At 36.7% G+C, this 72,089-nt stretch overlaps 2 protein-coding genes and 2 pseudogenes across 2 annotated transcripts in view; all 4 read left to right on the top strand.

Annotated features, from left to right (window-relative positions):
• The first annotated feature begins 2,621 nt into the window (after window positions 1-2,621).
• LOC147299603 (uncharacterized) lies at window positions 2,622-3,844 on the top strand (annotated as a pseudogene).
• A 29,163-nt stretch (window positions 3,845-33,007) lies between these two features.
• On the top strand, window positions 33,008-35,652 carry LOC147299602 (transcription factor MYB83-like). The gene is made up of 2 exons (XM_086231308.1): window positions 33,008-33,312; window positions 34,947-35,652. The coding sequence occupies exons 1-2, from the start codon at window positions 33,008-33,010 to the stop codon at window positions 35,650-35,652; spliced, it is 1,011 nt and encodes a 336-aa protein (XP_086087434.1).
• Window positions 35,653-51,145: 15,493 nt separating this feature from the next.
• LOC147299601 (uncharacterized) lies at window positions 51,146-54,175 on the top strand (annotated as a pseudogene).
• Window positions 54,176-70,993: 16,818 nt separating this feature from the next.
• Window positions 70,994-72,089, top strand: part of DIT1 (dicarboxylate transporter 1) — a 3,259-nt gene continuing 2,163 nt past the window's right edge. Inside the window, exon 1 of the mRNA XM_086229092.1 lies at window positions 70,994-72,089. This exon is cut by the window's right edge and continues 169 nt beyond it. Within this exon, the coding sequence (XP_086085218.1) occupies window positions 71,155-72,089 (935 nt within the window). The 5' untranslated portion in view covers window positions 70,994-71,154.

Here is a 72,089-nt window from a genome sequence, read left to right as displayed (position 1 = left end):
GGGTGCATTGAAAAAGACATTAGAAACTATGAAAGAGATTTGAGAGAAGAATTGAAAGGATATGATGCAGTAAAATTATATGAGTATTTCATGTATGAACAAGAAAAAAAATCCCTCTTTTTATTTTGTGTTTGATAGGGTTTTGGTTGCAATTTATTTTTTATCCTTAGAAAATATAGTTTTTATCAAGGTCTAATTACAAATAAATCAATAAAAAATTTTAAAATTACACATTAGTCAATTAACTATTTCAAAATACCATAATAGTAAACATTGGCCAAAATGAATTAAATAAAATTATAAACACTCCAAAACCGGAACTTAAAAATACCATAAATTACAACCACGGCCACCGGTTCATTGCTGATGTAAGTAAGATGTTTAAGTTGCCAAAAATTACAAAAAGGTCAAAATTGATCTTATACTACACCTGTCAACATGTTTAAGTTTCCAAAAATTACAAAAACCTCAAAACTGATCCCATAATGACACGTGTCCATAGTCAATGATGGGAGTCCTATTCCACCAGCCTCCTTGCTCGATCTTCCTCTGAATCCGAGAGGTCTATCATGCTAACCATTGTATCTATAGGTATCCTGCACTTACAAACTGTGTAGGGGTGAGCATCACCAAAACAGTTGATCCTTTGCTCAACTAGTCCAAAAGCATTGCATACATTTCAAAATAGTTTTCATACTAACTTAGGTTTTAAATTAAAACTATAAAACTTTGCCAAACTGGCTCAATATCACAAGCAAGAACATTCAGGGCAAGGCAATAACAACAAATAGGCATATGATATCCTACTAGTCTCCTAGACTTATTGATAATGTTAAATAAAGGTAAACAAGTTCCCAAGCTCATATGTTGTTTATAAACCTGTAAGCAACAGTCTCGGATTATATCATCACATCATTGTTTCACAATTATTCATAGATTAACTCATGAGATGCAAATGCATGTTAATTTAAAGGACAATGCAGTGCATACATTTCCTCCAAGTACAAAGCTCACCTGTCAAAGTTTATAAACAGTGGACTCATTCCTAATTTGTAATTTCATTACATCCTTATATCCTATTTACAGGTAGACCTTAGATAATGAGATGTCCTCTAATGGAAGCAAATAAGTCTATTTCTTTTTCTCTAGCATACTCTTAAACCACGTAACCTTCTAGGGTACCTTGTAAGCACACTTTTAGGGATTTGACCCAAGGATAAAGAAATATTTATCTCATCATCTCTAATTAGGAAGTCCAAACACTCAAAATATATTAGAGTTTACATTCTTTATTCAAATCACTTTGAATGTTGATGTATGCACAAACAGATCCCTTGGGAAGGAATCTTGTTTTTCAGTAAACCAGTGATGTATCATGCACATGAACTCATGAAATGACAGTTCCATATATGCATGCTCAAGTTCATTATACAAGTCATGTTTGCATTTATCAATTATGTTAATGGATTTAGTTAAGCATAGAATAACATTAACAACTGAGGGGCTTGCATTTTCTCTGATTTTTAATTTGAAACAATTAATTTTTCCTTATCAGTTTTATTTCTAGGCTTTTATTCAACTAGTATTTAACCCTAAAGGCATGCATTAATTCTTATACCAGAGCAGTAAAATCAAGTTCCAAGTTCATTTACACGTAATAGTTCCAATTATGTAGGGTGTAACCAACTTATTTCTAAGGTGATTGGTTCCTTACTAGTCTCGAATTCATGCAATGGGAAAGGATGCAGATTCTACATGATTGGTTTCAAGTGTACTCAAGTTTTATCTATGGCCAGTACATGCTTTGTTCCATTTCGAGGCAAGTTGAAGTCATCAACATGCCTTAACAAGTTTCTATAGTTAGTACACAAGCATATTACCCAGACTTGGTATTCATAAACCTTGCAAGCTGAAGTAACTTTAAGATATCTAGCAATTAAGTCTAAAATAGTTGGTCTAATGAATCAAGCATTTTAAGAATTTATTATCAATTGAATTCTTCTAGTGCCTAGCAAATATGTTTCTAACCAAATAAGATTATTGAACATCCATTCTAATGCATACCACACCAGAAAAATCAAACACAAGCACAAATTCATACATAGTTATAAATATATTAAGGTTTTAAAAAGCGCGCGTCAGGTGCGCCTCACACCTCGTGGTAGAGCATATGGTTTTTTCGACGAAGCGCAGTTTGCTTCGCTTTTTTCCCATTTAGCATATGCCTTGCGTCAAAGCTTATGCTTTTTCGCTGAGGCTTACGCTAAATTGGATATTCTACTTGGTTTTTTTTTATTTTAAGAAAAACACCCAAAACGACATAGTTTTCCTCCCCGACTTTTAAAAACCAGCAAAACTCTCTTTTCTCTCTCTGTTTTTCACGCATATCCCTGATTCACCCGATATCTCTATCTCCAAATATCCCTCTCTAAAAAATGTAAGAACCCTAAAGGCTATTAATCCAAAATTTTCCAAAATCTGCAAGAGCCCAACAATAAAATGTATAATCTTTCAAGTTTTGGCACCTCTACAAGAAGAATCTTCAACTTTCTGCATCAAAACAACTCAATTTTTAGAATTTTCGGACAGCCCAGGTACTTTTTTGTGTTGTATTTTTTGAAATGAGTAAGAAAGATTTTTCTTGGAAATGGGCCAAATCAGATGAGGGAGGAAGATATATGTTGTGTGGTTTTTGTGACAAAAAATGTATTGGAGGTATCTCTAGACTTAAAGAGCACCTAGCCCACACTTGCCATGACATGAAACCTTGTCCAAAAGTCCCACCAAATGTGAAGGCTGAGTGCATTGAAGCTTAGAAAAAGTTCAAAGAGACAAGAATGAAGCAAAATGAATTGGTGCGTAAAATTGAGAAAATTGTTGGAGGGGAAAGTAATAATATGGAAGTAGAATCTTCGTTGGATGATATATATGAAATAATTGGCAGTAAGAGTGGGAGTGGGAGTGCTCCAACTCCAAGTGGTGATGCTTATAGAGTTCCTCCTAAGCCCAGAAGACCCATTGATAAGTATATCACTTCCTAAGCTCGACAAGCCATATTAAACTCTGCATACAAGAAGGAAGAAAAAATTCAAGTGTGCCGAAAGGTTGGGCGTTGGTTCTTCACTAGTGCAATTTCGTTCAATGCCACTAGTAATCCTTATTATTTGAGTATGATGGAAGGAGTTTCTAATTTTGGTTCGGGATTCAAGCCGCCTACTGGTCATGAGTTGATGACTTGGATTCTTAAGAAGGAAGTTGAAGATGTCAAACGGCTTAGGGTAGAACATGAAAAGGCTTGACAAGAATATGGGTGCATTATTATGTTTGATGGTTGGTCGGATCAAAAAAATAGGGTTCTTATAAACTTTCTTGTGAATAGCCCTCATGGTACTTGGTTTTTAAGATCAGTTAATGCATCTGATACCATAAAAAATGGAGACTTGATGTTTAAGTACTTAATTAGATAGTGTTGTTTAAGAAGTTGGAGAGGAGAATGTGGTTCAAATAAATTACAGATAATGTCTCCAACTATAAGAATGCGGGAAAGAAGCTTATGGAGAAGAGGAACAAGTTGTGTTGGACTTCATATGCAGCCCATTGCATTGATATAATGCTAGAAGATATTAGCAAGATGAAAGTTTTTTATGATACTATTCAAAAAGCTAAGAGTGTAGCGAAGTACATCTACGGGCATGCATGAGTTCTTGCTTTGATGAGAAGCTTCACCAATAGTACGAAGATTATTCATCCAGCTGTAACACGCTTTGTCACTGTTTTTCTCACTCTTCAAAGCATGTACAAGCAAAGACAAACTCTTATTCAAATATTTTCCTCCAAAGAATAGTGTAAGAGTAAGTATTCCAAAACCAGTGAAGGTATTGTGGCTCGTAAGAATATACTATTTAATGCACACTTTTGGCCTCATATTGCCTTTTGCATCAAAAGTGTCATGTCACTAGTTTCTGTATTAAGAGAGGTTGATTAAGAAGAAAGACCAGCCATGGGGTATATTTATGAGCTTATGGATGTTGCAAAAAAGAAGATTGCATTCAATTGTAGCAAAGTGTAAAAAAAGTATAAACTAATTTGGAAGAGAATAGACAATAGATGGACTCCACAACTTCACCACCCTTTGCATGCAGTAGGTTATTATATGAATCCACAATTGCATTAAGAATAATCTTTCTCAAATGTTCAAGAAGTGACGAATGATTTATATGCTTGCATGGATATGATGTTAGATGATGGAGATGACCGTGTTAATGCTGATTGCCAGTTGGACATGTACGATCGTGCAGAAGGACAGTTTGAAAGTGATATGGCTTTAGATGTTGATGTCATAAGGAATGTGTCAATTTCAACATATGAAAGTGAACTACCAACTAGAGAGCCAATTCCTCTTGATCCTATGCCTAATGTGCCAATTCCACATGCTCCTATTCCTACTAGTAACATTAATCCCAGTGATCATAGTCCTCGACCTCGTGCTCCTATTACATACAAACGAAAAAGTGGTGAAAACTCAAAGTAAATATGAAATTTGGAGTGGGTATTTGGTTTTTCACCTTAACATCAAATGATCTTTTAACACAATATTTCATTCTTATGTCTAGGTAATGATAGAGGGAAAAGCAAGGCCCCAAGAATGGGGAGGCTTGTTGAAGAAGATGATTTGAATTTCATAGACATGCATTTGCATTATGAATCTCACTTTCATCCATTGAATGAAGAAGACAATAACAATGATAGTATTTAATCTACCGATGATAGTTTGGGTGGTGCTCTTCTTGATGATGAGGAGGAGTGGAATGAATTAATGAAGTGCATTTTCTTTTGTCTTTTTTGATTGTGAATTATCTTTATAAGATCATCTTTGAATTTCTTTAATTTTAGTTAAGTATTATTGTAATGACCCGACCCTAATTTCATGAGAAATTTTAATTTTTATTTGTAATGGCCATTTAGAGGCGTAGTGGGAAATTGAATTGTGAGACCCCGTATTTTTTTTTGGGGATTTATTCTAAATATTTTGAAAATTTATTTGAGAAATTATTTTAAAGATTTTGAGATTTGATTTGAGAACTAAAAAGGGTTTTGGTTTTTTTTTTGTTTAAAATTGGGCTTGACCCAAAGTTGACTTTTAAAATTAGTGGGCTTTCATCTTTGACTTTGGGCACATTGGATAGGTCTTGAGTCCACGAGTTCGTAGACACGAAACACACCTAAATCGGAGTTACGGTTTGTGAGATACGGGCATATGATGTAAAGGGCGATTTTGTAATTTTTGCACAAAGGGATTTTTAAATACCCAAAATCAGTTTTTGTTTTAAAAACTCTCTCTCTCTCTCTCTCTCTCTCTCTCTCTCTCTCTCTCTTTCTCTCTCTCTCTCTCCTTCCGCTTCTCCCCTGCGCGTAGATAGCTACCACTGCAACTCACGCCCCCGGCCACCTCCGGTCGACCCAAAGCCACCGGCGTGACCTCCTCTTGCCGGCCAACCTCTTCCCCGCCACTAGCAGCCGACCAGACACCCACACAGCAGAGATTTTTGCCTGAAACCACAACAGTGCTGTCGATTCTTTTTGTCGATTTCCGGCCACCTCCGACCTCCAATCCTTTTGATTTTTGGTGGGTTTCCTTCCTCTTCTTATGGGCTTTCTTTCTCATATGTTTTTGTTGATTTATTTTGAGAAATCTGAAACTTGAAAGTTTGATTTAGGACCCCATTTTGGGTCCCCTTGGATTTCGGGTTTGGGGGTGTTTCTTGATGTTTTGTTTGGACAATCTCACCCCTAGGAAACTTCAATGGTTGTTTAAAATTGGAAATTTTGAGTGGGTTTGAGAAAAGGGTATCATGGCTAAATTAATCTTGGAGCCGCCACTTTGGGCGGCACCTGTGATGATCTGGACCCCCATTGCCACTTTTTTTTTTTTTTTTTTTTTTTTATGTAAGATTATCTTAAGAGCCATTTTTAGGTTGGTCGTTGGTCTTGGTCAGGTTGGAAGAGTTTGGAGAAAAAAAAAAGTGATTCGAATTGTAATTAGAAACCTTGCCAATACCGAATTTACTCTCGGACGTTGCACTCGATCGAGGTAGACTATATGTAGATTTCCTTGAGGTTTATGACCGGTTTTGGAAGTGTGGGTGATGTTGGTTTGAGCCGGGAAGTTTCTGGGCGATTAAGAAAGCGCTTTATGGAATTAAGAAGAGTGAATTATTAACCGTTGGCATAAACAAAAGTATGGTGGGGCATTTGGGTTTCAAACACACACTTTAAACGTTGTGGTGTAGAGACTAATCTTATGTTATATTGTTTTATGTTTAGGCGACACAGCCGAGGCTCAAGATGATCCGGCGGAGGATCGAAACTAATTTTCTGAAATATTTTGTGTATTTTATGGTTTTAATTCCTTCTTGGTTTATTAAGTATAAATTAAGTTAAAAGATTTTGGATATAGTATTGTTTTGATTTAATTATGATTTTCAACATATACAGTGTCATCATGAGTTTTTATTAAAAGATGTTTATTCATTTGAAATGGATGCCTTGTCTTGGTTTTAAAAGTAGCGAGAGTTAAATGATTTCTATGCAAATTTTTATACAATTAATTATTGAGAGTAGATAGATTTCCAGTCTTGAGTTAACTTTGAATGATATTAAAGTAGCTGATAATTTTATGGCCGATTTCCCTTGACAAGAGGCATTATATATATATTTTTTGAAAAAGTGATAGTTGTGGGTTAGTCTTGAGAACGTGGTGTTAGAGCTTGTGCAAGGATACCTGTCTGCCCGTGCATCGATTCGCTCTGCACGAGAAGTGGCAAGCATTCCTGCCTGCCCGTGCATCGAGATCACTCTACACGGGAAGCGGCAACCTTATTTGCCTGCTCGTGCCTATTCTATGTGGCGAGCTTAATTACCTAAGTGTATGAATAGCAGCTTTCCCAGACACTAATATGACGTGATGTTTCATTTTATGGCTTAGAGATAAATAGTTTGCATGAATAATAATGGAGGATTTGAGTTAATTACATTATTGTTTATCTTGGCGTGATATCAGGTTTAGCCGTTTACCTTGTATGTTTTATGAAAGTTCCTTTCGGATCATTGTGTTTACTTGTATGATGAAAATGTTTAAGTGGACTAATGGTTGACTTTGTTTGAAAAGGAGTTTCGACAAGGTTTTAAAAACTGAGGAATTTTAAAGAGCGAAGTGAGGTCTTAGAATTATTTGATTTTAAGGCTTCTAAAAAGATTAAATGAATTTTATGTTTCGTTTTCATAACTTATCCACTCACTGAGATTTTTCTTTCACATCTTGTCTGTTTTATTTTAAATCTTCCCCCAGGTAGGAACGGTCGAGCCAAGAGAAACGTCGAGAAATATTGAAAAGTTTGAGGACCTCGTAGGCTAGAGTCCCCTTACATTTTTATTTGTATAAAATCTAGAATGGCTCTGATAACCTGTAAAAATTTGTCCTGTGTTATTTTACTTTATCTTTAGACGGGTTAGAGACCCTCATTTGCTTTGTGGTAGAGGTGGCTGAAAGGAATAGAAGTGTTTTTTCTGCAGGTCTCACTAGTATGGATTAGTCCAATTTCAAGGGAGGTGCTACCGAATTTTCGGTAGGATTTTCCTTGACTTGGATCCTATAGGATCACTCCAGGTTTTCAGGGTGGAAATCCAGGGGCGGTCCTGTCAATTATAGTTGAGTGACTTTTGTTATTATGTTTTGCTATATTATTATATTTATTTTTATTATAAATATTCGAGTCTTAAAAAGCTTACGCTTCAACGTTTCGAGGCTTATGCCTCATAAAGTTTAACCCAAAACGCGTTGCTCTATGCGTTAGCAATTTAAAACCTTGAAATATATGAAAAACATAGAGTTTAAGTGGATTAGCTCCCCTACCTCGAGTGTAGCCTTTGTCCTTGCTGCAGTCCAAACAACTTGATTTCCTATTTCAAAGTACAATGAAATCAAAATTTGCATTCAAAATCTCAAACTTAGGATTTTCTAGGGTTTAATGGCTTATTGGCTAAGTTAAGTTACGTTTGAGTCCTAAAATTCACAAACAACTATCATTTGACTTCACACAAGTTCTAAATCATATAATCAAACCTTTTTCAAAGTCAAAAGCCAAAAGGAAAGCTAAAAGAATCAACAAGGCATGCTACAAAACTTGTTTTTGGGGTTTTGATTCTAAAACAAGGGTTTTGACAAACCCAAAATTTGATTTATCCCTAGATGGACTCCTTCTTGTTTCTAGAACATCCTTAGGGATGATTTGTGACTTTCTCAACCCAAGAGTTTAGACCAAAAAGCTTTAAAATGAAAAAATGGAAGTTTTGCACCCCATAGGTTTCTTAAAATGGTCAAAAGAGTAGTGCTTGTTTTGTGAATTTTATAAAATCATAAAAAACTTATTTTAACAAAATTTTTCATAGGCAGTTAGAAGACATGCTAACACTCATGTATGAACATTTTTAAAGCATTTGGGGTTGTGTAAGTATGATTTTCGAAGAGCACAATTTCACACCAGAAAACTGAAAATTGCAAAACACTGTTCATATGGTCAAAAATGTTATTTTTGTGTATAGTCAACCAAATTGAGTGAAACCAATTGAAAAAGCTTTGAAATCATGTTTCTAAACTACTGTAACAATTTCAATCAAAATTTCAAGCATAGAGAAATTCGTGCTTGAAAACCTAATGATTTTTCAATGAAATCCTGTAGAATTTGGCAACATTTTGATGCATTTTTGTAAAATCCACCATAAATCCATAACAAGTTGTATTTTGGTGTTTGTTGATTCCAAAGACACATTAGGATGTCTAGTTTCACACCCCAAAACGATTTAACCAAATTCCTCCTAAATTAATGCAAACTTTAAAATCAAGGCAGTAAGGTCATGAGATAAAAAAATAGCCAAATAAGAGTTTACAACATAAAGACCTCTGGATTTCTCGGAGTGTACTTAACTCTAACCATACAACCATTACTCTAATCCTAGAAATTGGTATTTAAGAACTCAGAGGATTGATTTTGAGGTTTCTTACCAAATTCTCCTTTGGTGGCAGTGTAGGCTGCACCTTGTTCTTCTTCCTTTATTGAATTCTTGAACTCTTTCCAAACCTCCTTATTTCTCTCTCTCTCTCTCTCTCTCTCTCTCTCTCTCTCTCTCTCTCTCTCTCTTTCTCGTTGAAAGTCTGAATTAATGTGGGAGGGTCTTGTCTGAAAGGGGGTTTGATTCTTATACAGGGAGAATTATAGCTGGTTGAGGGAAAGTGAAGAGTCACCTTTTTCAGTTATCATGTTTTGGTGTAGGAAGGGGTTAATGAAGTGATTTGTGAGGCTTTGAGTTTCCCAAGAGGGCTTTGGTTGGCTGGCCAATCCCTTAGGGCCTATTTAGATGGATGATTAGTCTAATGGACTAGGCTTAACATCCCATTAACCAATCCAAGACTTTGCTTGTTTAATCTTTTCAATTGAAAGCTATCATTTTATTTTATCCTTTCTTCTAAATCCGAAACCATACTCCATCACAGCCTAAGTCATGATCATCATCACACCTCACCTAGTTCATCCTATATCCCTTTTCTCCAAATAATCTAAGGTTTTAGTCTTAGTCACTAAGACCGGTCATCTCTTCAAGGGTCAACCTTTTAGTCCCTTGGTATTTCTCTTATTAAATCTATCATTTTAATTTATTTGAAGTATAAATTAGGGGTGGGCACGAGATGAGATGGACCTCATGCCATCCCATCCTGGAGTTTTTGGTCGGGATCGGAATCGGGATGGGATGACCATTTTCAAAAATGGTCCCGTGTCATCCCATCCCATATTCATAATGGGATGGAACGAGATAGGTTCGGATTGTGCCAACCTTTTAAACATTTTTTTTTTGTCAAAATAACATATAAGCACTTGTTTTATTTATTTATTTATTTTTTCCAATCAAAACTCAAATTCAACAACCTAGAATTTCCAAAATATATACAGATCAAATGTAATTCAAAGTTCAAACCAAACAAATATAAATATAGAATGCCCAAATTCATAATTTATGCAAATATGCAATTCAACTATAAGTCTATAATGCCAACTGCCAAGAATTCATAATGCAAAGTCTAAAAAACAAAAAAAGAGATGTTAAGCCTTAATGCCTTTTGGCTGATTACAAACAGTCAAAAACAATACTATAAATAATCAATAATACTTTTAAATAATAGTAGGCTGCAGCAAAACACAATAGTAGAGATGTTAAGCTTTATAGCTTATTACACAATAGTAGGCTGCAGCAAAAAACAAATATAGTAGAGATGTTAAGTCTTATGGCTTATTACACAATAGTAGGTTGTAGCTAGGGGTGTATTTCGGACGGATCGGATCGGAAATAGGGTATTCCAATTCCAATCCAAAAAATTTCGAAATGAAATTTCTATTCCAAAAAATTGGGATTTCAACATCTCATTCTAATTCGGAATTTTCGAATTTTTTCGGAATATCACATTTTTCGGAACTTTCGGATAAAAATTTGAAATTTTCAAATAAAAAATTGGAATCTTTGCGTTACTTTTTGTTATTAGTAAAAAAAAACAAAAAAAATTAGTAGTTACACGTACAAAAAATGTGGGTGCTTTTGTTAGCATTTATGTTATTATGATACACATATATTTATAATATACATATGTTTATATTAATAGTATTAGTTTTTTTTTTTTAATATATATGTATGTGTATGTTTGAAACAAATAACAAATTAATGAAACATATAGTAAAAAACTAAATAAATGATATAATATTAATATAAATACGGAATAAATTGGCATAATTTCGAAAATATCGAATCAGAATGCCTTTGGCAAATTTTAGATCGGAATTTGGATTGGATCGGAATTTAAAGATACATTCCAATTCCAATCCAATTTTTTTCGGAATTTTCGGAATTCGGCATTTTCGGATTTCGAATTTGATTCAAACGTTCCAAAATTGAAAATTTTCGGATTGGAATCGGTCGGATTCGGATTTTCCAATCCAAATCACACCCCTACTTGCAACTTAACACAAAAACTACAACAACAACAAATTTTAAACACAAAAAATCAATTCAACAACAAAAACTGCAGCTTGATTACAGCCTTCCACCCTCCAACTTTACTTTCCTTTGCATTCGAAGTAGTGGCAATGAGAATACTTGCAAATCTACACAAATATGAAATGTCATCACATAAATCATTAAAATTAAAAGCAACAAAGCAAACAGCAAAGTACCAAAAAAATTCAAGTTACTTGAAACTTAATCAAACATTACCTGATTCAATACTATCATAAAATTCAAGTTCTGAAGTACAAATATCATCTTCCAAGGTGGAAATATCATCCCCCCTAACCAGCTTTGCATACATATCAAGGCTTCTACTGATTTAGGAGGCAATGAACTCCTAAATGCATTTATGACTCTACCACCAGTACTAAAACTACTCTCAGGTGCCACTGTTGATACTTGACTGACAAGTACATCTTTTGCAATGGCTGCCAACACAGGGTACTTGAGACCATTAAGCTTCCACCACAATAATATGTCAAACTTAGATGCATTATTGGCTGTCCATTCCAAAGGATCCATCAAATATTTATCCACTTCATGTGCCACCACTGCTTCATCACTCTATTCCACCACCTTTCTTCAATCATCCAAAATATCATCCCTCCTACTACCCCTACCACCATGTTCTACCATTGAATTTGCAGAACTATTTTGTGAATCATCATTCACATTGCTTCGCATATGTATGCCACCATCTACTTTTGGGCCATACTCTTCATAAAGGGCCATAATCAATCCTTTATACTCATTGGTTATCTGCTGCACATCTTCCTCACTAAACTTCTCCTTCCTAAAAAAATGAGTTACATGTCTTAACTTGAACCTTGGATCCAACACAAGTGCAATCACCACCAAATGGTTCAAATTGTGTGATCCGCAAAAAATACTTCTTGTATTTTTCTATCATGTTGGCTGCCATGTCAACCAATACTTTTTCAGTGTCTGAACCAGTGGTTATCTCAGGTGCCACAAACAACTTGTCAATCTCATGTTAATAGCAAGAACATCATGAAAAGTTATGTGGGCAGTGGGGTGCAAAGATGCACTAATCCTGAATGTCACATCATAAAATGCCCTAAAAAACAGTACAAACACCCTAGCATTTTCCCAATCAACCTCACTTAGTGGTCCAACCCTAAGCCTCTTAGTATCGCTCTGGACAACATTGCCCTCCTCATCATACTCTTCATTTGGTTCCTTAAAGTAAGCCAAAAAGGGGCTGTCCTCATCCTCCACCATTCTTTCAAAAGCCTTCTTAAATTTCAAGGCTGAATCCAACATTATAAATGTTGAATTCCACCTTATTGGGACATCCATGCATACAAGACCTTTGCTGGGTAGATTCACCTTCTCAACACAATATTTAAAATATTCCAATCTATGTGGAGATGACCTCACATACTTCACAGAATTCTTAATTGCTAAAATAGACCTATTAAGCTTTTTCAACCCATTTACTACTATTAAATTGGTTATGTGAGCAACACATCTCACATGCAGGTACTTCTCACCCAAAATACCTTGTGAATTCTCTCAAGTATTCATTTTAGACCTAACCCAATCTAAAGCAACTTTATTTGCATAAGCATTGTCAACAGTTATGGTCAATACCTTCTCTATCCCCCACTTTATCAAACAATCTCTCAATAATCTTCACTATGGTGGACCCTTGGTGATCAGGAATCACACAAAAATTTAAAACCCTTTTGTGCATATTCCAATCACTATCAATGAAATGGGCTGTTTGCACCATATAATTGCAGTTTTGGATACTTGTCCAAGTGTCAGTAGTGAGGTTGATCATATATGCACTCAAATCCTTCTTCATGTTCTCCTTATGGTTATCATACATATTCAGAAACTCCATAACTATAGTTCTCCTGCTAGGTATATCAAACATTGGGCAAACAACACTACAAAACGTCCTAAAACCCTTCTTCTCTACAACACTAAATGGAAACTCATCTATTACAATCATCTCAACACAAGCTTCAATGCAATCACTCTGCACAAACCCCCTAGAAATCATCTTGTTACCCTGACTCTTATCACCACAAATTATCCTTTAGGTTTTTTCTTGGTTTGGTGGGTAAAATTTGCAATACTTTCTAATGCGGTTAAGCATTCTTGATGTCCCATTTTTCCCACTATCAACAGCATAATCTCCTAAACTACCCTTAGGACAATGTATGCATTTAGCTCTTTTGATTATAACTTCTACATCTATCATCTTCCCTGATTGATCAAGTTTTTTGACCGTTTTCTTAATATCATACTCTTTAAAATGCTCCCAAACTGCACTACGTTTATTACCACTACCAGCTTTAGGTCTACTCTCAGTAGTGAGGCTTATCTCTTCCTCAGTTTGCATGGGTACATGCACTTCCATTGAGGTTGGAGGTTTAGGCACAGGCACGTACAGGCACTGAGATTGGGGTCCTTGGAGATATCAATGGTGAGGGTGAGGTGACTGTTGAAGAAGCAACCCCACTCTGCACCTGTGAAGACTGTGATCGAGAGATTCGAGACTGCATCAACAAATAACTATGATTAGAACCCATTCCAAATTTCCAATCACACTAATCAGTAAATCACACAACCAAAAACTTAGAAAATAATATGAACTACCATTTGAAACCCAGTAAATCACAGAAGTGACAGAAAGATCAGAGAACAAAGTTATAGTTCAAATCAATCCTAACAGGCAGCAACAGCCTTGAAATCCTAAATCAAAACTTTAAATCAAATCCCCAAATTGAAACCCTAAATCCCTAATTTTAGAGATAAGAGACAGAGGTGAGAGACAGAGATGAGAGACAGAGACGAGAGACGAGAGACAAAGAGACGAAAGATAAGAGTGAGAGTGAGAGAGATGATACCGTGAGAGACGTGAGGTGTAGCAACTCACCGCTGCCTGCGAGAGATGAGAGACATGAGGTGTAACACCCTGAAGTTTTGGTTTATGTTAATTTTGTTACTTAAGCTATTTAACCTTGTTATTAAGGTTTGTTTAAAGGAATTAAAGTTTTCCTTAACTTTGTTTTAACTAACTTAGACCTTTGGTTGTGGTTTTGGAGTTTAATTGCTCAATAGTAAATTTTGGAGAAAGGAAATTCAAGAGTTTGGTGATTATTTTATTTATTTTCAATTTTCACAATTAAATTATGAGATGAAGAATGTTCATAATTTTTCTGGAGGTTATTTAACTATTTTGAGGCTATAGGAAATTAGTACTCATCGTTACGAGTTTGTAGGATATTTTGGAAAATTATTTGGAGTCCTGAACTATTTTTGGTGAATTAACGAAATTTGGAGAATTAGAAAAAAGGGAATTAAAAAGAATTGAAGAAGACGCAAAAGTGGACACTTACTGGGACTGACGACGTCCACGTGACGCGCATGGACTGGCTGGAGCCACTGATGAGGCACACTATAGCGCTGACCTAGGCGAGCTCACAGGAGCTTGTTGAGGCGTGCCACACCTGATCTCTTCCCCTTGTTTTAATCTCCACCGTTGGAGATCATTAAAGACCCACGATCTGAGCCGTTCGTTCCTCATGGAATCGGTCACTGTAGCATCGAGTCAGTCTTGACCTGCGTGTCCTTCAATTGGACGACCTGGATCCGTTTTGTGAGACAAAACGGGTATTCCTGCCGGGTTATGCCGACCCATTTCGATTTTTAGTGTGTTTTTGACATTTTTGAGTATCATATCCCACATTGGAGAATTAGAGAAACTTTCCACCCCCTTGTGTATATAAATAGAGACCCTTGTACCTCATTTTCACTTGCATCACCAAGTGAAGTTTGAGATACTCACTCCTTGGTTCTTTGGGAGTCTCTTTAAGAAGAGATATACCAAAAGGGAAGAAAATTCTCATAGTTCAAAAGTTTTCTTCTAGAGAGCTTGCCAAGGAGGAGGAGCCCTTAGGAATGTAGTCTACTTTTGGAGGTGTACAACTATGTAAGTCTTTTATTTATTTTTCTTAGGCTTTAATATTAGGTTGTATGCTTAGATTAATTAAGTATGATTTATTTATTAATTAAGCATGTCTAGGTTTATTTTAGAGATTTATTTGCTTAATTTATTTGGTTAATTAAGTATGATTAGTTGTAACATTAATTTGGAGATTTAATTAAAGTTTATTAACTTGTAGAGATTAAATTAGATTTAAGCTATTATTCAAGTTTGATTAATTAGTGGAATATTTTTGGAGAAATACTAATTAATTAAATACTTAGATACTACTTAGATTTAATTTATTCTAACCTAAATTAATTTGAGGAATTGCTTTAGACTAAGACAATTAGTCAAGTGATTTGACTTTAAAATTAACTTGAAATTGAGAAACCCTAAAGAGTAGAGTTTAGTCCACTTAGGACTAGAGTTGTTAGGAACGTTTGACATAAAATAATGAGTCATAACAAGATTGTGCTAAATTTAACTTTTGACTAAGTTGTTGTATTGTCGGACACTAGGAACACCAGTTATCGAAGGATTTCTTTGTAACGTGACAAGAAGGCGTTGGATTCGAGACGGATGGGAATGCATAGGCTATGTAAGAGAATACGTGAAGAGCATTAGATTCCAGGTATGAGGATTTTTTCTACATTCCTGACTATGGACTTTGTGTGTGTTTGTGTTTTTAAATTGTTATAACATGCTATGATCTGTGAGTATGGGTAGCGTTGTTCACACATGACCCTGGGTGCAAGTCCCTAAACCTTCTAGAAGTAATCAGTCAAAGTTATGGGGTGTCTAGCCAAGCTAATACGTTTGACGTGTGCTTGTGCGAAGCTGTAACACCCCGATCCTAGGGCCCAAAAATACACTGAAACTTTGTCCTTTAAACCTCTTTTCAAAAAAAATGAGCCATGCACTTAATATAATAAATAAATACGTTAAATAAATCAGAGTGTGAGCCTAAAACATTTGTGTAAAATTCACTGTATAAAATCAGTTAAATCAAATTAAAATAAGTCCCACTGCCTCGTCTTCTCCTCACTGCCTCATCAGCCTGCTTAACCTGCAAAACACCAATAACCACACTGCACCATATCCATGGTACACCGGGTCATTCAAACAAATAACCCGATAAGCTCACTAGAGCTCGTATGAGTGAAATAACGAAATAATTAACCTCAATAATATCCTCAATTTCCATATATAATAATAATTCACAATAATATCCATAAATATTCAATCACACAATAATTTCATCACCAATCATCCAAGCATCAAAATAAATCATAAATTCCTCAAATTCACATCGTAATCCCACCAAAAATAATAATAATCATTCTGCCATTCAAATGCCTAAACGTCAACTATTAACCTCAATCTCGAATCGTTCACTTCCTAACTTATAACCTCAATGCATAATTCATTCATCAATGTCCATCCTCAAGATTCAAGCCTACACTTTACCAAGTCCTAGCCAAACCAAATCCTAACAAAACAAATGCACACAAGCACACAAAGCAACGAAATAGACTATCTAATTTCACTCACGTCGCTCTTTGAAATTCCCCTAATCTCACTCACGTCGCTCTTTGAAATCCCCATAATCTCACTCTTTGGAATCCCCCAGCTTAAAAACCTTTTCACAAATCCATTCCGAAAACCATCTCAAATGAACCTCGATATACTGAAAAAGTAATGAAACTTCCAAGCGGAGAAATAACCAATATGAACTGAAATTATCTTTATAACTGATATACCAAAACACTTGTACTTTAAACTCACACCATACTTGTACCCATACTTTAGACAATGTCCTGGCCACAATCCCACGCACGGGCAGGCTCAAATCCTGGCCACAATCTTGTACGGAGGGTTGCTCCGCCAAGCAGGCTCACATCATGGCCACAATCCCGTGCATTTAACACAGGCAGGCTCGACCGATCAGTACTCAAATTTCTAACTCACAACATTCCACCCACAATTTACTCCGTACTATGCCGAATCCTTCCGAAATTGATTCCCGCTCATAAACCATCACTTGTCTGTCACTTGAAACATACCAACACTTCCTCAATAATTAATTTGATCGTTCTGCATATGATAACTGCCTAATCATCAATCATTAACCTCGACAATAAACAATCCTTCTCTAATTCGATGACTCTCCTTAAAGCAACTCTATAATTCCCCAATTAATTCCTTAGCCTCAAATCCTCGTCAATTCATTCTCCTAATTCAAATCCTACACTTAGTCTTCTCTAACGTAAAATAGCAATTCCATAAAACAGACAATTAAACCACGGTACTCAACAATATAAACAGATAAGTTTCACTCACAGTTTGACCGCGTGAAAAGACCGAAGTGCCATTCACGGCGCCATTACTCGGATGTCAAATCCGGCAGCATAACGGCATTAGGGTTAAGATTTCCCGAGCCCGTGTACCTGTTAAGACCAGACAATCAATAATTTAATAACCAGCTATCACAACTGGGCCGTTCAACAGTCGAAATGGGTGGTAACCACCTCGCACGGTGGCTGCCCAGTCCCAAAATTCACAAAACTCACCCACGGGCTTCGGTTGACTGGCCAGAAGCCAAAAACTAACAATTCCAGCCATTGGCACGGCCAAACGCGGCGAGATCCGCGGTGGTCCGTGGTGGTCAACCTGCACAAATTTCAAAAAATTTTACGAAAACGAATTACACAAGCACGAAGGAGACGTTGAGAAGATCAACCTTTAAACCTGGGTCGACGGCCAATTCTCGCTAGAAAAGACGGCGGAAGCCAGCGGCTGACTTGGACTTCCCGAGCTCATTGCTCCGTCGTGGAGCATCATCGGAGCAGGAGGACACCACGGTTGAACTCGCCGTGGTGAGACGAACAAGACCCAGTGGGTCCGGTGTCCTGTCGTCGCCGGAAAAAAGAGATCGCCGGCGAGAGCCTCTCTCGGTCTTCGCGTCGATCCGTCGTGATGGTGGCTCAGGTAGGTGATCGGCGGCCAGGGGGAGGAAGAGGGAGGGACGGCGAGGCTGGTGGGCCGAAAACCTAGCCCATCCGCCGCCGGACGCGCCGCCACGGGCCGGTGGCAGATCGGCGCGGGGAGAGAGGAGAGAGAAATGAGGAGAGAGGAAATGTCTGACTTTTTGGGTTTTTAAAACCCACTTTCGTAAAAATTACAAGTTTGCCACTCACTTCACATGTCCGTATCTTTCAAACCGTAACTCCGTTTGACGCGTGCCGCGTGTCTACGAACTCGTGGACTCAAGACCTTTCCAACGTGCCCAAAGTCAACGACGAAAGTTCATTATTTTTAAAAGTCAACTTTTGGGTTAAGCCCAATTTAAAACAAAAATTAAAAATGAAACCAAAATCTTTTAAATTTCTAAATAAATTTCCAAAATCCTTAAAATAAATTCGCAAAATATTTAAAATAACTCCTTGAAAAATACGGGCGGGGTCTTACAGAAGCCAGGACTCATAACTGATCAATTGGTAGATGGTACAGTTCTCAAATTCCTACCTCTAGGCTTTTTGTATTCTCACTATGAATGATTATTGTGAATTTGCATATTTATAATCATAATTGTTATACAACCGAGTCATAAATGTTTTGAAAGGATTTCAAAGGAAATGCTTGAAGAACTTGTTTTGGATGATTTAAGGATTCGAAGGAATTGAAAAGGATTTTACTATGTTTTTCAATGGTAATGGTTTTATAGTTTTAAAACCTAGCAGGATCTCCTAAGGTAAGCTATGATTGTATGAGATACTTACTCCCTACATTATTTTTGTGTTTCTTGTTTATTGGATGTTTTTATAGATACGAGCATGGTAAAGAGACTAACTTGGACGAGGGTCGAGCAGAGCAGCAACTTGAGACTTGTCAACTTTCTGGATTCAATTGGTGATGTCATTTGATTGTTTTCTTGTATCGAGTATGTCTTGAATGATTTTACCTCCATTGTTTGGAGATGGTTTTTAGTTATTTAATTTGATTATATGTTTGCGTAGTTTTGAAACTTTTATTCTATGCTTACTATATATTTCGAATTTATTTAATTCTTCAAGGTTGCAATGAACTACCGTAACTTTGGGGGTTGGTTTTATAAAGAAGTTTTACTTTTACTTTTCATGCTTTTAGCTATTTATTATCTATGATCCAACCCGGTCCATTTAATTCAAAATGCTCAACCTATCTTGGGTGTCCTGGGGATTAATGCTTGATTAGTAGCATTAATCTCTTGGAATATTCAAGATAGATGCATTTGTTGCATGCCCGGGGTTCGGGGTGTGACATGAGGCCTTTGGGTGATGCCGTGAGATTGAAAGGTGAGGTGAGGTGAGGCTGTGAGGCAGGCAGAGATGAGAGGAAGCCTGGAGAGTGGAGAGAGACAGAGAGATGAGAGTCGAGACTCGAGAGAGATGAGTCGAGGACTGCAGACTGAGTGTGAGTGACTAAGTCTAATTAGGTTTTTTTTTTTTTTTGGTTTTGACTTTTGCAGTTTCAATTGGGGTTTGGTTGGGGTTTCAATTGGCCAAATCAAATAAATAAATAAAAAACATTAAGATTGGAGTTTGGCCAAATAAATTAAATTAAAAAACATTAGGATTGAGTATATATAATATTATAGAGTAATTAATAATAGAGGTTAGTGTATAGGGTTATATATAATTAATTTGTTTTTTTTTTTTGTTGGGGTTGATAACTATAGTATATGTTATATATTATATACTTATATGTTACATATATAAATTATAGTATTATAAAGTTATAAACTATATATTAAGTCTATATATCATTGAGTTGGTATTACTCACCATAACCTTATACCCATAAACTATAATTGATATTCTATACCATAAGTCCATAACCTTATACCCTAAGGGCCTAAACCATAAAGTTCGAAATCTTATACCTTAAACTATAATAATTTTTAGTATATAAACTATATAAACCATAAAAATTAACCCTATACTATAATAATTTTAGTATATAAACCATAAAAATTAACCTCATACTATAATAATTTTAGTATATAAATTATATAAACCATAAAAATTAACCCTATACTATAATAATTTTAGTATATAAACTATGAATAATAGTTTTTGACTTTTAGTAATATTTTTTACAATATATAAACTATAAACTAGTAATATTTTAAGACTTTTATGCAATGATTATACTTAAATAGAGATCTAAAATAATATCTTAAAGTCCAAAGAATGATGTATAAAATATATTTAATTTTATTAATTATTATATCAAGTCCAAAGGAATATATATAATTTTTTTCACACCTAATAAAAAATAAATAAATAAAATTAAATAGGGACTGGTACGGTATGGGATGACACGAGATTGAGATGTGGAAACCACTTCCATCCCATTAAACTTCGGTATGGGTTGAGATCGGTACGAGATGACGAATGGTATCAATTTTCGGCACAAACTTGACACGGAACGAGATGGATCCAGTATGGTTTTCGGTATCCGGTATTAGTGCACCACCCCTAGTATAAATCATACATGTGCACAAGTGTAAGTGCACATGTGATTCGAAAAGGCTACTCAAAACACTTGAACAAATTTGTGTGGTGAAATAGATGCATAGTTGAACAAATAAATAACTAGAGGAATTAAATTTATAAAAAGCACATTAATTTAAGAATAGGGGAAATTAAAAAATGAAACAACTTTTATAGAATTAATCATATGGATTAAATCCACATTTTGAGTTTCAAAATGTATCAATTAGTTCTAAACTAATCAATTAGCTTGGTAACACCCTTAAACCAAAATCATTAAGTTTTGGGGTGTTACAATAGGTAACATATATATTTTCATTGTGTAATGTTAAGAGAAGCAACTTTTTGATGAATTACTCGGAACATGGACCTTGATGGTGATGATGTGTTCAAGGTCCATCATCCATCTGGCCTACTGTGAACTAGCTAGATATTTGAAGAGCGTCTTAATAATGTCTAGAATGATATATACTAATTTAGCTATGGTTGATATGCTCTCTTTATCCGGCAGTGATGTTTTTGATACTGACTTGGTGGCCACTATCATAAGTAATGTCAGACTGCTTTATGAAAATACCATTGATTCCATTCAAGCTCGATCGGGAGACCCTCATTTCCTACGATGGTCTTGAGTCCTTACTATACAGTGCTAAGCGTCGTTTTCTCTCGTATCAAATGCCAGTGGGTGATAGTACTGTTGTCATGGCGGCTCAACTTGGTGCCAGACGTGGTGGCCGTGCTTTTCCTTTCGGGCATTGCGGCAGTGTTCATGGATACAACAACAATCACTCTAGCGGTCATACGTGGGTCTTATTCTGGCAGCAACGTACCAAGGTGGTTCATCATCTGGGTTCATACCTTCTCCTTCGAATACTCACGCTGCAGACCGCGAGTCTTCCATGGTTGGTTCGCACCCACATGGTGCTTCAGGTTCGAATATGTTTTCTTTTGGCACTTCATTTAATACACATGGTCGGGTCCAGTGCCAAATATGTAACAGGTTGGGTCATTTCACAATAGACTGTTACAATAGAATGAACCACTCCTTTGAAGGTCGTGTTTTCCCTAAAAAATTGTCAACTATGGTAGTAACTGCTGTGTCATTTGGAACTCCAACTTGGTTGACAAATGTGGGTGCTAATGTCCACATCACCACTGATGCTGGAAACCTAGTGAACCCACGGGATTATCATGGTCAAGACACTATTGGTGGTGTCTTAGGTGGTCAAGGTTTGCCTATTCGTTCTATTGGTCAATCCATTATTTCTAATAATTCTTCTTATTTTAATTTACAAGATGTTTTTTATTGTCCACATGCTTCTAGTAATATTATCTCTGTCAAAAAATTTACAAAGGATAATAATTGCTTCTTCACTTTTTTTCCCGATTATTTTCTTGTTCAAGATTTGGCAACGGAGAGGACACTTTTCCGCGGACAGAGTAGCAATGGTCTTTATCTCTTCCCTGGTCGAGTGTCTATTTAGAGTCGTCCATTTGCTTTAATTTATAGATGTTCGAGTTTCAGAAAATGTGTGGCATTCCAGATTGGGTCATTTGTCTTCCTTAATTTTGAATAAGATTATTTCTACAAATAAATTGCCCATAGTTGGTGTTAGGTCTAAGAATTTTTGTTCATCATGCCCTCTGGGCAAATGGACGAAGTTGTCATTTAATAATTCTTTTTCTAATTTGTAAATTTCCTTTGGAGTTGATTTCTTATGATGCTTGGACTTCCCCATACTTATCAATTAAATTCTGGTTATAAATATTTTGTTATTTTTATTAATAGCTTTTCCAAATATGTGTGAATGTATCCTATGCAACAAAAATCTGATGTTTTTTCTATTTTTCAAAAGTTTAAGTTATTAGTTGAGAATATGTTTTTTACCACCATTAAAACTCTTCATAGTGATGGTGGTGGTGAATATATCAATCACTTAATTTAAACTTTCTTAGAACAACATGGTACAAACTACCGTGTTACTTGTCCTCGATCATCATCCTGAACAAAATTGGATAGCTAAGCGCAAACATAGGCACATTGTTGATATGGGCCTTACTTTACTTGCTCATTCTTCCATGTCGATTAAGTATTGGGCTGAGGCTTTTCATACGGCTGTTTATTTAATCAATCGATTACCATCACAGTCCATTAACTTTCAAAGCCCATATCATAAATTATTCACAAAAACTCCAAAGTATGATTTTCTCAAAGTATTTGAATGTGCTTGTTATCCATATCTTCGGCAGTATAATTCAAATAAACTTCAATATAGGTCAAACAATGTATCTTTTTGGGCTATTCTTTAAATCAACATGGTTATGGATGTCTTGATTATACAATGGGGACTATTGTTGCTCCGTCTACGGGGGTGCCTTCCCTGGCTACTGAATCCACACTTCCCCACACATCGTTTAGGCTGCTGCTAATTCTTCTTCAATGGGCCGGTCTGATGCTTCTCCAGCCCAGCCTACACCTACTCTTCCACCTGCTTCTGCAGGCCCATTCGATGTTATACCACAAAGCCAGTCAACTCCACCTTAATTTGCAGCCCCGATTTTGGGCCATACAACTTTAGCCCAGCCTCCTTCATCCTCTCGTCTTCCTACAGGACAGGCGGGCCACATTCCTTTATCTCCCCCACCACGTCACATTGTCTCACGGGGAGCCTTTCTCTGAGTCACCCCTTAGCCAATCACCCAGCAGTCTCTCCATGCCGCAATCTTCTAATGGGTCACATTCCCAGCAGGTTTCGACCCCTTGTCTCACCTCCACAATCACCCATAATTTCTTGAACTATGACTTTTGTGGGTAATCCAGGCAACTTACATCCAACGGTGACTCGGGGCAAAGACGATATCTTTAAATAACCTAACTCCAAATATGCACATATTGTTATTTTATCTAATGATTGTGTGGAGCCCACTTGTTTTGGATAGGCAAACAAGAATGAAAAGTAGAGGAAGGCCATGGCAAATGAGTTCAATGCCCTCCAACGAGCAGGCACATGGATTCTTGTTCCCTCTCATTATACCTACAACGTTCTTCCCAACAAATGGGTTTACAAAATTAAAAAGAAGTCTGATGGGAGTATTGACGGCCCGTCTTGTGGCAAATGGGTTTCACCAACAAGCGGGCCTCGATTATAGGAAAACGTTTAGTCCCGTGGTCAATCACAACACTATCAGGTTAATTATTGTAATTTATGTTAGTTCTAACTGCCCCATTCATCAACTTAATGTTCAAAATGCGTTCTTGCATGGTTATCTCAAAGAAGATGTGTTAATGAGTCAACCTAATGGCTTTGTGGATCCTCAATATGACAGGACCACCCCCAGATTTCACCCTGAAACTCGGAGAGGTCCTGTGGGATCCAAATTCAAAGAAAATCCTACCGAAAATTAGGCAGAACCTCCCCTGAAAATGGACTAACCCAAAATTAAAAAAACCTGTAAAACACTTCTAAAACCAACAACCGCCTCTACCACAACCAAAAAGGGGTCTCAGACCCAACAAAAACAAAATAACTTATAATTTAAATATGGTTATCAGAGCTACTACTTCTGTTACAAAGAATTCTACATTAAAGTGAAAGGAATTTTTCAAAATGGAAGTGGCGCCTACAGGGTCCGAGTAAAGAAATGGACGTTAATGCCTCGACGTGATTGGCTCGACCTCCACCATCATTATTACCTAGGGGGAAAGATTAACAAATTGAGAAAACGTGAGATAAACTTAGTGAGTGGACAAGTCATGAAAACGAAGCACAAAATTTAATTATCTTTTCATAAGGCTTAAAATTTAACTAACTCTAAGGCCTCACCTCGCTCTTTGAATTCCCTCAGTTTTAAAACCAATTTACAAAACTACTTTCGAAAACATCATGAAGCCTTCAAACGCATAGATTTAAATAACTCATGTATATCAGAGACTTCAAAATTTCCCACAAAATATATTAGGTAGTAATATCAATTAAAACCTCAAATAAGAATACTAATAATCACATAATTAAATCTCACAACTTAAAACTCAATCAAAGTAAGATCTCAAGGACTGCATAAAATCACATCGTACAGCTTTCATGATTTGAGAATGATTTTATTTAAGCAGATTTATTGAAAGAATTATGCTTTCAGTTTTTACTTGGATGAGTGTTCCTGAGATGTGGTTTATTGAGATATCCAAAAGCAGCTTCAAACCGTCATATTAGTACCCCCCTCAGTAGGTATAGAATTGCTCTGCACTCGCCTAGAGATGACTCGGCTGTGTATGACCAGCATTCGCTCTGCACTTGCCCAGTCGGCGGTGTATGACCAGCATTATATATTGCTCTGCACTCGTCTCAAGATAACTCGGCGGTATATGACCAGCATTTGCTCTGCACTTGCCTAGTCGGCGGTGTATGACCAGCATCACATATTGCTCTTCACTTGCCTAGAGATGACTGGGCAGTATATGACCAGCAGTTCCCCAGGTACTAGTGTGGCTTGAGGATTCAGTTGTGGAGTATTTTGAAAAATAATTTTTCATCAGTAAACATTTTAAATGACAGTTTCAGTAAGGCATTGCATATTATTTCAAACATTTTAATAGTTTTACAGCTTGAAAGTATTATTTGTTATTCAGAGTTCGATTTACAGTTTTGAGATGATTTAAAAATGAATTTGAGAAATGGTTTTAAAACTGGGGGATTTCAAAGAGCGATGTGAGTGAATTAGATAGTTGTGTTGCTTTGCATGGTATGCTTGTATGAATTGTATGCTAGGATTTGGTAAGTCTAGGCTTGAATCTAGAGGATGAAAATGATGAAGATTTTGAGTTTTAAGTGATTAAATGAGGATTTGGGAATAAATAGATAATTGAGAATTACGGGTTTGCCATGAGAATTATTATTGTTGAGTGATTATTTATTGAGGATTTTAAAGTTAAAAGATTATTTTGGGGATAATTGAGATTTATGATTTATGAGTAAGCGATTAAATTTTTCAGGATTTCTATCTATGATCATTGTGGATTATTGAGATGCCACGAGGTCTATAACGTTGTTAATTATTTATGTTGAGGTTGCTGGAATATTATTCATGATTATTGTTTAATACTGGCATGAGTTGATAATTATGATTTATGCTTTGAGTAATTATAGATGTTATTATGGATTATATTTTTTAGAATGAAACTTGAGGATATTTGTTTAAGACATTTCACTCATACGATCTTTCGAGCTTACCAAGTTTGTTGTATAATCCGGTACATCATGGATGTGGTGTAGGGTTTGTGTTTTGCAGGTTAAGCAGGTTGAGGAAGTAGTGAGGAGAAGTAGAGGCAATGAGACCCACTTTGTTTTGTTTAAATGTTTTTATACAGAGGTTTTACATAAATGTTTTATTTGAAAGAAATTTATTTATTTATATTTATGTGCATGGCTCAAAGGAAAGAGAAAACAAATTTAAAAGGTTGATGTTTCAGTGTTTTTATGGGCCTGAGGTTCGGGGCGTTACACAATATCCTAATTTGGTCTGCAAACTTCGACGATCTTTATATGGTCTTAAACAGGCAACACAGACCTGGTTTTAATGTTTTTCCACTCACTTGAAACATTTGGGCTTTCAAGCTTCTTTGGTAGATTATTCTCTTTCCACTTATATTCATGGGCTTGTTATTATATATCTTCTTATTTATGTTAACGATATATCAATTACAGGTAACGTACAGTTCAACCCACATTACTCAACTTATTAAGGATATGGTTTGTCTCTTTTCCATGAAAGATCTTAGACCCATTCATTACTTCTTGGGCATTGAAGCTACTCGAAACAATATAGGCCTTCACTTGTGTCAGTCAAAGTACATCACTGTTCTACTGCAACGTACAAACCTTATTAATTCTAAAGCAATGACTACACCTGCCGTTAGTGGTAGGCGCCTTAGTATTTTTTATGGCGATTTGCTTCCAAATCTTACTAATTATCGAAGTGTTGTCGGTGCACTACAATATCTTACTTCCACAAGGCCCGACATCGCCTTTGCTGTCAACCAGGTTTGTCAATACATGCAAAAGTCTATCACTACTCATTGGACTGCAATTAAGAGGGTAGGATTCTTCGCTACCTCAAGAGTACGATTACACATGGTTTTCTTTATACTTCTGGCCCGTTACACAAGGTCTTCTTTTTACTTTTTTATATTCTGATGCAGACTATGCTGGGGATCCAAATGATTGACGCTCCACTGGTGGGTCTTGCATCTTTTTGGGTAATAATCTCATTTCTTGGACTTCCAAGAAACAAGGAGGTGTGTCTCGTTCTAGTACAGAGGCCGAGTATCGTCAACTGGCTTATACTACTGCTACATTATCGTGGTTTCGATCACTTTAATTTTTGTGATCTGCATATTTATTTATCATGTCCCAAGTTATGGTGTGACAATATTAGTGCCATTTCGTTGACATCTAATCCTGTTTTTCATGCCTGTACTAGGCATGTTGAGATCGACTTTCATTATGTACGAGAAGAAGTTATTTGAAAAGAACTTGATGTCTGTTATGTGTCAACTCAAGATCAGCTTGTAGATGTGCTAACAAAAGGTTTATCTACTAACGCTTCTGGTATCTCATTTCCATGCATCCAGTTTGATCTCGCCCTGTCATCTTGCAGGGGTGTGATAAGAGTGATAAGGGTCCAATCTTATCTAGTCGTTCATCTACTTGATTATATTGTAATATTGTCTTTCAATTAATTATCAGTTAGACTAGCATTTATCTCTTACGTGTTATAGTCATATAATGACTCTTGTACTCATTATGTATTTGCTCTATATATCGATCAATATAGCAGTAACCTCATTGATTGAGGCTTCCATAATATCTCACTTTCTTAAACATGTTTCATTCATGTCCATGAGAAGATATCTTATAGTGTTTATATATCGATTTCCATAAAATAACGGATATCATTTTTCACACCCCGAACCCCTAGTATGCAACGGAGGCACTTACCTTGAATGCCCCAAGAGATTAATACTACTAAATCAAGTATTAATCCCCCAAGATACTCAAGGCGGGTTAAGCCTTTTGGGTTTCGTACGGGTTGAATTAGAGATAATAAATAGTGGAAAACATATGAAGTAAAAATAAAACTTCTTTATAAAACCAACCCCTAAGGTTACGGTAGTTCATTGCAACCTTGAAGAATTATATAAATTTGAAATACATAGCAAGCATAGAATAAAGGTTTCAAAGCTATGCGAACGTGAACTCAAAGTAAATAGCTCAAAACCATCTCCAAACAATGGAGGCAAAATCATTCAAAACATACTTGATGCGAGAAAACAATTAAATGACATCACCAATTAAATCCAGAAAGTTGACAAGTCTCAAGATATTGCTCTGCTCGACCCTCGTCCAAGTTCGTCTCTTTACCATGCTCGTACCTATAAAAACATCCAATAAACAAGGAACACAAAAACAATGTGGGGGTAAGCATCTTATACGATCATAGCTTCCCCTCAGGGGACCCTGACTAATTTGAAAACCACAAAACCTTTCTCAGTGAAAAACATAGTGTAAATTCTTTTCCATTGGATTCTTAAATCATCCGAAACAAGTTCTTCAAACATTTCCTTTGAAATCTTTTTCAAAACATTTATGACTCGGTTATACATGCACATAATTATAATCATGCAATTTCATAACAAATCACTCATACCTGATGGTCGATACACATTAGGTACAACTATGGCCATCTATGAAAAGAAATAGCATTCATAGCGAGAGTGCCTCGGTACACAGATATAGAAACTTGCAATTCAGATACCGTATCACTGCCACTTGATCAATCATGGGTCCCCGCTTCGCACAAGCACAAGTAGCCACGTGTTAACTTGGCTAAGCTCCCCATAATGTACTGATCAATTCTTCTAAAAGGTGTAGGATTTTGAACCCAAGGTCACGTGCGACAACGCTACCCTTACTCTCAAACCAATAAACATATTTATAATAGCATGTTATAATAATTTAAAAACACAAGCACACACAAGGTCCATAGTGAGGAATGTAGGATAAATCCCCCTACTTTGAATCTATTGCTCTTCACGTATTCTTTTACATAGCCTATGCATACTCATCCGTCTCGAATTCATCACCTTCTTGTCACGTCACAAAGAAATTATTCGGTAATTGGTGTTCTTAGTGTCCAACAATACGACAACTTAGTCAAAAGTTAAGTTTAACACAATCTTGTTATGACCCATCCTTTTAGGTCACAAGTCCCTAGAGACTCTAGTCCTAAGTGGACTAAACTCGACTCTTTAGGGTTTCTAAGTTTCAAGTTTTATCTTAAAGTCAAACCACTTGACTAATTGCTTTAGTTCAAAGCAATTCCACAAATTAATTTAGGTTAGAATAAATCAAACCTAAGTACTATCCAAGTATTTAATTAATTAGTATTTCTCCAAAATATTCCATAAATTAACCAAGTTTGAATAATAGTTTAAATCCAACTTAATTTCTACCATAGAGTCATGCTAAGCCTAACATATTATTAGCCTTAAATTAAATCTTCAAATTAAGACTACAACTAATCATGCTTAATTAACCAAATAAATTAAGCAATTAAATCTCTAAAATAAACTTAAGCATGATTAAATAAATAAATCCTACTTAATTAATGTAACTATGCAACCTAATATTAAAGCTTAAAAATAAATAAATAAAGTAGAAATAATAAAATACTTACCCGGTTGTAGACCTCGATCCAAAGCTAGATTTCACTCCTAAGTCCACTCCTAAGGACTCCTCCTCCTTGGCAAGCCCTCTAAAGAAAACTTTTAAATTATAAGAATTTTCTTCCCTTTTGGTATATCTCTTCTTAGAGAGACTCCCAAAGAACTAAGGAGTGAGTAACTCTAACTTCAGTTGGTGGTGCAAGTGAAATTGAGGTACAAGGGTCTCTATTTATAGGCACTTGAGGGTGAGAAGTTTATCTAATTTTTCAATGTAGGATAGGATGCACAAAAGTGTCAAAAACACAAGAAAACTCGAATTAGGTCAACACAAACCGGCGGGTCTCCCGATTACAGAGACAAAAAGGGCCGGGTCGCCCGGCTAGGGGACACGCAGGTTAAAGCTGACCCGGTTTGGCTGACCGGTCCTTCACACTGAATGGATGGATAGGATCGCTTGGCTTTCATGAGGCCCAACGACCAAGATTAGATCGTGGAGGCGGATCCGGTGTGATGCGTCCAGAGTTGCTCCAGTGAGCTCGCTCACCTCAGCGCCTGTGTGGTGCCACATCAGCTTGCTGGGCCAATAGGAGTGCGCCACGTGGCGTGCTATCAGTCCAGTCAACATTTTTTTTTCATTTCTTTTCTTTTTTTTTTTCTATTTTTTCTAATTTCTCTAGCTTCGAAAATTTACCAAAAATAGCTCAAGACTCTAAATAATTCCCCGAAAAATGCTACGGACTTGTATCAATGAGTACTAATTTACTATAGCCTTAGAATAATTCAATCATTTCCAGAAAAATTACAAAAAATTTTCATCTCATAATTTAATTCTGAAAAATGAAAATAAATAAAATAATCACCAAACTTTTGAATTTCCTTTTCCAAAATTCACTTCCACACAACTAACTCTAGAACCACAATCAAATATTTTGGTTAGTTAAAATAAAGTTAAGGAAAATTTCAATTCCTTTAAACAAAGCTTAAGAACAAGGTTAAAAGACTTAAGTAACAAAATTACCATAAGCCAAAAAGTCAGGGTGTTACATCATTCATAAGCTAAATTAGATTTTGGGGGCAGTATGACATCCTAAAATAGACAGGAACTGATGTCTATGAGTATATTTATGCCAGTATGAGTATATTCAAACAAATATAATACAGTTATAAGATATCGGATCTTTGAAACAATAACGATATAATACATGTAAAATATATTAGTTCTTGTGTTTTTATCCATCCAAAAAGGAAAAAACTAATTTCAAAATTTTTTTTCCATATCAAATTCAAATAATTTCTCAAGTAATAAGGACTTTTAGATATCAGTTCAAAACCGATATGTAAACACAGGAGAATAGATATCACGCCGCCATCCTATATACAAGTTATATATATATATATAACTTTGACATTAAACATATTAATTTGGGCAGTGTTTGGTACTCAGAAATGAGTACAAATTTGTCTTCACAATTAATCACATGATTTCATAATGGGGTCCACCATGAGAGAGAAGGTAGTGGACCCCATCATGAGCTCATATAATTGGTTGTAAGGACAAGTTTGGTACTTATTTCTGAATACTCAAGTATTTTCCTATTAATTTTGCTTTTGGTCTTCTAATTTTACCTCAGTGAAGTGACGTAGTCTTGCATAGAGACAGTTAAACACTGTTGTATAGTTAATAAGTAAATTCAGACATCCTAAATTAATTCAAGTTTATGTAATTAATTCCCTCACACCTAAAAAATGATATATATAACACAGTTAATTTGAACGCTCTCTCACAATCCGAATTTTGGATACTTGTTTAAAAATTTTCATATATATATATTTGCAAAAATGCCCATCTTTGATAAAATTGAAGCACAAGGCTATATACAGACTCCTTCTGTTGAGGTATACCTCAACTTATTTATGTTGAGGTATACCCTGTTGGGGCCCATACGAGTCGTTTTGTGTCGATCCGAACCGTTCAATTTTTACATCTCCGTAGATAGATCATCCTTGCAAAAAATTAGCCAAATCGGAAATCATTTGCCTATCTAACTTTGATCAAATAAATGGACGAACCAAATATTTTCGATGAAACCGTCCATTTGTTTTATCAAAGTTAGATAGGCAAATGATTTCCGATTTGGCTAATTTCTTGCAAGGATGATCTATCAATGAAGATGATCCTTGCGAACGGTTCGGATCGACACAAAACGACTCGTGTGGGCCCCAACAAGGTCATACCTCAACATAAATAAGTTGAGGTATACCTCAACAGAAGGAATCTGAGGCTATATATATATATATATATATATGCATACTTTCTGTTTGCTAGCTAATTAGAGAAATATTTGAGTCAGAAATGTATATATATATATATATACATTTTCTTGCTTCTAAATTCAAGATGCTCTGATAATTAATAAGTCAATCATCTGTTGCACCATTAACTTCTTCCTCTTTTTCTTTTTTCACATGATTCATCTTTTCTTAACGCCACATAGAATATATATCAAATCGAAACTGACAATTCAATGCCAAAAAGCCTGCCTTACTTGAATTACAATCCATTAATTTTAATGATCTTTATGTAGTGTTAAACCCTTTGAATTATTAATTATACATTTAGATATAATTAAATTATAGAGACCCATTCCATGGAGTCCACCCGTGCAACATGTGATACATGTAATTAAATTATTGATCTTTAAAGATTATACAAGTGGGTTACTTATACTAATTAATACAGAGCCCCAATATAATTATTTTTACATGCATGGTGTGTGTGTGTATATATATATATATTATATTTATATGCAAGCACTAGTATATATTGATTGATTGAGAAAGTTCCAAATCACTTCTTTTGTCAACTTTCTCATATGAGAATAATATAAGGTGAATTTCCACATACTGGAGTCTTTTCTACTTTTTCCATATTCAAATTTTAGTTTGAATAATATGAAGCTAGCTTAAACATGTACGTGGATTTCATGGCCAATCAGCAATGGAGCTGAATGACCTGGACCACAATAAACAGCATGGATTATACCTTATTATCTTATTGTTTATCTTCAACTACACGTGTGTGGAAGAGAGAGAGAGAGAGAGAGAGAGAGAGAGAGAGAGAGAGAGAGAGAGAGAGAGAGAGAGAGAGATTATGTGAAGTGGAAGCAAATTAATATGTTGGCATGGCTTGGTTCCCCAAATTAAAAAAAAAATAAAAAATCATACATATATATATATATATATATATTTCACACTCAATATGATTCATAAATATATATATATATATATATATGGTGATTAGCTTGAGAATGAAGAAAATTGGTATAGAAAAAAGACAAAGGTCATGGACTCAAAGACAAGACGACCACCTATCTCTCTCATACCCAGGTCCCCCTCCAAACCGTTTTCTACTCAGACCCATCAACCAACCTCTTTTACTCTCTCTCTCTCTCTCTCTTCCCTATATTGTAAGCAAACCCCACAACCATCACCATCATCATTCCCACCATATGAAGCCTTGTGTCTCTCTTTTTCTCTATAAAGTCATCACAGATTTACATCAAACCAGTTGGGAGAGAAACATTTCTAAAATAGTAATTGGGCATTAGGCTCTCTCTCTTTCATTCTCTCTCTCTCTCTCTCTCTCTCTCTCTCTCTCATTCTGTTGTTCAATTCACAATGAGGAAGCCAGATCAGCCCTCCTCTGCAGTAGCAGGTCATCATGGGAAGAACAACAACAACAACAATTCAAAGCTGAGAAAGGGTTTGTGGTCACCCGAAGAAGATGACAAACTGATGAAGTACATGCTCAACAATGGCCAAGGCTGCTGGAGCGATGTAGCGAGAAATGCCGGCTTGCAGAGGTGTGGGAAGAGTTGCAGGTTGCGTTGGATCAATTACTTGAGGCCTGACCTCAAGAGAGGTGCCTTTTCACCCCAAGAAGAAGAACTCATTATCCATTTACATTCCCTCCTTGGAAACAGGTATATATATGTTAATCAATTATTAACTCATTCATTCAAATAGTTTCGCTTATATGCATGTGTGATATATGCAAAAAGGTCACTAGTAGATTGTTTCATGCCACTTTCCATTATATTTACTTTCTATTTGTGAAAAAGATTTGCAGCTGCTGCATGCTAGCTAGCTCTTGAGTGTTGCATGTGGTTTCTGATGAATACAGACACTGCTTAATATATAAGATATGTTCTCCCTAATACAAGCAAATTAATTAATACAGAAATGGCATCGCAGATGGCATCTCTAATAAAGCTTAATTTGTCTGAAAGAGTAAAAATTAAGAAGAAAATGACGTTTGACATGACAATAAGGCTGATGTGTAAAGTTTAGGATATATGGGAGTTGTTGACAGATATAAAATCTGTATTTTATATATGTAAATTTTGGAGTTTGTCAAATCTTGGATAATTAATTTTGGATTGAATATTTTGGTTCCGTCAAGTGCGGTCCAACAACGCACAAACCAAACAAGCTCACTTGTTTCCCTCAAGTCGGTTCCATGTTTAACAAAAGTACTTGGGAGGCACATAATTTAATTACATGCTTGCATCAGTACACATAAAATTTTTTATTTTATTTTATTTATTACAAATAACATATAGATTCTATACATATATATATATAAGTACACAATGTTCTTTTATTAGACGATGTATCAATAAATATGTGTATACATATAAGTTATTAGGCAGTTTGTCAATATATATATAAGAATATACTAGCTTATATGATTAGATTTGTGAATATGAACCGAATGTGTTGACAATTTAATATATAATAAACTTATTATGTTACTACGAGATCTTTGACAAGAAAACATCACCTCCTTGTATAAGTATTCGTACATAGATATTACATAAACTATATGATGATCGAGTTTTGTTTATTTGTTTTTGGATATGTGTCAAGCTTGAGTACTATAATGGTAATATATATTATATTGATACTTAATTTTGTGGAATATATGAAGTTGAAAGGATTGGTCCATTCTCAAAAAAAAAAAGAGAAAGGACTGGTCTCAAATTGCATACGTACGACCTTTGAGTTAAAGACACTCCATGCCCCCATTTTTTTAATAATATATATGCTTCCATGCAAACCAAGTTTTCAATATATGTAAAAACATAAGACATGACAGAAATTAGAATATCTAACGAACATGGCATAATTATATATATATATATATATCTTTGTCTTCTTTGAATATTCTTACATATATATATACCTCTCTGGGCTGTGGCGGCCAAAAGCTATAAGTTAAAAATAAACTGATGATACCGTAATGTAATGTCTACATCTGCCTTTTGAGTCCAAGACACTCAAAACCCTTTTTGTGTTTTAATTTAGGAAGGCATGAAAGTCATGCATTGATCAGGAAGCATATATAACATACTATACTATAACTCATCAGAAATGTTGTTACTTACATTCAAACTGCCACTCTGAATTATTGATATTAGATTAATATTTAGATTTGTGGTCTAAATTCTTAATATGGTAATCTAAGTATATTCTATTATCAGACTGTTTAATATAAGTATATTCTATTTACTAGTTGAAGTTGATTACTCTTTTAATTGGTTAATTGTATATGTAGGTGGTCTCAAATTGCAGCACGCTTGCCAGGACGAACTGACAATGAAATAAAAAACTTCTGGAACTCAACAATAAAGAAAAGGCTGAAGCATTTGTCATCCTCCACTGCCTCACCAAACACAAGCGATTCATCCTCAGAGCCTAAAGATCACCACCATGTGATGGCGGGGGAGGTTGGAGGGTTCATTCCCGGTCGGCAAGAGCATCAAGGCATGATGCCCATGTACATGGATTCATCACCATCATCAGTGATGCAATCCATGGCCCTCAACCACATGTTCGACCCGTTAATGCCTATGCTCGAGCATGGCCTAGCAGCCATGGCTGGTCCAGGTGGATACTACAATGCCCCACAAATTGGGATGGGTGGTGGTGATTGTTGTTTTGGAGAAAATGGAGTGTTTGGGGGTGTTGATCATATTGGGGTAGAAGGAGACATATTTGTTCCTCCTTTAGAGAGTGTGAGCACTGAAGATCATCAAAATCTAATTAAAACTGAAAACAGTGGTAATTACTACAATAATAATATAAGCAGTATCCTCAACTGCAATAACAATAATAATATTAATATTAAAGCTGAAACCATAATTGGGGATGGGAATTACTTTGATCATCATCAAGAGGAGATAACAATGGGGGAGTGGGACTTGGAGGACTTGATGAAAGATGTGTCGTCCTCTCCTTTTCTTGACTACCAAATAAGTTGAATAATAGCGCGCCTTCCATTCCCATCTTTTCTCACCTTTTTTTTTTTTCCATTTATTTCTATTTTTTTTTTCTTTTCGTAATTTGAGATCTCTCTTTGTTTCCCAAAGACTGGCCGGTAGGATACATATTCCTAGTCATAGACTCCAGAAGTAGCTAGAAAAGCATACATATCATGGTATAAGAGAAGGCAAGTTGATAGCTTAGATGAAGTAGTGGCATGGGAATATATATGCTCTGAAATAAAGGTCACATGCACTTGCGTATATATAAAGTGACTAGGACAGTTCTCCTGTATGTATCTACTTTTTTTATGGTATGAGAAGCTTCAATAGTGTCATACTAGTGAAAGGAAGATGTGAATAGCTTAAATATGTAGGGAGTGATATATTCATCAATAAGATCAATAATTGGTTGGTATATAAATTGTAGGTACTATGAGATGTACAAAATCAATGGTGGGTGGAATTTTGTTATCAACTGTGGGGAGATAAGTAGTTTGTACTACACATTTGATAAAGATAATCTCTCTCTCTCTTTCTCTCTCTCTCTCCTTCATTAATTAAACCACTTATAATTATCTTTCTTGTGAGAGGTTATCTAACTATAGTAATTAATTAAGAACATTGGGCAATCCTTACCAAATTGAGCAAATACGTTAGTAGTTTGTTTATTTAAGTATGGAGCAAATACGTTAGTACATATTCTGAATATTATTTTATTCTAATTAACAGAACATGTATCCTGACATATTATTTGATGAATAGATATGATAAACAAATTTGGTGGACATAGCATTAATTTTTCAAAAATATTTACCCTATTCAATTTCAAAAACATTTACCCTCCACTCGAAGTCCCAACCTTGAATTTCTACTCTTTAGATATTTGTAGAATATGATGGCAGTTCCTTTAAATAGGGTTTAAGCACTGGTTGCCATGTCCACTTGAACAAAGTTCACCATTAATGAAAGATATAAAAATTTAGTCAGCTTTTGCTCTCATTGTAGCATGGACCTTTTTTCATTATTAAATTAGTTAGTTAGGCTATATGGTTGGATTGTCTAAGAGCAATTATACTTCGTTACCAATATTCCTATGTGGTGCACATAATTACTGTACCTAAAAACAATCAATGCAAAGATAAAACTTCACCAATATATTCAAGAAGTGAATAGAAAGCAATTAAGCTTGAAATAATGTGACGATGACATCTACTAATTCAGTTATGCAAAAAGACAAGGCGACCATTTTCACTTTGAATTCGACAGATATGATGATCATGAGAGAGTGCTTCTACTATCATTTGCCTTTAGATTTTTAACGTACTATAACTGACATGTGTGGGTGTGTGTGTGTGTGTATAAATGTGTATTAATTATATATTTCATTTCGACGATGCATGAAGCTTGTTCTCCATCAGAGTTGAGACTGACATATGTATGACCGATGATTACGCCTAAGTTTCATGTTAAATTGTAAATGAGCTCAATTGTTTGACATATTCTACAAAAGGTAATATATTCATATAGTTTTTTTATTTATTCAACCTTTTATGGTTGGTTTACATGGAGAAAAACAAAATTGAAATTTAGACATATTCTAATTTATACATCACCATTACCATCACTCATTTATATATCATTGATACATCAAAAAATAAATCTATAATTTATATTTAAATTTCATTATGTTTAATAGGGTTAGCAAAACAAGAGAATTTACAAATTATAAAATTTTAAATCACATCATTTTAAGTTCCTTTATTTTAGAATTCGTTATAGTTTCAATTAAACTCCTTTATCCAAACGCACCGTTATGTATTATACGCATGTGTATCTACTTTAAAAAAATACTCTCATATCTCTTATGCATTTCTTAATTCTATGAAAAATATACATTTTCTTGAGAACAAAAGTATTGTACATTAATTATTTTAGTATTGATTGAATTCTACACTTAAATTTTAAAGGAAAAATAACGAATAATACACATATTTATTTTATATGTACATTTTTCATCCCACATATTACTAATTAGAGCAAATACAACAATGATCCTCGAATTATCCTTAGTATCACTTTGGTCCACGAGCTTGTTTTTTAAATTATATATTCCGCCAACTTTCACCCGTGTATCAGTACTTAAGTCCATTCCATCAGTTTCATTCATTTTTTCTGTCAATTTTAATCACATGTAGGGCATGTGAGCCATTTTTGAAATGTAAAAATGGTAACCCACCCTCCTTTTTCTTTCTCCAATATAATATACATGACTAAAATTCAAAAAATAAATTCATGAACCAAAGTGATACTCGAGGTAAAGTTCGAGGATCATTACTATTATTCTCTCTTACTAATTATGTGCACACCAATTGACATTTGATTTTTTTTTTTTTTTTTTTATATATAGATGATGTTGCTAGTGGTTTCTAAATTTTAGAACAAGTCTATTTAATTTTTTTAATTTAACAAATTAATTGTTTACAAATTTATCCCTATTAAGTTTCACTCACTAGTCCATAATTCTACAAATAAGGTGTGGAGACGGCAGAATTAGCAGTGGTGTCACAAAAGGTCTGTACTTGTTGTCTGTCTAAGATCACATTTGATGACATCAATCGATTGCTCGGGTTTCAAGACCATAACTGACCCCTATACGTCGCTTGCCAAATCAGAGATACATATGTCAAGAGAATCAGGCTCAATTGCAGTTCGGCTATAAGCATTCTCCCGTTGAGGACGCTCCGCTCCTTGGAAATGGAACCTCGACATGTCTCCCTTAACAATGACAATCCTTATAAGCATCACCTATCACATTGATGGATTATAAATGTAATATTACTTATAAGCAATACCAATCAAACAGATCAAAGAGATATAATGTTGGATCGTGTAATATTCATCTTGACAAGAAATTATCTACATGATAAAATATGTATCACAAGCAAAAGGGCTATAGCTCAGTTAGGTAGAGCACCTCGTTTACACGCACGCCAATGTTTTTCAGAGGAGTTCATCATGTAATCAAAAAAATATTTGATCTTATTGACAAATTGATGTCTTACTCTATTACTTTTAGGGAACAAAACAAGAGAACAATAGCCTGACAAATGGTTTGGTCCGATTCGGTTGCCCGTTTAGGCGACAATATAGAACCCATCATTGATTTGAGATATTGATAAGGTGAATCCCCTGCCTATTCAATGCCAGACATAATGAGTATAAGTGCCTCAAAAAAACTCTCTTTTCGTCCTATCTTATGAACTTTAAGGTGTATGAAGTTTCATATTTCATTCAAGCAGGGCGATAGAAACTCCATTTAACTTAAGTTGATCTAGGCCAGAAGCAGACCTACGTCAGAATAGGTTTAACTAGGCACGATAGAGAGTCATTGCCACATCCCAATCCTGAATAAAATCTAATATCTCGAAGTGAAACGTGACTTACGTCCTAATCGCAGATTAATAAAATTATTTCTACAATTAAGACGTGAAAAGAAAAGAAAAGAAAATAAAATAAAATAATTGAAGAAACTAAGTAAAGTGAAAAAAAAAATAGACTTTATTTAGCAAACTATTGTTCCAAGAGTACCATACCAGATGTTCATCTTCTTATATATTACAACTTATTGATAAACAAACAAAACATAGTACTCCAGCAAATTCTCTAAATCTCCCTTGGGTATATCCACATCATCGGTCATATTTCCGTCATCTACACGATCTATTAGGGTGTGTGACAGGACCGCCCCCAGATTCCACCCTGAAACCCGGAGAGGTCCTGCGGGAATCCAAAATCAAGGAAAATCCTACCGAAAATTCGGCAGAACCTCCCCTGAAAATGGACTAACCTAGAAATTTCGGAACCTGTTAAAAGCACTTCTAAGTCATCAACCATCTCTACCACAACCAAATAGGGTCTCAGACCCAACAATTTCACAGAAAAACTAACTAAATATTTAAAGTGGTTATCAGAGCCTTTAATCTATTACAAAGAATTTTACACCGAAAAATAAAATGACGCCTACTGGTCCGAGTAGGAATATGGATGTGACTGCCTCGACGTGATTGGCTCGACCTCCACCAAAGCTACTACCTGGGGGGACAATTTGAAACAAAACAAGATCAACCGTGAGACAACTCAATGAGTGGACAGTTTAATAGAAACGAAAATAAAAGTAAACTTCCTGTTCCAGAAAATCCTTCAAAACCACGTTTAGCTCTAAGACCTCACGTCACTCTTTGAAATCCCCCAGTTTAAAACCATAAAGTTTATTTAAACTTAAAGAATCCCATAAAACAATATATATTTTCTCAAGATAACAATTTCTTAAAACAGACGAACCGTAAAACATCGTAACAACAACCTTGATAGAATTCAAAAGAAATCCCTCACTTGAAAACATATTTAATAATTTTTGAAAATAACCAAATTCATTTTCCACCATGCTATATACCCTGAATAATCCTAGCCATACACCTGTGCGGAATTCCTGCATCGCACAGGCAGGCAATATCCTGGCCATACACACGCGTGGAGTAAATTCAACACGTGCAGGCAATATCCTGGCCATACACACGTGCGAATAAAATCAGCACGTGCAGGCAATCCTGGTCATACGTGCACACAGAGCAGCCCCCAAAGGGCGAAGCATCCCGACACACGGCCCAAAGCCTATATGTGTGCCGTGATGGGTCCCAAAGACCTATGTATCTGATAATCTGGAGGGTACTGCAAAGGGTGGTTTGAAAACCATTTTTTCATAACTAAATCGGAAAATCATTTTCTCACGGATAGAAAATATCTTTATCGTTCCCATAAACTTTAAATCCTCAATCCACAATGCATAAACACAACTAGTAAAATAGTTCTTAATAAATCTCATTTGAAACACATAAAACCAATCAAATCTTTGACCATAGGCTAAAATATGAAATAATCCATATGTATAAAAATAAGAAACTAATTTCCTTTCAAACATCCAGCAATAAAACTTATTTGAAATAACATTTGAAATCCAACATTTAATACCAATGATCAAATCCCAAGATAAAATTCCCAAAGTATTTAGTGTGAAATGATTGATGAAATTTTCATGAATTCTTAGAAAACCAAAAGCCCATTCAAACTTCAATTTCACAATTAAAATTTATATCACTAGAATAAATCACGAATTTCATAAATCATTTAAAGAGACAAGAGTCCACTCACAGTGATATCTTTAGCTTCGATCCTCCGCCGAATCGTTTCGAGCCGCAGTCGTCTCGCCTATAAAATAGACAATCGACGAAATATAATTAGTTCCGACTCAAGGCACTTAAATGTAAATGTGTGCTTAACTTAACGTCACACCCGCCTCCCATTCTAGTTTGTCGATTCCCAACCTCCACTCGTAGACCCCAAACCTCTATAAACAGTCCGAAAGTTCCCCGGCTCAGCCTAACCAAAAACGTCCTAACCAAGATCAATAACTTACTCCACAATTGCCGAAAATTAATCCTTTATTCACGAATGACAGCGGGGGTTCGGACTCGCTACAGGAGCCGTCCAAAGTGGCTGCCCCAACTCCAAATTCAACCAATTTTATTTAATTTCAACCAAACCCATTAATTTTCTCAGTCCTAAACAACTATTGTGTTTCCTAGGGGAGGAATTTGTCCTAGACGACAACACAATAGCCCCCAAATCCAAAAACCCAAGCTAACCCAAAATGGCATTAACCCCCAACTCCAACTTCCACAAAAATTCAAAATTTCACAAACTTTAACTTAAAATCTTCAATTGGAATTCATAGGGGTGGACAATGTCCAACAATTCTCCAAAAATAATCCCCAAAACCAGATTTCAAAACAAACCCGAAAATAGCCTTAAATCCCATAAATTCAAGTTCCAAAATTTCAAGATTTCTGAGCTACAAAACCAGAAGAAATGAAAGCCCAAAGAAAGAGGAACAAAACCCACCTAAGATGGAAGTGATTGGCGCCAGAAAACTGGTCAGAGAAGGGAGAGAAGCCGACGGCCAGTGGCGCTCTTCTGACAGCAACCGCGCGCAGGGGGTGGCTGGGTTGGCTGGAGGAGGGTCGGGCCGAGCTGATCGGCCGACGGGGGAGATCGCCGGTGGTCGGGGTCGATGGAAAAGCCGCCGGAAGTGGCTGGGTTGGCTGTGCGCAGAGGAGAGAGAAGAGGGTCGGGGAGAGGGAGAGAGAGAGAGTGTAGGCTCGGGGGGAGGGGTGGTCGGCGCCTGGGGATGTTCGCCGAAGCTAGGGGCTGGCCAGGGGTGGCCGGTGATGGTGAGTGGGGTGGCTGGGGCTAGTGGGCGCAGGGGAGAGGGTGCGGGGGAGAGGAAAACTGAGAGAGAGAGAGTGCGGGGGTGAGAAATAGAAAGGGAGAGAGAAGGTTCTAGAGAGAGAGAGAAAGTTCTAAAAAAAAATCTGATTTTTAAACCCAATTTGTCCATTTTACGAAATTGCCTCTCGCTTCAAACGCCCATATCTTTCAAACCGTAACTCGGATTAACGCGTGCTACATGTCTATGAAATCGTGGGCTCGAAACCTTTCCAACGGACCCAAAGTCAAAATCGAAAGTCCATTAGTTTTAAAAGTCAACTTTTGGGTCAATCCCAAATTAAAACAAAAATTAAAAAATTTAAATCAAAACCCCTTTTTATTTTCCAAATACAATTCAATATCATTTTTTTTAAAAAAAAATCTCTTAAAAACATAATTAAATAAAAATTTAAATTTCTAGTGAAAATTTGGGTCGGGTCGTTACAGTGTGAGTTTTTAAGGCTCAGTAGGGTATAGTGATCTCTCATGGCCAGTTATCACATTTAATCAATGTCTCAGTAAAAGAAAAGAAATACAGATAATAATTATAATTATATGCAATGAGAATGTGTGTACTCATTCCTTAACCATTCCTGTTGACACATACCCAAGATAAACAGGCCTACATGTCTCATACCGTGCATCCTTCCACTGTGGCTCCAAATGTCCCAAGTATGAGCCAACACCTGTCCGTCCCTTAAGCCAAAATATTTTGAATATTATTAATTCCACTTTTCCTTCAATAATTCTTCCACAAATCATGAGATCACCAGGTATATCTCCCTTTCTCCATGGTGTCTCTAATAAATCACGGGACCACCAAGTTCATCTCCCTCTCTTCTTGGTGTCTCAATTAATCATTTTCTTAACATTGTTCACAATCACACTTTCCTTATGCACTTATGATTATGCATTTAAAGATAAACATTAATGTATGTGTAGAGAAATTAAATTGTACATGCATAATAATTCAACCTTACGCAATTTGAGTGTACCACAGACTTAGGAAATTTCACAGTGCACATACAAGATTAATAATAAAAGCTTATTCACAAATATAATGCACTTGATACATTTAATGAAGAAAAAACATTACAAGTAATAAAGATAAATTATCACAAAAGAATAAATCACACAACATGACATAAGGATTAATTGTAATATAGTCCAATCATTGGGGAAAGAGAGACCCTACCTTAATTTCTTAAGCACGTGTTCCTTCTTAGTCTGTTCCTATGTGTTCAGGTATAAAAAGTTTAAAAAAGTATAGTTTAGATATAACCAAGGAATAAAATTTCGGGTTTCGAGGAAATTTCGATGAAAATTTCGACGGAAATTTCGATGGAAATTTCGAGAAATTTTAAATTTCGACAAAAATTGGACAGAAACGACGGAAATTGCCATCAAAATACGGAAATTTTGAATGAAACTTTACCATATGTTTATTTAACATATTATCTACTACATTGATAAAAAATATTGAAGAAATCTAATTATATAGTAGGTTTTATGTTATATAAGATAAATATAATGCGCGCTGGAGACAAATACTGTTAAATAAAATTAGTATAATGAATAAATAAAATTAGTATATTCTTTATACTCTATAATCTATATACTAAACCTTATATACTTTATAATTTATACTCTAAATTGTTTATGATATGGTATAAGATATTAGAGTTTAGGCCCTTTAGGGTATTTTTTAATTATTTTTTATATATAAATATATTAGAATTTAGAATTTAAAAACAACTAAACGAAACTCCAAACTTTTTTTTTTCATTCCAATTGCCCAATTGCCCAAATACCCCAAACCCCAATCAACCCCTTAACTCTTTTTTTTTTTTTTTCTTTTTTTCTTTTATTCATTTTCCTTCCTGTGAGTCCTTTGACTTCTTTCTTTATTTGTTGTTCACTTTTTCACTTTTCAAATCTTTTTCTTTCTTTTATTTAATCTTATTTTTATTTTATTATTTCTCTATCTAGCCAATCCCACATTCCCACCTCCTTTTCTCTTTTTATCTCCCGAAAGGGCCAAAACAACAAAGCCCATTTCTTTCTTTTATTTTATACTAACATTACTGTTTGTCATTACATTTATTCCTCTTGGCATCTTCCCCACTCAGCAACTCTCTTCTTGCATCTGTGATGTATTTTGAAATCAAACTGTATGTTTTGGGTCCTACGGCCGTGACTTCTTCCCTCTCATCTCTCTCCTGCCCAGTCACATCTTTTCCTCCTTCCTTCTTCTCCTCTCTCTCTTCTCCTCCCCGATCTCTTCTCCTTCTCTTGGGCCGTCGAGATCTGGCCGGAGTTGGTTGGGTTTGTGCAATTAAGTGAGCGAAGAGTTGGGCCAGTTGGCTGGGTTTGATTGTTTAGTTGTTTGAATTGTTTCATTTTGCCAAAGACAGAGAAGGAGAAGACAGAGAAGTGGTGAGAGCGAAATTTCGGCAAATTTCGACGAAATTTTGGAAATTTCGGCGAAATCTTGGCGAAATCTTGACGAATGCATGTTAAAATTTCGATACCCCTGAAAATCGAAATTTTCGGCGAAATTTCGCCGAAAATTTCAAAATTTAACTCCTTTGATATAACTTAATTAAATTTAAATTTATTTCACTCTCTTTTTAATGAGAGTGTAACTCACACTCTAACTTAGAGGTGTCCGATTGACGCGAAACTTGTACCAATGGACTCGTATTGAAAAATAGTGTTGGAAAGGTGAAAATTGTGCGAAAACGGTAGCCGGAAATAGCTGAACGCGCCACCATGCACTAGCGGTACGAGTGGGGGTGGCTGGCCGGTCACTATTCATCATATCTTCAAAACAGCCCCTGTTTTCCAGATTTTCTAGTTTTTTTATCTCATTGTTTACTCAACTTTTGACCAATCAAACCTTCACCAAACTGAGCAAACTTATACTTGTTTTAAAGCTCTGCATAACCTCTTTACAACCATATAAAGAACATGAAAAACAGACGGTTAAAACTCAAGTTATAAGGCCCGAAAGAAGGCCATACGAACATGCGATTTTTCTGGAAAAATTTCCATATTTTTTCATTTTTCTTGGTTTTTCATTTTATTTCGTTTTCAACCCTCAAATCCCTTCCCTTTCTGTCCCTTTCCAGTTCACTCTCTCTCTTTCTCTTTCTCTTCCTCTTCCTCTCTCTCTCTCGCTCTCTCTTTTTCTCTGTTCAGTGTTGCTACTTAAGGGTATTCTTAAGCACACTTACACAGTTTATTTATAGCCAAAGTCTTGGTTAGAGTAACCATCTAATTGGCTTATTCAGTTAAGAAGAAATGAGGCTAATCATTATTTAGATCGATAAGGACTCATCCCTCTAAAGGGATCATCACCATTGATCTTAAGCTTAGGTGTTCCAAATTAAGAGGGCTGATGGACGTTGGTGTTATCCCTTCTTCCATTTTTTTTTTTTTTTAAAGTTGGGCTTTGTATCTTGTAGACAATTGGGCTAAAGCCCAAACTTAGAAATGTAACCCAATTTTAAAGCCAAAATAAAAATAAATTTATTTATCTATTTATTATTATTATTATTATTTAGGACATTACATTCTACCCTTCTAAAAAAAAAAATTTTGACCTCGAAATTTAATCGTACCTGTGTTAAGAAACATCTCTGGATATTTATTGCACATGTCAGATTCTGATTCCCATGTAGCTTCTTCTATATTCCCATGTTGCTACAAAACCTTGACTAATGGAATGGTCTTCATGCGCAAAACTTGTACTTTGTGATCGAGTATCTGAATTGGTCAATCTTCAAAAGATACTTGCTCATTAACGCTAAGTTCTCTCCAATCCAAAACATGTGCTGGATCTGGTTCATACTTCCGAAGCATAGATAGATGAAAAACATTATAGATACTAGAGAGTTGGGGAGGTAATGCTAATCGATATGCTACCTCTCCAATCCTTCTCTGTGGCTTTTTGAACCAAGTCCAGCCCTAACAAAATATCTTCTCCCACTTCAGCCCAACACAAAGGCGATCTACAAGGTCTTCCATAGAGTGCTTCATAGGGTGCCATCTCTATACTAGACTGGTAGCTGTTCTTATAGGCAATTTTTGCTAGTGGTAGGTGGTCTTCCCAATTTCCTTAAAAATCTAGTATGCATGCCCTCTATAGAGCTAAACCGAATTGATGATTGAAAAGCTTAATTTTATTAACAGCCACACAGCTAAATATATACAAGTAAACAACTGAATTTCCTATAAAACTGGAAGATCTATTCTTAAGGAATCCTAGACTAATCAGCTGAAACAATAATTCAAGTTTGAAATACAAAATTTCAATACAGTAGTTACAAAATACAAGATACATCTCTTACATGCCCCCTTAAGATGAGCCACGATCAGAGAGGCTAATCTTGGAACAGAGCAACTGAAAACGAGCTGTAGACAAGGGTTTGGTGAGAAGATCAGCAAGCTGATCCGCAAAGGGGACATGTGCGACCCGTAGCATGCCAGATTGCACCTGATCCCTAATGAAGTGGTAGTCAACAGCCACATGCTTCATTCAGGAGTGAAAAATAGGATTGGAGCTGAGTTGTGTGGCACCCACGTTATCACAGTATATTACAGGCATAGCTGAAATGGTAACACCAAGTTCAGAAAGAAGAGAACACACCCAACTGATTTCAGTAGCAGTAGCCGCCACAGAGCGATATTCAGCTTCGGTAGACGACCGAGCAACAGTTGATTGCTTTTTAGAACTCCAAGAAATCAGATTTTTACCCAAATACACAAGATAAGCACCTGTGGAAGAATAATTATCTCTGTTGCCAGCCCAGTCGGCGTCTGAAAAGGCATGAAGTGTGTCCGAAAAGCTATGAAGAGACAAGGGTGAGCTGCGGTGAAGGAGAAGACCTTTGGACATGGTACCACTGAGATAACGCAAGATGCGTTTCACAAGAGCCCAATGTTCAGTAGTAGGGCTGTGCATAAATTGGGACATCTTGTTGATGGCGTAGGAGATGTCGGACCGAGTAAGAGAGAGATACCGCAGACTCTCAACAGTGGCATGACACTGAGTGGGGTCCGGAAGAAGAGTGCCAGTTGTAAGAGAAATTGTAGAGGAACTAGTGGGCAATGGCGTAAGGACCGGTTTAGCACCTTGCATGTGTGTCCGTTTCAGCAAGTCATCAATATAACCCTTATGTGAAAGTAAAAGACCATTAGAATGAGGAAGAATCTCAACACCCAAAAAATAAGACAAGGACCCAAGGTCTTTGAGAGAGAAGCAGCGGGCTAAGGAGGCAACAAACTGAGAGACAGTTGTAACATTGTTACCCGTTAGGATAATGTCATCCACATACACTAGTAAATAAAGAATAGAACCGGAGCAATTATATATGAAAAGAGAGGTGTCTGAATGTAAGTTGCGGAACCCAGATTGTAAGAGAAATTGCACTACTACAATAATATAAATAGACGACACTATCTACACAACGGTAGTTTTAAAACTGTTGTGTAGTTTTTACAGATAACGGTTTTAAAAAAACTGTTGTATTTATGAATGAAATCCAATGGTTTTGAGAGGTGTAGATTTTTTGGTTTTGCCTACACAATGGTTTTAAGTTGTGACCATTGTGCAAGCGAAACAAAATGAAAAAACCGGTCTACAGTAACTTCATTAAAAAAGTTTTGTTGTGTACTCTTGTTGCCCTCTGATATGTTTCCCTCTCAATGTTCATTGTTCCCACCCCTAAGTCATACACCCAGCAATGTTTATTACCAAAACCAAAAGAGATCTGAGAGATAAGCCATCATCTGCTCCAAGCGCACCCACCTGACCTCCAAGCGACCTCACAAGCCCGACCATGTGAGAGATCTGAAAGATAAGCCACCCATCGATCTTGCCTCTCTCTCTTTCTCGCCTCTCTCTCTCTCTCTCTCGTCGCATCTTCTCCTTCTCGCCACCGAGTCACCGTCGCGTGGGGACACTAAACCTAACCCTCAGTCCCTCATCCAGATCCAACCACTATCTCTCTCTCTCTCTCCGCTCGCTCTCTCTCGCCAATCGCTCTGTCTCACCGTCGGATCCCTTTCTTAATTTGTGTCACCGTCTTGAAGGAGAGAATTGGGAAGCGACCCTTGCTCACTGGGGATGTGAATGTCACTCTGAGAGATGGGTATGCCACGATTGGAGATATGAGTTCACCGTTGATAACTTGAGCTGGATTCGGAGCAGAAAGTTTAGGATGGGTGCAAGGGTAGCTCGGCCAGTGGTTATCAGGGTGCTCTTAAGGGCCTACATAGAGTGCTACACAACAGGTTTTTCATATTCTCTTACCTTAGGTTATAGTCATAGTTATCTTCGTTTTGGTTTTCCTTTTCTACTTCTATTCATTGCTAGTAAATTGTTTTTGCAAGAAACCTTAAAAGTAATGAAGCTAAGTCAATGATTCTGCATATTGAAGATGTTTTCTTTAAGGGTTCAAACCCTATTTGCCAACCTTAATTTATTCCCATCCCAACATTTGACAAATAGAGTTACTAAGCTTGAAATGGGCAAGAACTATTTCTACTGTCGAAGGCCTTAATCCAAGTGATGAGAATTCTGCTCTTGTCCACTGTATTCAGGTTTAAATTTGTTTAGTTTCTAGCATAGTAAACAATCAATTGGTTTTAAATTTAAAGGCATAGCAGTGCCAAAAAAATAAGGCAGGGGCCAAATGATACCAGTTAAATCTATAAAGCTCCAACATATGTTGTTCTTTCATTATACTCTTGATGTGTCTAATATAAATGAATGCAATCAGACTCATAACCATACACTCACAGAGTTGTTTGAATCCATCCCTTTTAGAAAATGGAGTCAACCTCATTCCTCTCTCACTGGAACTAGCACACAAATACAAATATATAGATATGTTTTTTTCTTTTTAGTGTAAAAGCTTATAATTATCTGAATGTTCTAAGCAATATCTTTTACTTTTGGTTTTATAATTACTCTTTTGGTTTTAGAATTACTCTTTTGTAAAAGCTTATAATTAGCTGATCAATGTTCTTGTTGGCTTTTGCATCTTTGCAGTTGATATATTTGGGGCGTCCCTGTTTACATTCATAAATTAGTACCCATTAAACACATGCACACATATTTTGGCTTGCAAGTTATCAACTATATTGGTTCTTGATGCATTATAAGTGCTTTTAGTTTTAGGAGTCTATTGATATTTACTGTCATTTTTTGCTACTTGGATTAGAAATTTGTTGACCTTAATTTTTTCTTTATAAACTGTAGAAGTTATTAAAAAATATAAAGAAGCATGTAAGCCTGGGACACATGAAGAATTTAAGAGACCCCATAAAGAAATCATGTTGACAAATTTTACGAAGTTACTTTATGATAGATTGTTGTAATCATGTAATGCTTATCGGTATAAAAAATCAATTTGGCATTGATGTGATCAAATGAGGAGTCTTTCCCATGAGATTTGTGTATACTGCAGTAAGATCAAACCAGTTTTTTAACTTGGACTTCTGAACCAGTGGATAATTTGAGAAAAGTTTCTTTCTTTCTTTCTTTTATTGGGGTGGGTAGGATATACATTTCTTAAAGGGTGGGTAGGACATCCTTATAAGAGAAAGAGCATATCTTTTTATACTTTCAACATAGTTATTTGTACATCATTGTTGCTTACTAATAATGAACTATTTTTGTTTTCTTTTTGAAAATGAGTTGCTTTGTTGCGTCCATCATATATTTTTATGAGGCTCAGAATCAAGTTTTCATGGGCTGTAAAAGGTTGTTTGGTTGCTGCGGAATTGGAGGGGGAAAAGTTAGAATTTAGATTTTACTGAATGCATGCTTTATTTTCTCACTAGGTTGCGTATATTTAGTTTGCATTTCTGGGTTGAAATCAAGTTTCCATCGATAGGGTTGATGCAGTTTGAGTGATAGAGTCTCATGGCGTGAGTTTCTGATTGTAGTTCCGTTTTTATTTGAGATATAAAAATTGGTTATAATATGGGTTATTTACTGAACTTGGATCTTTAGGTATGGAAGGAAATGGAATTCTAATTGGTTAGCTAGAACTGTTCTAGTTTCCTTTGTATTGTGACTGAATGCTATTCACTAAGTTTGGATAATTCCCAAGGATACTGAAACTCTTGATTGGTAATGGATTAATATGACTAATATCATAGTTCATTTAATTTTTAAATTTAGTTTGTATTTATTTTGAAGTATTTCTCTTGTTTATTGTTTCTAACATTAAGTCATTTGTGTTTGTAGATGTGAGAAATCATCCAGTTTTTTATCCATTACAAGTGTACGTGGAAAGCGCTACTGACTATCTTTCAAAACCAAGGCTCACAGCGAGGTAAGAGGACTTGAACTTATTTGTGAACCCTGTGAAACTCTTGTGGTAATGCATTTGAGTATGTTTGAATGTTTGGCATTGGCAAGAATATTAAAGGTTCTGACCTTACTATTTACTTTTGTTTGATTTTGGTAGTCTTTGACCTTACTGTATACTTTTAGAAAACTGTATCATTTGGTAAGGAATTATAAGATGTTTTTTTGTGAGTCACAAGTTCACATCCTAATGGTCATTTGAAGACAAAAATCACCATATTCCGACCTTGAATGTAGTTTTTGTGTAATACCCAAGTCAAACCTGAAAATTTGAAACTCTAACAGCAACACTCCTCTTGCATGCCTACATTCTCACTTGTCCTTGTGTGATTTTGTGATATTGTTTTAACTGAAATTGTTTGGATAATATTAGGCTAACTGAATATATTGAATTTTACTTGCAATGAATGACAAGTTTGCTTTAATTTTTTGTGAAATTTGAAATTGTTAGATGGATAAGTCATGGATGTTTGCTGATAGAAGGTCGAGGGCATATGAATTAGGGATGGAAGCATTCTTCAAGTTTTCATTAGAAAATACGAGAAACCCAAACCTCATTCATTGTCCTTGCACGAAGTGTGGCAATGTGAAGCAGTTTGGTGTTGGAGTTGTAAGGGATCATTTATATTATAATGGTGTTGATAAAAGTTACCAACAATGGATATAGCATGGAGAACCTTCTAGGTCAGCTACAAATACAGTTAGAGAGAAAGAGCAAACTGAAGTAGAACGTTCATTTCTCTCTGAAACAGTGAACATTCATTTCTCTCTGAAACAGTGGAGATGGAAGGTGATAAGGCAAACTATTTTTCAGATGATGCAGCTCAAGATTTTTTGAATGTTATTGGGGATGGAGATACACCTTTGTATCCTGGTTGTACAAAACACACTAAGCTATCTGCACTAGTGAGGTTGTATAATTTGAAGGCAAAGCATGGATTGAGTGATGCAGGTTTCTCTGATTACCTTATTGCTTTTGAGGATTTTCTTCCAGAAGGTAATAAGCTACCCATATCCATGTATGAGGCAAAGAAGGCTTTGTGTGCATTGGGAATGAATTATGAGAAAATACATGCATGTCCTAATGATTGCATCTTGTATAGAAATGAAAATGAGGATGAAACCAGTTGTCCTACTGGTAGTCTGCCAAGGTGGAAGATTGGTAAGGATTCAAAAATGAAGGAGGGGGTGCCTGCCAAGGTCTTGTGGTACTTTCCCATTCTCTCAAGGTTTAAAAGGATGTTCGAATGTAGTGAAATAGCTGAGAGTTTAACTTGGCATGCTAATAAAAAACTGAATGATGGACAGATGCGGCATCCCGCTGATTCCCCATCATGGAAGCTAGTTGATTTTAAGTGGCCAAACTTCTCAGAAGATCCAAGAAACCTTAGACTAGCAATATCAGCCGATGGCTTCAATCCCCACAGTTCTTTGAGTAGCAAATACAGCTGTTGGCCAGTTATACTAGTTACTTATAATCTTCCTCCATGGTTGTGTATGAAAAGGAAGTTCATGATGCTGACTTTATTAATTTCTGGTCCTAAACAACCTGGAAATGATATAGATGTGTACCTGACACCTTTGGTTGATGATTTAAAATCTTTATGGGCAGGGGTTCCAGGAGTGTATGATGCATTCAGCTGTGAATACGTCACCCTTAAAGCTGTACTTCTATGGACCATCAATGATTTTCTGGCCTATGGAAACTTATCTGGCTGCATTGTGAAAGGGTATAATGCTTGTCCAATCTGTGGATCACAAACAAGACCTCATAGGTTGGTACATGGTAATAAACTATCGTACATAGGGCATAGAAGATTCTTGTCACGCCATCATCCTTAGCGAAGGCAAAGAGCAGCTTTCAATAACTTGCAAGAATTAACACCACCTCCTGTACCATTAACAGGAGAGGAAGTACTTGAAAAGGTTGAAAAGGAAAATTTCACACCTTTTGGCAAGAGGAAAGTCAAGAGTAAAGGGGTTGAGGTGTAGCTAGAGCTTGTTGGAAGAAGAAGTCAATTTTCTTTCAGCTTGAGTATTGGAAATCTCTTCATGTTCGGCATATTATCGATGTTATGCATGTTGAGAAGAATGTGTGCGATAGTATTATTGGCACACTATTGAACATCCCTGGAAAAACAAAAGATGGGGTTGCAGCTCGTTTGGATTTGTTGGACATGGGGGTTAGAACTGAATTGGCACCTAACACTTGTGGAAAACGGACTCACTTTCCGGCTGCAAGTTGGAATTTGTCTAGAGAGGAGAAGCGATCTGTGTGCAAATCATTTCTGGGTATGAAGGTCCCTGAAGGCTATGGTTCAAATATTAGCAGTCTTATATCAATGGAGGATTTAAAGATTCTTGGCCTTAAGTCTCATGACTGTCATACCCTCATGCAACAATTGCTCCCTGTGGCCATACGTTCTGTGTTGGAAAAGCCTGTGAGATATGCTATCACGAGATTCTGTTTTTTCTTTAATGCTATATGCAGCAAAGTTGTCGATGTATCAACGCTAGATAAACTTGAAGAAGATCAAGTAGTCACTCTGTGTTTTCTTGAGAAGTATTTTCCACAATCATTTTTTGATGTTATGGTTCATTTAACAGTGCACCTTGTGAGAGAAGTTAGATTATGTGGACCAGTTTATTTTAGATGGATGTACCCCTTCGAAAGATATATGAAGGTGTTAAAGGGGTATGTATGAAATCGTAATTGTCCCGAGGGTTGCATAGCGAAGGGTTATATTGCGGAAGAAGCTATAGAGTTTTGCTCTAAACATATGCGTGAAGTTAGTACAGTTGGTATCCCGTCATCTCAAAAGTCTGGCTCTAACAATGAAACTAAGCCCCTATCAGGTGCTTCTGTACATCGGGTTGATCGTGACCAGTTGGAGCAAGCCCATCTTTATGTACTAGAAAATACAGTTGAAGTTGAACCTTTTATTGAGTAAGAGCAATCATTTCCCTTTAAAATTAATTTTATAATTGTTCAATCGTTGTTTTCCCCCTGCTGGTTAATTGATACATGTCTCTTATTATAGTGAACATATGAGATATTTGAAAGAGAAATATCCCAAAAACAAGAAAAAGAAGAGGTGGTTGCACGAAAAGCACAATCGAACCTTCATCCCTTGGATAAAAAAACGGGTGATATATTCAACTTTTTTTACTAGTTCATATTTAAAAAAATGAAGCACATTCTCTGTATACACAGTGCACCTTATTTGATATAGACGGTTATCTTTGCAGGTGAATCATGCACTTTCTGTCACACCTAATAACATATCTGAAACTTTGAGGTGGATAGCTGATGGACCGTGTGTTGAAGTTCTGAAATTTAACGATTACAAGATTAATGGGGTTCATTTTAGTACCAAGTGTCGTGATGACGTAAGAACTGTTCAGAACAGTGGTGTTTACCTACTGGCAGATGCAATGCAGGTTGCTAGTTCGAAGGACAAAAACCCGGTCATCACAGATATGGTCTTCTATGGAGTGAAGCAAGAAATATGGGAACTAGACTATTACAAGTTTAGGCTGCCCATTTTCAAGTGTGATTGGGTTGAGAATCAGAATGGCATTAAGATAGATGAACTTGGATTTACGTTGGTCAATTTGAGTAGGTTGAGTCATAAGCCGGACAAGTTTGTTTTGGGAAGACAAGTAAAACAAGTGTTTTATGTGGAAGATCCTGCAGATGCTAGGTGGTCTGTTGTACTATCAACCCCAGACAGAGATGACATTAGATGGGAAGATGAGTTGGGAATACCACATTTGACCTTCAACCATTCACCACTAGTCTTCCACCCGTAGAGACGTTTGATGATATAGTGGGTGAAACTGGAACAGAATATGTGCGACCTGGAGGCGAGGGCATATGGATTGATTAGTTTATGTTTACCATATTTGAGCTTGTAAATTAATACTTATTTCAATTTGGATTAAAATATTAATATGTAATAAAGTGTTTGCTAGTTGTGTTTATACCTTTTTCTTTAGTTGCTGTCAAAGGTATTGATCTACAGCAAATGTATTATATGAGTGTTTATACTTGTGTTGATACTTTATATATGTTGCTTGTGTTTATACCTTTATTTCAGTATTGCTTGTGTTTATACTTAGTTGATTGGTTATTATGCTTATTTGTCAAACCTTGTTTATACTTAATTAGTTGATTGCTTTTGTTTTTGTAGACCATGGCTCCACAGAGGGCATCTCCGGCTGGTAAGAAGAAGAGGTGTAAAGCCAAAGCTAACAAGACACCGACAAAAGCAAAGACTTTTAAGCAAACACAATCTAAGGCTGTTGAGGATTCAAGTTCTGGTGCTAAGGAGACACTTACATCAGAAAGCAGTGTGAAGAGCAAACGAGAACCCGTTACAATGCCTCGCATTGTGAGGCGAAAGATCCTAAAGATTAAGAAGGTGGTTGAGTATAATAAGAATGGTCAGCCTCGTGGGAAGGTGGCAACGGAACTACAATCTTACATTGGGGTGTTAGCACATACAAAGATCCCCATTACCATCGCTAAATGGAAGAAGGTGGACGATGAATATAAAAACAAGATTTGGGAAGAAATAGAGGTGAGCATACATTTAATCATGCTCTTTTTTTGTTTTCATATAAATACTTATAGCAACCTATTTTTGTAACCTTTCTTGTAATGTAGCAACTAATATATTGGACATCTATGTATGTAGTTGGCATTTGAGATAGCGCCGGAAAGCAAAAATCTGGTAATGAAATCAGCGGTTGCTAAATGGAGGGAATTCAAGAGCCGTCTCACGACTGCTTTTGTACTACCATTTATAGATGACCTTGAGAAACTTAAGAAACCCCCTGCAGAGTATAACTTCCTTGAGAAAACTGACTAGGACCAGTTTGTGCAGTCAAGACTAGAACCTAATTTTTTGGTAATTTCATGATTTTTACGTATTATATCCCCTTAAATTACTGTCACATCTTCCTATTTGATGCAAGTAATTTGTTACTTGTTTGGATTGTAGAAACTTCATGAAGTTCAGCAGGAGAGACGTGCAAAGGCCGAGTACCAACATCGAATGTCGCGTAAAGGGTGCTGGATTGGAGTCAGAACTGGTTAGTGATGTGTTTTTAAATCCGCTGATTTTGTGTTATGATGTTTAGGTATGCAACACCGTCTATAAGTTCTAAAACCATATGGCTTTTGGCAGTTAAATGACATGAATTCTGACCAAGAAGAGGTTGATTGTGCTACTCTCTGGATGAAAGCACGTGCAAATAAAGAGAGTAAAATCATAGATGCCAAGGCAGCTGAGAAAGCAAATCGGATTTTGAGTCTGCACGCTAAATTTTTATACTTAGTTCATGGCACCCTACAGTTTATAATAGCCACATCATTGCTTGTTTCAAAGTTTTTTTTAACTAAATTTTTTAATTGCATTTTCAGGAAGAGTTGAAGCAACAAGAGAAGGAGAGGAAATTAAGTACATCTGGTAGCAATGATCTTTTGACACTTGCCTTGGGGACCCCTGAGCATGGTGGCAGGGTTAGAGCAGTTGGAAGTTATGTGACACCAAATTCATACTTCCACCTCCCTAAGCGAAGGAAGACAAGTGTGAAAGAGAATGTGAGAGAGTCAATTAAAGCAATTGTAGAGGAGGAGCGAGAGAAGATTGTGGCGCAGATAGTGGCAGAGGAGCGAGAGAAAATCAAGGCACAGATAATGGCAGAGGAGAAAAGAAAGATCTCGGCTCAAATTTTGGAGGAGGAGCGAGCAAATATTGTGGCCAAACTTGTGATGGATGAGCGAGACAAGTTAATGGCAGCAGGGGCCCCTGATTGGCAGGCCAAGGTGACTACATTGGATGAAATACTAGCTAATGTCAAGGGTCCTGCTGCAAATATCCCAGTCCCGGTACAAAAGACTGCTCCTCCCACTCCCCCAACTCCACACACCGTGGAATATGGATCCGATAAAGCCAGTTGTAATGCTGCAAAGAAGGTGTTGGGATTGAATGACAATCCAAAGGAGGATGACATCATGGATGTGGATTCTGAAGTTGTGAGGGAATCAATATTTAAGGTGATTCAATGAAATTTTATATGCATCTAAACAATGTCTTCAGTTACGCTTAGTTAAAATGCTTAGTGAAAATGCCTTCAGTTATACTTAGTTAAAATGCCTTCAGTTAATTTGAAATTGTGTCTTGTGTGCAGGGGAAACAAGGCAAGTTAGTTGTGGAAGGTGAGGATCAAAAAATTGTTGCACATGCAACACTGATTGAGGTACAGGTTGACAACCCGACTGTCCATGGCATTCCTTTGGGAAAGGACAACCTCAGGGTTTCAATCGATCTATGCTTCATTTAATGATGATGCACTGCTTCCCGTCCCTGTGACAGGCGAACTTGAAACTGTGGGCCAAGCCAAAGGTAGTGTTGTAGCTTGGCCAAAACAGTTTGTTTTGCCTATGGAGGAGAACAAAAAGGGTATTAAGGTATTATGGTCAACCGTGTTGATTTTGGCAATTTTTGATGTTATTTATGAAATCCTACATCTAACATATTTTTAATTTTGAACCTAGATACCCTTGAAGGCCAAAGCTGATAAGCATCAAAAGAGTGTAAACAAGCCACAACCTTTGGACCTGAAAATACTGCCCCCTACATTGAAGGTGTTATGCATGTATGCACAAACTGGCATGAAGAAGGATGCGACAATCCACTTTGTAATTGAACCTGAAGTTTTTGGTCAGCCTCGGAAAACCCACGTACTGAGTGAAGATATAGAGCAGTTTAGCCGTTGGAGGAGATATCAGCCACTTGCATTGTTGTGTATATGAGGTAGCTTAATTATGTCTTTCCATGTGAATTAAGTAATAAGTTTGGCAAGCTTTCTTCCACTATGATATGTTAAATAGTGCCTAATTTTAAACACCCTACTCACCAAAAATTTTTGTCTAAACCCCCACCCATCTATAAACTCTTTCAAAACCCCCTAAAACTTATAATCCTAAATTACCCTTCTGACGCATGATGACACATGCTGACGTCACTGTAACTGTATTTTGGTGAAACTGTTTTTTTTTTTTTTTGAATTGAAGTTTTTGCTAAAACTCAATATTTCACTAAAACTAAAATCAAACACTGAAATTGAATTTCATTACACTAAAACTGAATTTCAAAAATTCAGTTACACTGAAACTGAATTTCAAGAATTCAATTACACTGAAACTGAATTTCAGAAATTCGGTTACACTAAATTGAAGAATTCAGTTATGAATTCACTTACTGAAACTGAATTAAGTGATGAAACAATTACACCTCGACTAAAATGCAATTACACCTTAATTAAAAAACAATTACACCTTTACTAAAACAATTACACTTCACTAAAACAGTTACACCTTTACTGAATTCCGTTTCACTAAAAAGAACACAGCAACCTTATCAAAAAAAAAAAAAACCAACAATACAACAAGTCATTGAGATGAGAGGAGTAGCCAACAATACAACGTCGTCCGATCACCTCACGCGCTACGAGTACACGACAGCCGCCACTGCCTCGATCTGTTTCTATCTGCAAATTTGATTCATCATATTTCAGAACCATAATTTCATTCAAAATTCATTTAAAACTCATGTTTCACGAACTGAAACTGTTTCACGAAATGAAACTGTTTCACGAACTGAAATTGTTTTACGAACTGAAACTGTTTCACGAACTGAAACTATTTAATCTCAATATAATTCCTAAGCCTAATTCATCTAAATTAAGATCTAATAAATTTGATTTAGCATATCTAAGGAAATATGTATGTAACTCCTACTCTGATGGATGTATCTTTATCGTCTCTGAATTAATATAAGTAAGGAAATATGCAGATCTACAAGTTACTAAAAGATAAACAAGCGAGGAAGAGTGAGGATCTTACCGAAGCCATCCATAGTTCTTAGCAGCATCTCCGATCAACCTCTTGGTGTCGATGAAGGTGACGTAAGATGAGAGGAAGCCATCCATGGCGGTCCGGCACCTCGTCGTCGCCAGAATCAGCGAATCGCCAGCGATAGAGCTCGGATCTGCCTAGACCCGATCCGGCGTCGACGTTTGGTTTCACGGCACGTGGAGGGCATAGGGAGGAAGAGAGAGGAGAGACGAGAAGATCAGGACCGGTCTCGCCGGCAACCACTGCCAGACGACGAAGCACTCGCCGATGACAGCCACGGAGAGAGAGAGAGAGAGAGAGAGAGAGAGAGAGAGAGAGAGAGAGAACACAGAGGAGAAATGTGATTAAATGATTAAGTGATCAGCTGGGGTTATTATTGGAATGTTAGAAAAACTTGGGGTCAAACCTAGCTGGTTGTTAGTTGACCAGGGGGTTTTGGGAGAGTTTAAATAACTAATAGGGGGTTCTGAATTAATTTTAGTAAGGCTGGAGGTTTTGAAATAACTAAGCTCTAATTTGGAGGTTTTGAATAGTTTACTATATGTTAAATTATGTATGTTCCTTATAGGTTTTTATTCGATGTGGTTAAGAAATAAAAAATGAATGACATGATTGGTTTTATTGACCCTGCTCGAATTGGGGCTATTGGCTGTGGAACCGTTGATGAGAGATCACGAGTATTAGCAGATAGGTTCAAAAGTTCTGCTGAGGATCAGCTTTACTTAGTCCCTTATAACTCTGGGTAAGTAATTGTTTTAATGTGTTTTCTAGTTGTTTTGCAATTTAACATAATCCATAAGAAGTTTGGTAGATGTTTAGTGAATTTTTTGTGTAGAAATCATTGGGTGTTAACGGTTGTCAATCCGGACAAGGAGATTGTCCATTTTTTGGACCCAATGAGAAGGAGACTATGTGGTGAAGAATGGAGAACCGTGGTGGACAAGTAAGTAATTAATTGAGCAGAAGCTTGATTCCTAAAACAGCAGTTTGATTTATTTATGCATATGCATGTATAAGGTTTTTATTTGCTATGTTGATACACGGTATCTGTTTTCATGTTAAAGTGCGATCAGAATCTTTAAAGGCCAAGGGAATAAGAAAGGGAACAAGGCATTTTTGTGGAAAAACTTGTCGGTATGCATGTTTGCTAATTTCTACTCAAGTTCATAGTGATTTAGATATAATACTTAAGATTATGAATTTCGGTCATAATTTTATTGCTTATACTATTTAGGGCATTCCTCAACAACCAACCCACAAGGAGTGTGGCTATTTTGTTATGCAGTTTATGAAAGAGATAGTTGAAGATGAATGATTAAGCTTTGCTACCAAGGTACAAACTGAACTTGAAATTTAGACTTAATTTTATACTATTTGGAATGTATATATACTAGGATATATATATCATGGGAAGTTTGAAATTTAATAAGCTGAAAGGTTAATTGCATGTGGGGCAGATTTTAAGTTCTAGGTAGCATTTGGCCTAGACTTAATTGGGACAGATTTTAAGTCTTACGCACATTTGCATGTGTTCATAGTAGCATTATGAAAACAAAGAAGTTATTAATTTAGATATAAAAGAATATTATCTGTTCTTTGTAATTGTTGTCTCTCTTTCTCTTCAATGACTTTTAGTTTTAACTTTTTGTTGGAGGGTCTAATTGAGCTTCTGCAACTTGATGCCCTACTAGTTTCCAAGTCGCTTGTTCTCTTTTATTTTTGATTTTTTTTCTTTGGTGTATTTAGGTTACTCATTTTACATATGCTTATCATTTGTTGTGTTGTTGTGCACCTTTGATAGTTTATTTTTGAAAATCCCACCTTTCTTTGGGTCATGCAACTCTTTTCTTGGACCTATTCTTAGATTTAGCCTGTTTGTTCTGTCATGTTGACCAATTGATTGGTGACTTGCACTTTGATGGAATTGATTAATTGGCCAGCAAATTTCCTGAATTTTTATAACTTCTAAACAGATATTGGGGTTCACTATTTTTGTGTAGTCGTCATAAGTGGAATTAAGCTCTTTCATCTAATTAAGTTTGCATGCTAGAATTATTTCAATCTTACCAAATCAAAATAGACCTTTGAACAATTTCCTGATGTCTACTAAACTTTGCCCAGGTTTGAATGTTGAATGTTGGTATACTGCATGTGTTACAGTGTGCATGTTTCATGGTGTCATGATAACATGATGGTTTGGCTGCAACCTCATTACACTTAGGACATGTTTCATTTTGTTTAAAATGTGGTTTGGATCAATTGTGTAAAAACCCTTGTTAATTATGATGATGATAGATTAACTTGATGGTTATGACAGGTTGATTGTTTTTTAAGTCAATTAGATCATTAATTTGATGGTTGATGATTAACTTGATGGTTATGGCAGGTTAATTGTTTTTTAAGTCACTTAGATCATTATTTTGATGGTTTGTTCTTGCTTTGTATGTTTGTTCTTTGGTTCAGGGGTTTCCCCTACTCCTTTTTTTTATTGATTCATTCAATTACTAAAAAAAAAGGTTAATTAAACAAAAATGTTGAATTTCTTATTGGTGTATTCCCTTATGTTAATCCCTTTGTTACTCCATGGTTAATTTCAGTGGGAAAGGAGAAAGGACAACACCTACTCACAGGACCAGATTGATGAAGTACGCACTGAATGGGCAGGCTTTCTGGTGCACTATATGTAGATCCAATACGTACTCCTCACTTCCCTAAGTCTGCTAGCTGGGTTTAACAAGCATTTTTTGGTAAATATTTTGTATAGCTAACTGGCTAGGCTGTGTAGACATGCAATATTATGATGGGAGCAGTTCATTGACTAGCTAATCTTGCAAAGTCAGATATTTTGGTATTTATATGGCTGACTTTGCACGATTACTTAGGTTAGACCATGTCATCCTTAGCTTTATAGTTTTTGTAATCAACAAGTACTTTTTATACACTACAAGAATATTGTCAATAGATATCACCCATTTTATATCAGATTTGAATGTGACTGATATTATAAAACTTAAAATATCAGATAATTTTTTAGCTGATTTCTAAACTCTATTAGATATCACATGATTTTTTTTCAACTGATATATAATATTTTCATTTTTCTAAGAACTTACAAAGACATCAGTATAAATTGTTAACTGATATCTTAAAACAACACTTATAATTTTTTATCCTAACACTGATATGTAATGTATTTTTTCTGACTTAAATTTTTTTCTCCTACTCCCAAGTCCCAACACTTAGACATATACAGATATACTAAAAATTAAAAACCTAGGTCTATCTCTCAGCTCACTTCTCTGTCTCTCTGTCTCTCTCGCTGTCACCTCCTCCTCCTCCCCCTTCTCCCTCTGGTCTCCGTCTCCTCCAACACCCAGCCAAGGACCCGATTCGAACCCTAAATGTGTCAAACCCATTTCCAGCGATCCATCGTTTCTGGTGGCAATCAGGTCTCGCGCCATGTTCAACCTTCTCTCCTCGGTGCGCTGAACCTCCCAACCTGCTCTTCAATCTCTCAGATCTACTCCCTCTGATCCGCCGTTCACCAAGGTCTTTGGGGTTTTACATAAAAGTTTGGATTTTCATTTCATTTTTCTCCAGCAATTGAGCGACCCACTGCCCTACCATTGGAGCCACCACCATTTTTGGTGATAATTTTATTTCTCAGTTTTTTTATTTACTGATAGTTTATATTTTAGTTTTCTGTGTAGTTTTGGGTAAGTATGTTGGTATAATTTTTTGGGGTTAGGGTTTGGATTTCAGAGTCTTAAACATAGAGATTCAATTTGGTTTGATTGTTTGATTTGGCCCATGTACTGAGATCTTCATCGAGTCATCGACCCTCAGCCTCCACCTCTTTGAGTTCAAGCCCAGACCCACCACACCTCTCCTGTCTCATTGGGTAAAGGCTTTTGAGAAGTTCTTTTATCAAGTCTTTAATTTGTTATTGATCAATTTTTTTTATTGATTAAGTTTTCAATTTGTTAGGTTTGGTTGAGGTCTACCCCTATTTGTTCATTCAATGAACCCAATGGATCGATTGTTCATTACAAAATTAGGTGTAACTATGTAAGAAGTGATTCATTTGTGTGATAGTGTTAAGCAGATAAGAATGTCCGATGCTTTTTTTTTTCTTTCCTAACGATTGGCTTGCTATTTACTTTGCCCAGGTTCATATTATTTTACTCTTGAAATTTTTCTCTGCTTTTAGCTTTACCTATTAAGAAAATGTTCTACTTATTCATGTTCTACATCTTTTTGCTCTTAAAGGGACTGTTCGTACCTCTAGAAATTTGGAGATTAGCAAAATAATATGGTATGGGAGCCTTTTTACATGTGGTGAGTTATTACCAGTTATAATATTAATAGTCTTCAACTTAATTGTTCTAATTTATTAATTGTCTGTTTAAATATGGTGGCATGAGATGTAACAAATATAATTTTAGATCCAATGTTTATATTTGTTTTCCGGCGAGGTGTCAATTGCATAGGTTCTATCTCAGTAAGTTTAATTTAACTGCTGCTCCAATAATTCGGCTTGTTATTTATTATAACGCCCCGATCCTATGGCCCAAAAATACACTGAAACTTTGTCCTTTAAACCTCTTTTCAAAGAATGAGCCATGCACTTAACATAATAATTAAATACATTTGGTAAATAAGAGTGTGAGCCCAAAACATTTATGTAAAATTTACTGTATAAAATCAATTAAATCAAATTAAAATGGGTCCCACTGCCTCGTCTTCTCCTCACTGCCTCCTCAGCCTGCTTAACCTGCAAAACACCAATAACCACACTGTACCATATCCATGGTACACCGGGTCATTCAAATAAACAACCCGGTAAGCCCACTAGAGCTCGTATGAGTGAAATGACTTAAACTATAATCCTCAAATAATCCTTCAATATCCATGCTCAAAAATAATCCACAAGAGTATCCATAATTACTCAATCACATCACAAATTCATCAACAAATCATCCAAGCATCAAAATAAACATAATTTCTCAAATTCACATCTTAAATCCCATCAATAAATAATAATCATCATTCTGGCAAATCAATTACCTAAATGTCAACTATTAACCTCAATCTCGAATCATTCACATCCTAACTCATAATCTCAATGCATAATCCATTCATCAATTCCATCCTCAAGGTTCAAGCCTAGACTTACCCAGTCCTAGTCAAATCAAGTCCTAGCAAACAAATGCACACAAGAAATCCAGCAAACAGTTAAACTAACTAATTTCACTCACTGTTTAACCACGTAAAATGACGAAAATGCTCTTCTTGGCTCCTTTGCTCGGATCTCAAATCCGGCAGCATAACAGCATCGAGAATGAGATTTCCCGAGCCCGTGTACCACAAGCTTCGGGTGACTGGCCAGAGGCCAAAAATCAACAATTCCAGCCATCGGTGTGGCCAAACGCGACGGGACCCGCGGTGGTCCGTGGTGGTCAACCTTTATACCTGGGTCGACGGCCAATTCTCGCCGGAAATGCTCAAAACTGGCCGGAGAAGTCGCCGGCCATCTCAGCCTTGATCCGCCGTCGGGGAGCGTTGGGTGGACGATCAGAGCACACCACCGTGCTCGGCTCGACGAGTAGAAGAAGATAAGGGTGGTCGCCGGCCTCGAACTCGCCGGAAAAGTCACGTTGACGCCGGAGCTCCACGGATCGGCCTTGAACTGGGTCTCGGGTCTCGGGCATTTCTGGGCTGCGCCGCCATCAGGGGAAGGAAGAGGGGAGGGAGACGACCTCGTCTGGGCTTCGACCTCCGGCAGCCGTCGCCGGACGCGCCCTCACGCGCCGGTGATGGTGGCGGCTGCACTGTGCAGCGAGGGAGAGAGAATCGCGCGAAGAGAGAGAGAGAGAGAGAGAGAGAGAGAGAAATCTGACTTTTTGGGTATTTAAAACCCACCTTTATAAAAATTACAAGTTTGCCACTCGCTTCAAAAGCCCGTATCTTTCAAACCGTAGCTCCGATTGACGCGTGCCACGTGTCTACGAACTCGTGGGTTCGAGACCTACCTAACGAGTCCAAAGTCAAAATCAAAAGCCCATTTATTTTGAAAGTCAACTTTTGGGTCAAGCCCAATTTAAAACAAAAATTAAAAATTAAACCAAAACCCTTTTTATTTTCCAAATAAATCCCAAAATTGTTAAAATAAATTTGCAAAATATTTAAAATAACTCCTTGAAAAATACGGGGTCTTACAATCTACCCCCCTTAAAAAAAATTTCGTCCTCGAAATTCCCAAGGAAAGTAAAAGCATAACAACCTCACACAAACATAAGCAATCACAAGCAACAACCAATCACAGTTCAAAGAAACTCTTTTAAGTTAAAAGAACCTGAGAATAACACAAACAAGACGAAAAGTAAAATACGAAGACGAATCGAAACCTTCACTTGAGAACTGTAGGTAACGAGCTTGTCGTGTTCCATCCGCATCCGTTTTCCAAGATCTTCGAGTGCATCCAGCTTGATCTTCGATTCTTTCGAGTAGCTTGCCTCAATTCTCGATGACTCTGAATTCTCCGTCTTCAGAACTTTCATCTTCATGTGCGAGTCGCTCAACCACTTCTGAAGCGTTGCCACTTGAGATCGCAAACAGTAACCGCTGAGTTTCTGGCAAACAAACAACAGCCTAGGTCTTACCTAGCTACTACCTCAAAAACCCTACTTACTCGGTGAACTAACTCTTCAACCAACTAAAAAGTACTACTCCACTATTCCTCTTGAACCTTTGTTCTCTAACTAATAAACTTACTCCAACTTCAAACTCTTCTAAATTCAAACCTCTTTTATTTGATATTGATTAATTAATTAACTTAATTCTATATTGATAATTTGATATAGATATTATTCTTATTAATTGATTATTTATTTATTTATACTAAATTTGAGGCTGTTGATGCAAGATCAATATTTTCTAATATTGATGGGATCTGAAACATCTCTCATCTGATCATTTTTATCCACCAAAATCTGAAGCGCCTCTCTCACAGTCTCACTCTCTATTTTTCATTTTTCATTTTTTTTATTTGCTTATTTGTAAAAGCTTATGAAGTTATGACATTAACTAGTTTACTTCTAATTTTGCTGCTAATTATGCTCATATTATTCTAGGTACCCAAATAAATTTGGGTTTAAATTTGAAAATAGTTATTAACTGTGATTGTGTATATTTGGAAATAGGTACCCAATTACTTATTGTGATTGTGTATTTGTGTATATTTGGGGAAGGTTTAAATGTTTAATATGATTTTGGGTTTAAATTTGGGTTGATTTTGCATATTTGATTGTGATTGTAATTTTTCATATTTGATTGTGATTATGTATTTCTGTATATTTGATTGTGATTTTGCATATTTGATTGTTATTATGATGATTATGAATTTGTGATTGTGTATGTCTTTTGTTATTAGGTACTAATATGGCCAGCGGAGAAAGAGAACGTGATTCAGCTTAGGAGCATACACTTCCAAATTCGGCTAGTAAACAATGTTCAATATGCAAATATTGTGGCCTTGCAATGAAGGGTGGTGGAGTGACAAGACTGAAATACCACCTTGCAGGTAGGGCTGGGTTGGTTTGACCGAAAAACCGAGACCACACCCGAAACCGCTCCAACCGATGCCGAGAATAACCATACCGGAAAATAACCGTACCAAGATATCGGTTTGCCAACCGAACCGGTATGTTCGGTTCCGGTTCTCATATCCTAGAACAGTCGGTTTACCGAACCGAACCGAATATATATAACATTTAATTTAAATATTACATTTTTATACATTTCTATATCCTAAAATACCTTTCTATAATACATTTATATACATTTCTATAATTTATATAACAAATATATAAATTTATAAACCCTAAACCCTATAATTAATAATTTCTATGTTTTTTAATTTATATAATACATTTCTATATAAAAACTAATTAAAAATACCCTAAACCCTACTATTATATCATATCCTAAACAATTTATACCATATAACTATAAACTAAATACTAAACCCTATATCCTTTTCATATATCTCATACCCTAAACCCTAAACCCTATTGTGTATTTTAAAAATTTTAAATCTTATACCTTATAAGGCTTATTATATCCTATACCAATATACCATATACAAAATAGTTTAAACTAGTATTAGGTTTTCAATTAAACTACTTTATATGTGTTTTAACTTTTAATTTGTTTAATTAAAATGTTAATACTCTAAATTGCTAAAAGCCTAAAACTCTACAAACTAAAAATAAAAGTAAAAAACTGAAATCTGGCCTAGTGATGGTTCGACCTCAAGACCACAAGGGAAAGGCTGGTGCCTTATCCACCAGACCACAAACGTTTTATACATTTGTTCTTCCAATATATTTATTTATACATATTTTAGATAATAAAATTAATATACAATTCACATAATATGTATAAGTCAGTAAGTGTTTAACCTTAACCTACTAATGTCTTCTTCTTTTTCACATTTTCGCCGCCACTGTTATTTCTCTCTCTCTCTCTCTCTCTCTCTCTCTCTCTCTCTCTCTCTCTCTCCTCTCCTCTACAACCCCTCTACTTCCCTAATCTCCAAACACTCTTTCAACTCTCAAGTCTCAACCCATTTGCAGGTACTCAAACCCAAATCCATTCTCCATCCCACCCGACACAAAACCCACGAAAATGCTGTCTTCAATGATCGGTTTGGCCATGGACGACGTCGTGCTGGGAAATGTTTAGGAAATTTTGTTGTTTGGGCTGAATGTGAAATTCTGTTGTTTGGGAAATATTTGATCTTTGTGGTTTAATTTTGCTTCTTTTAATTGCCCCTCTGTCTCGCCACCTTCTTGCTCAACCTGCCACCGTTCAAGGCCCATTCCGAGCCGAGCTGAGCCGAAATGTCGGTCCACCCGAGTGCCGGTTTACCGGCAATTCGGTCCCGGTCCCGGTAGACCAAAGGGCCAACCGAGAGGGTTCGGTCCAGTCTTCGGTTTGGGCTTTTCGGCTCGGTAACCGGACCGAATCCACCCCTACTTGCAGGTATGGATCGTGGAAGCAATGTGCAACATTGCACTAGTGTCCCACCAGAGTTGAAACAACACATTGCAAACACCTTAGGATATAAACAGCAACAAAGGAACAAGAAAGCACAACAAATAGAAGAGATTCAAGAAGAACTTCGCGAAGAAGGTCACATAAACTTGAGTGACAGTGACGACGACGACGATGATGATTATAACGATGATATGGTGCCTAAAGAACGAAGAAATTTTCGAGCTGCAATTCGACAATTCAAAGCAGTACAATGGGATAAGGAACACCTACATAAAGGCCCGAATAGGGGACAAAATTCTGTGTCTAGTAGTGGTTCACAGTTGAGAAGATGATCAAGCATAAGGGAATCACAACCAACACCCCCAGTAGCACCAAGCCTTTACAAGTCATCTAAAGCACGCCAAAAGAGTGCTGAAAAAATCTTTTTTCTGAACGGTCAATCAAAGAGAAGATGCAGGGCTTGATAGCCAAGTTTTTCATCTACGAAAATGTTCCTTCTTCAAAAACAGCATCTCATCATTTCAAAAAATTGGTGATAGGATGTCAGCAGGTAGGAGAAGGAGTGGAACCTCCATCACCCTATCAGATACGGAACGTATATTTGGAAAATGAATTTAATGAAATGCAAAAGCATGTCAACAACTTGAAGAAGGATTGGGCAACTTATGGTATTAGGCTCAAAATATCACAAATTTTATTTACAACCATAACTGGTTGTTGGCAAAGATGTGTGAGATTTGTGGTGGAGACATTATTCATCCTGGTCCCACCCGATTTGCTACCCACTATCTTGCATTGGATAGTTTGTATCGAAAGATGATGGGGTTGAAGCAATTATTCACTTGTAATGATTGGGGCAATAGCAACTTCCGGCGAGGAAAAGCAAGACAACAGGTGGAATTCATAGTACTTGATCACTCATTTTGGCAACATGTGCTTAAGATTTGCAGTTTATTAGAACCTCTATACCTAGTTGTACGTGACAGGACCGCCCCCGGATTCCACCCTGAATCTCGGAGAGATCCTGTGGGAATCCAAAATCAAGGAAAATTCTACCGAAAATTCGGCAGAATCTCCCCTGAAAATGGACTAACCCAAAATTTTAAAACCTGTGAAAACACTTCTAAAAACATCAACCGCCTCTACTACAACCAAAAAGCGTCTCAGATCCTACAAAATACAAAATAAACTAGTAATAAAGAACTTGAGAGTTTGAATGGGAGATTTCTTACCATAATTCCCCTCGAAGGCAGTGTAGGTTGCACCCCTTCTTCCTTTTTTCTTGAGCTCTTGGTTGTTCTTGAATCCCTTCAAGTTCTTTTTTTCCTCTGTCTCTCTTTTTTTCTTTCTTTCTTTTTCTCTCGTTGAACTCTGAATTAAATGTGGGAATGGTTGCTTGAATGGAGGTTGGTTTTTAAAGGGGTGAAATATGGTTGTTGGAAAGGGAAGTGAAGAGTCACTTCTTCAGTTTTTCTCTAAACTGGCATGGGAAAGGGTTCAAGGCTGGTCGTTAGGGTTTTTGGTTTTCCCAAGAGGGCTTTGGTTGGTTGACCAATCCCCTAAGGCCTAGCTAAATGAGTGATTAGCCTAATGGACTAAGCTTAACAGCCCATTAACCACTCTAAGTTTATTAATTGTTAACCCAATTAATTAAAATCATCATTTGATTTCTCTTTTTACTCCAACCCAAGATCACACTCAATCCTTTAGCCTATGTCTTGATTATCATCCCATGCAAAAAGCCATCTTTCTTAACTCTTACTCAAGTAACCTAGGGTTCTAGCCCTAGTGGTCAAGGCCGGTCAATACTTAGGGTTTCAAAGTAAATTTCTCAACCCTTTGGTCCTTCTAATTGTTACTTCCACCTCTAGTCATGCATATGTCAAGATTGCATTGCCAAATTATCATTTTTGTGCATGTGATCCGAAATGATCATTCCAGTATTATCAACAACTTGTTTAAATAAGTAATAATAAAATAATTGTGTTATGAATTATTTAAGCATGTCATAAGCATACAAGTTACTGATATGCTTTTGAATCCGAGATCACTAAGTGAGTGAACAAAGGTGTAAATAAATCACATGTTAATACATAAGCATTTAGGTATAAAATGTTGTGCATAAGTGACCATATTCTTAGTTTTGAAAACACTAATCAAGTGACATAATTAATATGAGTGCACAATTTCAAGTAAAGCAAATAATGCAATTCCTTAAAGTTAACCATATGGAATAAATCCACATTTGTGTTCAAAATGTAGAAATCAGTGCTAAACTAATTTAAAATTATCTAGTAACACCCTTAACCCAAAATCATGAAAATTTGAGGTGTTACAATCGTCGTGTTCAGAACGACAAGAGGAACAAAACCCGATAGGTTCAATGCATCGTCGTGGCTGGAAGAAGTAGATCGCCGCCGAAGTTAACTCTTGGTTTTCGCGTCGTTCTGTTGTCATTGGTGATTGGATGGATGATCCGTGGCCATAGGAAGAAAGAGGAGGGGTGAGCACGGGGATGTGGGTCTCACCGCCATCCATGGCCGGACGATGATGCATAGAGGTGAGAGAGAGTGACAGTGAAGAGAAAGAAGGGAAAGAATGAGGGTTTTTTTTTTTTTTTTTTTTCATATTTAGTACTTAAACTTTGATTCTTGTCTTAATGTGATACTTAAACTTTTATTTGTCCCAATTGAATACCTAAACTTTTATTTTGTGTCTAATAGGTACCAAAATGAATTTCTGTTAAAATTGTCAACAAAAGCTAGGGGCAATATGATCACTTCAAAAAAATTATATTTTAATTATAATTTTTTGTTTTTTTTTGTTTGTTGTGTTTTTTTTTTTTTATAATTTTAAACATATAAATAAAATAATTAAAATATAATTGTTTTTAATGACTATATTGCCCTTAACTTTTGTTGACAATTTTAACAAAAATTCATTTTGGTATCTATTAAACACAAAATAAAAATTTAAATATTCAATTGGCACGAATAAAAATTTAGGTACCACAATAAATAATGAAACAAAATTTATGTACCACATTAAAGTTTAGATACTGAATATGAAAAAAAAAATAATTATCTTAAAAAAGAATTGATAATAATGAAACAAAAACAGACCGAACAGAACGGCAGGGTTCGATTGTTCAAATTGGGTGGACTCACAGCTCGAGCCAGTGGACAGCAAGATCCAGGACGCTCATCAAGGCCACGTGCACTTGTGTGGTGGCTATTCATTTCACTCTCACAGTGGCAATTCCGTCATTTCACACTCTCAAAGTACTGGCCCTGGCTTTAGATCTCCTCTGTCGCTTCCAAACTCTCCCAACTCCCACTGTCCTTGGCGAGTTGGCGCCATCTCTTTCCAATAGTCAGAGAGTTCCCTTTTTCATGACCCGACAAATACACCCCCTCCAATCCCAACGCGCCACGTGGAACCAATCACTTTCCATTCGTCCCTCTCCTCTCGTTCTCCATCCCACGTCTCAACAAGAAAAAGCTAAACCCTCAGGCCACTAAACTCGCGCCACGTGGACTCAGTATCCGGCAGCCAGTTGACGGACATTTCGATTTTAACCCACACCAACCACCAGACGGTCCAGTACAGACGGCATTTCCAAAGCCCCCAAAAATAAAACTCTAAATCCAACGGTCCAGATGAGTCCACCACTTTGAGATAAATACCCCTCCCTCTCCCCCTTAAACGGCTCCATTTTGACAGAGTGTCACACAACAACAGAAATCCACATGCTGCTGCTCCTTCTGTGAGCTCCGCCACAGCAGATCCCAACCGGTTCCCACCAATGGCGTCCCTCGCCCTCACCACCTCCCCCACCCTCCCCTCTCTCAGATCCCGTTCTCCCTTCCCGAAATCGCGACTTCTAAAACCGTTTTCGACCTCCCAAACACGCCGGGTCCCACTTAAAACCGCCGCTCTCGGTTTCAACAAAGCCCTCAGCCCTCTCATTGCCTTCCCCAAACTCGCCGAACCCGCCACCTCTGGCCGCGGTTTCACCGTCAAAGCCGCTGCAACAACCGGCGGTTCTTCTTCTTCGATTACTCCCACCAAGCAACCATGGCAAGGCGCCGCGATGAAGCCTCTAATCGCGTCCATCGCGACGGGAATAATCCTCTGGTTCGTCCCGACCCCTGCAGGAGTCTCGAAGAACGCGTGGCAGCTCCTGGCGATTTTCCTCGCCACCATCGTCGGAATCATAACCCAACCTCTGCCTCTCGGCGCGGTGGCTCTTTTAGGCCTCGGCGCTTCAGTCCTCACCAAAACGCTGACGTTTTCTGCGGCCTTCTCCGCCTTCGGCGACCCGATCCCGTGGCTCATAGCTCTCGCCTTTTTCTTCGCCCGAGGGTTCATCAAAACCGGACTCGGAAACCGAATCGCTTACCAGTTCGTCTCCTTGTTCGGTAGCTCGTCGCTAGGGTTAGGGTACAGTCTGGTCTTCAGCGAGGCCTTGTTAGCCCCGGCGATTCCCTCGGTCTCGGCTCGAGCCGGAGGAATCTTCTTGCCGCTGGTGAAATCGCTCTGCGTCGCCTGCGGTAGCAATGTCGGCGACGGGACCGAGGGCAAGTTGGGGTCGTGGCTGATGCTCACGTGTTTCCAGACTTCGGTGATTTCGTCGGCCATGTTCTTGACTGCAATGGCCGCCAATCCTTTGAGCGCGAATTTGACATTCAACACGATTAAGCAGACGATAGGGTGGACCGATTGGGCTAAGGCGGCGAT

Source organism: Dryas octopetala, chromosome 1 (assembly GCF_963921425.1).
Source record: "Dryas octopetala chromosome 1, drDryOcto1.1, whole genome shotgun sequence".
Lineage (NCBI taxonomy): Eukaryota > Viridiplantae > Streptophyta > Magnoliopsida > Rosales > Rosaceae > Dryas > Dryas octopetala.
The sequence above is the reverse complement of the archived record's forward strand: the minus strand, read 5'-3'. Positions and strand labels throughout refer to the sequence as shown.

Coding starts and splice junctions, on each gene's coding strand:
- LOC147299602 (XM_086231308.1), top strand. CDS start 33,008: ATGAGGAAGCCAGATCAGCCCTCCTCTGCAGTAGCAGGTCATCATGGG. Junction 33,313..34,946: donor CATTCCCTCCTTGGAAACAG/GTATATATATGT, acceptor TTGTATATGTAG/GTGGTCTCAAATTGCAGCAC.